The 72,089-nt window shown below is 38.6% G+C and overlaps 1 protein-coding gene across 1 annotated transcript; it reads left to right on the plus strand.

Annotated features, from left to right (window-relative positions):
• Positions 1-30,321: 30,321 nt before the first annotated feature.
• On the plus strand, positions 30,322-35,490 carry LOC306871694 (uncharacterized protein; the record flags this gene model as incomplete). Its single annotated transcript, XM_079419789.1, has 5 exons — positions 30,322-30,366; positions 31,997-32,062; positions 32,465-32,620; positions 34,429-34,521; positions 34,988-35,490. The coding sequence occupies 5 exons, from the start codon at positions 30,322-30,324 to the stop codon at positions 35,312-35,314; spliced, it is 687 nt and encodes a 228-aa protein (XP_079275915.1). The 3' UTR covers positions 35,315-35,490.
• Between the last annotated feature and the right edge of the window lie 36,599 nt (positions 35,491-72,089).

The following is a 72,089-nucleotide window of genomic DNA, read 5'->3' on the forward strand; positions in this document are numbered from 1 at the left end:
GAAGACGCGCTGAGTAAAGGCTGGATTTCCCTCAAAATAAGAGCAAGAGTTCATCCAGAAGAGAAGATCGATCTGATGAGTAAGTATTGTTAATTTTTTGCATTAGTTAACGTGTTATTGTGACATAAACTTGAACACTTTTATTTGCGTTTTTCCCAAACTACAACATGATGAATGCTACGCATCTAAGAATGTTTAGAAGAATGTTTAATGTTCACAAATAGATTCAATAGCGTGCTAAACAATAATAATTAGTTTCTCAGATATAAAATACCCTTTTTTATGGTACAAAGTACATCCTTTTGTAGTTCACAGCATACGTGAGTCTGTGGCTACAGAATCATAACAGCTAAGTTACTATAAAATCATACATACTAGGCCATATGACTACAAAATCATAGTTGTTTTTTTCCCCAAACTGTAATTCCAGAATACAATGTTTGAATATGATGGACAATTGTGCTTAAATTTCTTATGGCACGATGATGTTTTCATGCTCTATATAAAACAATAAAAGTAATATGAGAGTACATTGTAACATGATGAATGCTACGAGTCTAAGTATGTTTACAATGTTTATGATTAATAGCCTACTCTGTTCAAAAATAGATTTTAATAACGCATTAAACAATAATAATTAGTTTCTCAGATATAAAATGTATTTTTTGTTTACGATAGTACAAAGCATGCATGAGTCTATGAAACCTATCTATATATATATATATATATATTAGGGATGCACCGAATCCAGATTTTTGGGGTTCGGCCGAATACCGAATCCACTGTTTAAGATTCGGCCGAATCCGAAACCGAATACCGAATCCTACTCGCATCCTTAGTTTTAACATCGGCGATGTTGTGTACTGCTTAGGGTCCTTGCCAAGGCTGCATTGGGATTGGGACCCGCCGGGTCCCGCGGGACCCAACGCAAATCTCGCGGGAGCGGGCGGTTTGAACTTTGCTGCGGGCGGGAATGGGCGGCTAACCTAGCGACATGATGTCATTGTCAGCAAAATCAAAGTACTTGAAGTCTAAAGAAACGCGCGGTAGCCTAAGCGTTTTAGATGTCCCCGATAGCCCAGGCTATATTCATCTTCCCTACCAGTGCGTCAGAATACATGCAGGTCAGGGAAAGGAACAAACATGAATCTCTTTAATAATAGCAATACAATACGTTTTTTTTTTTCCTGCGGGACGGGAGAAGACACAAAATCAATGCATCTCTATTATCGTGCGGGAATAAATTCTCAGAGTTTTGCGGGTGCGGGCGGGAGTGGACATACATATTGCAGGAGCGGGCGGGAGCGGGCGGTAATGGTCAGAAATTCGGCGGGCGCGGGATGAAGAAAACAGTCCCGCGCAGGGCTCTACTTGCCACCACGAGACAAATTGGCATTGCAAATTGAACATAAAGCTCGACTTGAATCGGCTTCTTTTGGTTGAAAGTATACTGCCAAACAAAACTTTTTTTGCTTACGAGTTCCATTTTCAGATTCTTACATACTACATTCGAACGGGTCCTATGTAAACACCTTCACGTAATCAACGGCCGTGTGACGTCGTAGCGCAAGTCTAGGGTTCGGTTTCGGTGGAAAATAAATCTAAGGTTCGGCCGAAACCGAACCCCGTCAAAAAGCCCAGGATTCGGCCGAATCCGAATCCGAATCCTGGATTCGGTGCATCCCTAATATATATATATATATAGCTTACAAATGTTTTTTTTGGTGGTTTGTATTTTATTGAATCAGGTACCTGAACCACAGATGAATCCGGATGACTTTCTTCAAACTGTTTTCCTCTGAGAGCGCTGCACCAACATCAGATGTTCAACTACACTGATATTCTATGGTAAATGAGCTCCTTGACTACTGATTTTCTTTTTCTTGAATCCATGGAAATAAGCAAAAACACTTAAATAATACACGTATATATCAGGTATGATTTACTTGTTTCACTTGTTGAACAGAATCTGTTGCAGGAATGACTCAAAGTCTGTTCACATCTCTGTGGTTAGATCAGTGTGCACAATAATGTGTCTTTGACCTTCATTATTTATGTTTTGATTATACTGTGTTGTAAATAAAATACAAATAAAAAATAAATAAATAAACATTTTTTCAATCTCCTCACATTCTGTCTTACCTGCCTCAGTCACAGTCACACTGATGGGCCATTAGCAGCCTTTAGGGTAGGGCCCTTTGTCTCTCAGGTGAAAATCACTTTATAGTCAAGGCCATTGCCGGCATATAGGCTTTCAATCACAAAACATGTCTTTTAAAAATTTAAATCAATATATTGTTTTCTGTGAATGAGTAAGCAGAATGATTTTCACATAATTGTTTAGTAAATATTCTAGCCTACAAGACTGATTACTCAAAAGTCTTATTCAGGACTATTTAGTGTTGGTTTTATGGCCTTATTTCAGCTACATTTTTTTTCCCCAAAACATACTAACCACGCATAATATTTTTTTCCTAAAACATGCATACATGTACATCCATCTTGGTCACATATTATTGTAGCACAGTTTGTGCTGAATACAAAAAAAACATGTTGGTCAATAGTATGTTATAAGTAGCTGAAATAAGTAGAGGGTGACACGGGAGTGAATTTTCAAACCTCTCCCGTCCCACTTCCACAAAAAAAATCCCGTCCCATCCCAATCCCATAAAAAAACTGGGGGGAAATCCCGTCCCGTCCCAATCCCAGAAGAATGACTCCCATTCCCTCCCACTCCCGTGTTGTTGTTTTTTTTTTTTGGCTGGAATCTGTCAGTTACAGTAAAAAAAAAAATACAGTACAGATCACAGCATGCCCAGCTTAGTTGAATAAAAATCCAAAATGTAATTTATTTTATTGAACTGAAAGTCATCTTAACAATGCACAGTGTGTTTCATGTTGAATTTTATGCAAATCATCCATCCATCCATCCATCCATACACACACACACACACACACATTATATAAGGAAGGAAGAAGGAAGAAATTGTCGGTTGCCTCGAGAGGGCTGCTTTGCATGTGTGACGCTGAAGGCCACTCGTGCCTGAGTCTGAAAAGTACTTAATCAGTTGTCTACAAGTCTTGCAGCTGGCGTATGGCGTTTTCACGCCATCTTTCTCAACGCGTAAAAGTTTTTTAGTTATTTCAGACCGCCCAGAAATATCCGTGAGCACAACTGACGTATTATTTTCAGACAGTAGTCGTTGCAGTGTAGCTTTCACGTCTGCCTCCATTTTGGTTATTATTTTCGCGGCTAAAAAGTGCGTGAAGAAGCCTACTTCTTCTCTACCATTATTGGTGGTTGGCACTATCGCCACCAACTGTTACGGGTGTGTGGAGCACGCCATTCACTTAACCGGCTACACCAAAGCAAACAGGAGGAGAGCATAAAGAGACAGGACAACTAGTATTGAGTTCAAAATTAGTTTATTTATTTAAAAGGTATATTTCTGTATAGTTATAGTTATCATAGTGTTATTATGATTCCCGGTCCCGCCCACTCCCGCTTACATTTTTTCCAGTCCCGTCCCAATCACGTTATTAATAGTGATTTTGTTTCCCATCCCGTGGGATTCCCGCGGGATTCCCGAAAAAATGTCAGCCTCTAGAAATAAGCACAAATATCAGGGCATGTCAAAACATTTCAAGGGCCTCAAAATCACCTCAGACCCCAGAGGGTTAAAGCACCAACTATAGCAGCAGCTCTGACAGACTGGTGGAAATTTCACTAAATCACAAACACAAAATTTTGTACCATCTAAATACACCTCCATTTGGAATAATCTAGATTATACAGTTAATAAAAAAAAAAACACTTAATTTACACACATGGTCAGAAAAGGGCATATCACAACTTCAACACATCTTTCATAGAAAATATCTGGCCTCATTTTCATATTTGGTCCAGGAATATGGCATCGGGAGTAATAGTTTTTTGGAATATCTACAAATCAAATCATCTATCCAATCAAAAATCAACATTCAAACCATTAATCTAGAACTTTCACCTTTAATCTCAGAGTTAATTAATATATCGTCCTCAAAAAAACTACTCTCCAAAAGATACAGAATAATATTAAAATCAGACAACACATTAAGTTTACCACATGCTAAATGTGAATCAGACGTATCTATTGCTCCTGATGCCGATTGTTGGACACAAATCTGCAAAAATATCTACTTTATGACAAAAAATGCCAACTTGCAATTTATATAGTATAAAGTACTTCACAGATTTCACTTAACCGGACAGAAATAGTTTAAAATGGGATTCATATGGAAGCAGAAGAATGCCAATAGTTTTTGAAACATAAAGCATGCTGAATTCCACAAATCGAAAAAAAAGATGCATTGCAATTAACAGTACTTGCATTTTAATGCCTTGTATTTCCAGGGCTTGCATTTTTAGGTCCTGAAATTTAACATAGTTGTTTATTTAAACTGTGAATATTTCAATTCTAAATATTTCACACACATTTTCATAATTAAAAATGAAATAATTCATATTCACCTTACAGAATTCACTTCCAAAATATTAAGTCTGTTTAAAAATGCGATGTATAATATTCGACAGGCAAATTTCGGTCATTTTATTTCACTTTCCGAATTCGCTGCCACAAATTCACTGGTTAAAATTCGGCAGAAAATTCGGCGTTGCACATCCGGGACCCGCAGGAATAGCAGTAGAGCACCGATGCATGATCTCCAGCTGATGCCAGCCGCTCACCAGCAAGTGGCGCAATCAGCTGATTGATGAAGGCCATTCATTCACAAAAACTGATTTGCAGAAATGGAGCAAGCTCTAAGTAGACGTTTTGATTATTTTTAATTCTTTATTTCGGTTGCTTAGTTTCTGTAACTTTGTATCATGGCTTGTGTGACTTTGCTGTAATACTGGGGTTCCCCGTCACACTCCCGCATTCCCCGATGACGTGTAACGCGCCTCAGTGATATAACTAATACAGTGATACAAGACCTCAGATCTAAGAATTTGTTTTTTTAAGTCACCACTGATATCCTTAGACCAGATAGTTGTTATAGATAATGGTTTGTATGATTGTTTGAGGAGAAAAGAGTAAATAACTGAAGCAAAAATAACAGAATTATCAGTGGGGAGAATTACTTTCCGCAGGGGATGTACTCGTAATTGTGCATCCCAGGGAACTCCATATGCATGAAGCGCTGACCTAATACGAAGATACATGAAAAAGGAGGTTCCTGGTAGATTAAAGAGAGCCTTAATATCTTGAAATTATTTCAGGCCTTTATCATCATAAATGTCACCAAAGGAATTTACTTTACATTTTACCTATTGTGGACAGTAAAATGGGTTTTACCCGATAAAAAATTATTATTATGGAACAAAGGTGAATGGCGATGCCAACTTCAAGTTTGGCTCTATCTTCCTGGTCACCATTCTTCAAGTAGAAATAAAATGTGTTATGATAGGGCCAAAACGAAGTTTACATAGTCTAAGTGAGACACCAACAAAAAAACAAATGCTCTATATTGTGTGGAGAAACAAGTGATTCTTCAATAGCCCACCATGAGGTTGACACATTTGGTTTAAACCAGGCTGACAGTGCACGAAGTGTAAAGGAGTCAGCGTATAATTGAAAATTTGGAAAGGACCAGCCACCATCTGATCTGTTGCGCTGTAAAGTAAATAATTTAATTCGGGGGCGTTTACCATTACAAATGTATTGAGAGATTACTGAGTCATATTGAATAGTCTTCGCAGATTATCTGAAGCAGAGTGAGATTTAATAAACCCTGTTTGATCATGATTAACAAGTTTAGTCATAAAGCATTCTAGGCAGCAGACTAAAACTTTTGCATAAATTTTAACATCTGTACCAATTAGAGATAGTGGGCGGTAACTAGAACATAGAGTAGAGTCTTTATCTTTTTTTAATAGGACAGATATAATGGCCATGTTCATATTTTGTGGAAAGGATCCTTGATCAATCGAATATTGCATCATATCTAACATAAGTGGCCCCAAATCGGAACTGGTATGCCATCTAGGCCTGGGGATTTCCCCTTGCTCATAACTTTAATCGATGATTCTAATTCAATAAGTGATAAAGGCCTATCTAAAGACTCAGGAGTCTTATTCTGACAGATGTGGAAGATCAAGATTAGATAAAAAAGAAGTGTAAGATGTGGGTTCACATTTAGAATTCGAGCTATATGTATCAGAATAGAAGGAACGAAAAGTGTCATTTATGCTCTTCTGGTCAGTCAGAACCTTACCGGTTTGAGATTTCAGTGCTGCAATATTAGCAAATTTTTCACTATTACGCAGTCTTAGAGCTAGTAAATGTCTAGTTCTGCTACCTTGAAAATAATAATTTTGTGTGGATCTTTGAATAAGAAATTTGGCTCTCTCTCTATATAACAAATTAAGTTCTTTCCTATAAACAGTTTCAATTTTAGCTTCCGTACGATCATAAAAAGTGTGTTGGTTTGCCTGTTCTAATTTTCGTAGATTGGATTCCAGGTCAGAGATTTTCTTACGGTGAATTTTCTCCCTAAAGGAAGCAAATGATATTGAAAAATGTCGCCTCCCACAATATCCATGGGTCATCTACTGAGCCTTTATGGATGTCAATGAATTCATGTTTACTTCTGAATTTATCACAAAAAACTCATATTTTAATAAATTAGAATTAAAGCGCCATCTGGGGGCTCGCCAAGGTCGCTGGGTAATTGAAAGCTTAAAAAAAATACTATGGACTGAAAGAGAAAGGGGAAAGATGTCGACTTCAAGTAGCATTGAGGTCAAGGAAGAGGAAGCAAAAATGTGGTCAATCAGTGAATATGATTTGTGTCTAGCTGAGAAAAATGTGTATGTTTTTTGGGAGGGGTTGAATAATCGCCATGCATCTACTAATGAAAAAGAGGCTATGAGTGAAGGTTTATTCCACTGTATACCACTGTATAACTGATATAGGCTTATGACCTTACTGAAAAAATAAAACACAGAAAATTTTAAAGGTTTCCACTACAAATACAATTACAAACATTACAAACCATCAACACAGTGACACAAAGCTTCCCAGCCCACATGAAGAACTGCCAGTAGCCAATCGTCACATGAAGTTCTAGATTAGTAAATCAGAAGTCGAGTCACTCTGTATTATCAAACCCTTACGTCCATCCCAGGAGAATGAGGAGCAGGAATGGTGCTCAGGAACTGATGCACTTTGTCCGGTGAGTGCATTAATTTTGTCTCGGCCGTGTTTCATTACGTCTTCAGAGTAGCTGGATACTGAAAGGTCTGCAGGCCTGCCTCTTTCAATTCCTTTTGTATTGTGCTGAAGGAGCTCCGCATCTTTGCCATCGCTGGAGAGAAGTCGGGGAAAAAGCTCAACATCACACCGTCACCCGCTTTTGCAAGACTGTGGCGTCTTGCTTCATTTAGAATCAAATTTCTGTCGTTGTAGTGTAACAGTTTGAAGAGAAACACTCACGGTTTGGACTGATCCGTTGAAGCTCTGGAGTAAACTTGATGTGCACGTTCGATCTCGATATCTTTGCCCCAAAGTGATGGGATCCAAATTGGCAGTGGATCCCATCCCAAATTTCAGAAAGCCAATCGGGTCATCCTTCTCGACCCGTTCAGGTAGCACAGTGTGTTCGTTGATCACCTTTTTCTGCTCTCTCTGTTCCCCGATTAAAAAGTCAACTTTAGAGCATATATTCTGGATTGTAGTCAATGTGAGAGGCGAATTCGATGGGCATTGCTGCTAATTAAGTATTCAAAATGTCCTCAAATCGTTTTATAGTGAACGCCATATTGTCCTCCTCCATGTCCGCTTGGCCCACTGTGGCGGCTGATTTAGTTTTCTTCTTAATTGGCGAGGATGATGGTGAAAGATAAGCGAGTTTCCGACTGCGTGACATCTACAGACCAACAGCAAATGAAAAAACTGCCCCAAATGTAAAATAAAAGTCGAACAACAGTAAAAAAAAAAAAATGGGCTACATGCGTATGAAAGCGTCATGTGATCCGGTCCCGAAGAGGTACATCTTCATTAAAAAAAAAGAAACACACTTTCAGAATACACTCAAAAAAATTATTCTTTAAACTAACTTAATTCAATTATGGACAGTGGTTCCACACAACCAAATAGTTTTGTATTAACATGAATGGAATTTTTTTGAATCTATGCAAACTCTTTGTGTTGTGTGAATACAATTGGATGTGGAAGAATCTATGTGAAATTATTATGTCCAACCAACTCAATTTATTCACTTCCCTGAAACTTAAATCGGTTAAGTTTAGTGAACATGTTTTGGTTTATTAAACACTGGCCAAATGTGTTTCACTTTGTCAACATAAGGAGGTTTGTTTCAAAGAACTCATTTAAATTATGGACAGTGGTTCCATCCAATTAGTTTTAGTTACTTTAACTAAATAGTTTCTATTTAAAGTTACTCCCTTCAACAAAGCATTTTTGTGTGTGATTGTCTAGTAAAATGAGTCATAAAAGACAAGATGTGTCACAAATGATCAAGTGTATTTGTTAAACAAGAGCAAAACATACAGTTACATACACTTGAAACCACATTAGACAATTACACAAAACAGCAGAAATATCAAACTATTGGCATTTTCTAATTGGCATTTAAAGGTAACTAATCAAACCTTATTCCAGGAACAGGAGCTGGCTCCAGAAATAACTTCTGCAGTACTTCAAATGTGTACCTGAGGTCAGGAGGGTTGCTCAAGTTCAGTCCATATATCAGTCCCAGAAACATGGTTTTGCATAGGGTATACTGCTAGGGTCCTGAAGAACTTTATCTTCCAACCCTCCAACATCTGCTGGGCTGTCTTCAATGTCCACACCTTCAAATCTTATGACATAGATTCCCATGAGTCTTCTGGATCACCTCCTGAGGGCTGGCAAAGTATCCTAGAGTGGATATTTAAAAGTAAAAATACTCAAATTCTTGTGTATTAACTTTACCACAGCATTTATCATTCTTGAAAAAAAAAAAAAAAAACTACTCACCATATACTCCATAATAAGACTGCTATAGGGTCTTCTATCGGGTACTTCAATGTCATTAGTCTAAAGATGCAAACAACAACGAAATTTCTGAGATTTAGCCTTTACATTTAAAAATAAATAAATAAGTCAGTCATTCATCAATTTTTATTCTGTCTGATCATTTACTTACAGGAAATACAAGCAAGCAGTCAAGATTTAATTCTAACAATCATTTCAGTGGAAAATGAAACCATAACAGTTCTGGGCCAGTTCAGCACAGAAAGCCACGGTCCTGCAGAGTTCAGCAATATTCCCAATTAAAGGGATAGTTCAACCAAAAATTTTACTTCTGTCATGAATTACTCACGCTCATGTCCTTCCAAACCCACAAGACTTTCATTCATCTTCGGAACACAAATTAAAATATTTTTAATGAAATCTGAGAGCTCTCTAACCCTGCATAGACAGTAATGCAACTGAAATGTTCCCAGACCCAGAAACATTGTAAGGACTTCAGTAAAACAGTCCATGTTACATCAGTGGTTCAACCATAATTTTACAAAGCTGCAAGAATATTTTTTGTGAGCAACCAATTCTTCTCCAAATCGTGTCTTCTGCCATTATCGAGAGTACCTCTGCATGTAAACAAACAATGTACGCGTGTGATTGACGTCTGCGTGTGAGTGCTGCGTGTCACTTTACTATCCTGATCCCCCCTTCACTCGTGGAATGACATGAGGGTGAGTAATTAATGTTTTCAAACAAAAACAAAATCTTACTAGAAGTTCTAGGCAGGTGCGTTGGAGCTAAACTCCACAGAACACTGGCTCTCCAAGAGCAGGTTTGGACACGCCCGCCTTGCCTCAAAATAAATTGTTTTTGGTAGGTGAATACATTTGTAATATCTGTCAAATATTTTATATTCACTGTATTAATAATCCTAATCTCATTATATCGGTCTTTTTTGTTAATACCCATGGCCATAACCCTAAAACTCAGTGGCCAGTGAGAGAATAATGTTTTAATACAAGATTTTGTTGAGTGCAGTTGTTCTTACCTGTGTAGTGGGCACCAAGAGGGTTTAATTCTTTGTCCAAGGACTCTTCTTCAATTTGCAAACATATTCATTAGTTTTGCAGTGTGGATCCATTTTGGCAAAGACTGTTTACACTAATGGGCCTATTGTAATTCCGTCTGTCTCAAATTCTGCACAAATCTGTAAACACATGAAGTTCAATTTGTTACAAGAACACCCATACAGTTTAACAGCAAATACAAATTCAGTGATAAAAAAATATATATTATTTATTTGAGTGAGTGATGAATAGTGTCATGTTTATCATTCCAAAAGGGTGGACGTGATTACATATCTGGAGCATTTGTATAATGTGAACAGCTCTGAGTACTGTCCGGTTTAGTCATTGTATGACCGCCCTGCCATGTTCATAACCAAAACTTCAAATAGGCTAAGCCGTGGATTGTAACAAAAGTCAACAAAATATTATTACAGGGTATCTGCAGGATTTTTAAAATCAAATTTAAAACTTATAAAGACCTTTTTAAGACCTGGGGACTGTTGCATAAAAGGTTAAGACTAGTCTTAAAAGTTATGCAATTTTTTTCTTTAAGACTGGCCATAATTATTATTGTTTTTTTATTCAGTTACATAAAAATGTAGATTAGTCTAAGTTGAATCCAAAAAATAAAACTGATTACTAAAGCAGCACTGCACAGGACTTTGAAACTTTCATCGCTCATGTTTATTCAATGAAATCATAGGCTTTTGAAGTTAAATCGTCACATTAAGCTTTATGGCAATTCTTGTCTTTCTGTCCCCAAATTTAAGACCTCTTGAAATCATAATACTTTCTGGTACCATTTAAATTTGATACAGCTAAATTTAAGACATTTTAAGGATCTGCGGAAACCCTTCTTACTTCTGTTTATAAATGATGAAAAGGCGATACAGCACTTCACTTACCTTTGCCAAAACTCGTAAGTAAAGTTGTGACATACCTTCATTAGGCAGCGATGAAGTAAGGAAACAGTGATCAAATGCATGCTGATACAAAAGAGGAATAGCATATACAATTTTCAAATGTATACAGAAGTCGAATGTGGCATTATTTGTACTTGAAGAGTTCATTTGCAAAAACCGATAACTGCATTTTTTTTTTTTTTTTTCAGAAATCACGTTTTTTTTTTATTATCTCCTCAAATGACAATGTAGATGCCTGAAAAATGTTGTTGTTGTTGTGATCACAGATTTATGGATGTGATTACATGCAATACACAGAGCTTTTCCCTCACCATTGTAACGCGCAGCTTTTTCAAGGTTCTAAGAAAACGTTTCAGCTTTCATTTTCCTTTTACGGCCTGAAGAAGATATCACAGGTTCATCAAGTTCGTCGAAGTTATCCATCCTCTATCACTTTTAGTCAGCTTTTATGAAACTCCTCTCAGCTAGCACGTCTTTTCAAAATGAAAGTAGCCTTGTCATCTGACCTGAATACTGCGCGCTGATTTGCTAAAATGGATTTATTGGCTTCTGTTCACAAACAACAAGGGCGCTTGTCGGCTTCTGCAGTAAAACATGAACTCGAGATGCCTTGAAAGTGGACAATACAGGCTTTGACAAAATGTGTTTAGGGTTCAGATCACGCTATCGGTGGAGAATAATGCGTGGCAATCAGCTCTTTTTTAAAAGTGGCGTTTATCGTTTTTTGCAAATGAACTCTTCACTTGCTTTCATGCTTTAGCAAATTGAGTAGTGTAGAAAGAGCACAGGGAGGTTTTATTTAACTGCTTATATATCATTAATAAGATGGAAAACCATCTGAATTGAAAAAATTCGCCCCATCGTCTGTTCCACAAGCACTCATAATGTTACATATACACTAACGTTACAGTCCAAATACTACAGAAAGACATGCGCTTTCACATCTCCCAACCGCACAAAATCATAACGGCAGGGTAAACAGTTACACAAGACAGTATGTTTTCTGTTTATCTTGATGGTTTTTCTTCATCTAACTCCATCTAGCTCCATCTTGCATTTTGGAGTTCCTCAGGGCTCCATTTTGGCCCCTGTTCTGTTCTCATTATATATGCTTCCTCTGGGGTCCATCCTTACCAAGCACGGGGTGTTTCATTTCATTTCTATGCTGATGACACCCAAATCTATCTGCCCTTGAGGAAAAATTATCAAAGAGGCTTGGGGTCACTGAATATGTGTTTGTATGATATTAAGTCTTGGTTCTCTTCAAACGTTTTACATCTTAATGAGAGCAAAACGGCGGTCATTGTGTTTGGGTCTTCGGGGGCCCCTGATTGTGATTTGGGAGATCTTGATTCCTGCAAAAAACTGTCTGTGAGAAATCTGGGTGTTAACTTTTATTCTGCACTCAGGTTCGATAAACAGATAAATTCTGTAGTCAGATCCAGTTTCTTCCAATTAAGATTGCGATCAAAAGCCAAGAGTTTTTTGTCGTTTAAAGAGTTAGAGAGAGTTATTCATGCTTTTGTGTCATCAAGGCTTGATTATTGTAATTCCCTTTATATGGGAATAAGTCAATCAAATATAAATCGACTCCAGATGGTTCAAAATGCGGCTGCCAGACTTTTGACTGGCACCCACAGATTTTATCATATCGCTCCTGTATTATGCTCTTTGCACTGGTTGCCAATCTGTTACAGAATCGAGTTTAAAATTTTATGGTTTGTTTTTAAAGCTCTGAGTGGAATGGCTCCTGAATATCGCAGTGATCTTTTAAATCCAACTACATCTTCTAGACCACTGAGGTCTTCGGAGAAAAGAGTGTTGATGGTCCCTAGATCTAGATTGAAGTTGAGGGGTGACCGTGCCTTTTCAATTGCTGGGCCAAAATTATGGAATAGTCTTCCAGTCTCCCTTCGATTAGTTTCTTATGAATCTGAATTTAAATCCAAGTTAAAAACCTACCTTTTTTCAAGGGCTTATAATTGTCCTTAGAGTTTTTTTTTTTATTTGGGGTGTATTGCGGTCAAAAACTGTTCATATTTATTTGTCTTTTATATAATGTTGTACAGCACAGTGGTCAACTACTGTTGTTTTTATTGTGCTTTATAAATAAATTTTGATTGATAAATAAAGGTGACTTGACTTAATTCGTCTGATCATGGATATTGGTAAATTTGACCTTTTTTGCAGTACCTCAATAGCAGTACTGGATGTGAGGCTGATATTAACGTTGAGGTGTTTGAAGAAAGCAGTCCATACCCTGGAAGTGAATTGTGGTCCTCGGTCTGATACGATATCCTCAGGTAAGCCGTAGAATCGGAATGCATGGTTGCAGAGCAGTTCGGCCGTCTCAAAAGACTTGGTAAGCTTGGGTAAAGGGATCAGACGGCAGGCCTTGGAGAATCGGTCGACGATGGTGAGTATAGTGGTGTTACCTTGTGAGTTGGGCAGATCTGTGATGAAGTCGATAGCGATGTGAGACCAAGGTTGTTGTGGTGTGGGTAACGGAGTTAATAGACCAGCTGGTAATTGTCTGGGAGACTTGGAGGTGTTGCAGTTGATGCAGTTCCGAATAAACGTGGCTGTGTCGGTTAACAGAGTAGGCCACCAGAAGTGGTTTCTGAGGAGCTGTGTCGTGGCCGTTATTCCGGGATGACCTGAGCTGGGTGTTGTGTGTACCTGGGTGATGAGTTGTTGACGAAGAGTTTCAGGGACATAAGTGAGTTTGGCAGGAGGTTGACATTCGGCGGGAGGTGGTTCCTGAAGATTCAGTTGTTTGATTTCGGTCATGATATCCCACTGTACCGGGGCCACAAGCAGATTCTCAGGGATAATGTTTTTGGAGGTAGGCGTGTGAGTTGACTCATCTGTTTGGCGAGAGAGAGCATCGGCCTTAGTGTTCTTGGAACCTGGTCTGTATGTCACCGAGAAACAAAATCTCGTGAAGAACAAAGCCCACCTGGCCTGACGAGTATTTAGGCGTTTGGCAGAACGGAGATATTAGAGATTCTTGTGGTCTGTGAGGACAATGAATGGATGCGTTGATCCCTCCAGCCAGTGTCGCCACTCCTCGAGGGCTAGTTTCATGGCTAGAAGCTCGCGGTTTCCTACATCATAGTTACGTTCAGTTGCCGTTAGTTTGCGGGAGAAGAAAGCGCATGGATACATCTTGGCTGGTTGTCCATGACGTTGTGACAGAACTGCGCTTACCCCTGTGTTGGAGGCGTCGACCTCCACGATGAATTGCCGTTCGGGATCTGGGTGTCGTAGAATGGGGGCCGAAGTGAATCTGGTTTTTAGTTTGTCGAAGGCCTGACGTGCCTCTGTGGACCAACTTAGACGGGCTGTGTGACGTTTAGTCATGGCGGTTAAAGGAGAGGCAATGACACTAAAGTTCCTAATGAAGCGTCTGTAGAAATTTGCGAATCCCAGGAAATGTTGTAGTTCTTTGACTGTTTGAGGTAGAGGCCAATCCAAGACCGCACTGACATTCTTCTTATCCATAGCTACCCCCTCTTGGCTGATCAGGTATCCCAGAAATGACGTGCTTGTCTGATGAAATTCACATTTTTCAGCTTTGGCATAGAGATGGTGTTGGATGAGACGTTTCAGAACAGACCGGACGTGATGAAGGTGTTCTTCCATGGTGTTAGAGTAAATCAAGATATCATTGATGTACACGATTACCCATCTATCTAGCATGTCTCTGAAGATGTCATTCATGAAGGATTGGAATACTGAAGGACTGTTGGCTAGGCCGAAGGGCATAACCAAGTACTTGTAGTGCCCACTAGTGGTGGAGAATGCGGTCTTCCATTCATCACCCTCTCGAATGCGAATCAGGTTGTAGGCGTTGCGCAGGTCTAACTTAGTATAATTCTTGGCCCGATGAAGCTGTTCTAAGGCGGCTGGAACTAAAGGCAATGGGTATCGAAATTTAACAGTGATGTCGTTCATGCCGCGATAGTCAACACATGGCCGCAAGCCTCCATCTTTTTTCTTCACGAAGAAGAAACCGACTGACGCTGGGGAGGTCGAAGGTCTGATGAATCCTTTGGCTAATTCCTCTTCAATGTAGTGTTTCATAGCTTCGGATTTAGGCTGAGACAGAGGGAAGATTCTTCCCTTAGGTGGTGTGGTGCCGGGCAGGAGTTCAATGGCGCAATCGACTGATCGGTGCTCAGGTAGTTGAGATGCCTTTCCCTTGCTGAAGGCTTCAATGAGATCAGAGTACTCAGAAGGCACGTTCAATTTATCAGGATCTGGGATAGGAGAGTCAGGGGTGCAATTGTGAACTCGGGAAATTTTAGATAGGCAGCGACCCCCACGACTCCAGGAGACGTGGGGGTTGTGGGTGCGCAGCCAGGGTAGACCAAAAATTAATGGGTGATTGGGTGAGTGGATGACATAAAATTGGATGGTTTCCGAATGCAGGGTTCTAATGCGAAGTTTGACCTCTTCAGTGAGTCAGATAATTTTTCCCTCTCCGAGGGGTCGGCCGTCTAACGCCTCCACTGTCAGGGGGAGTTACAAGGAATTAATTTAAGCTTGCATTGGGAGGCAAATTCACTAGAAATAAAGTTCCCTGCTGCCCCGGAATCTAGTAAAGCTGTGGTTGTGATGACTTGATCTTGAATAACTAATTGAGCAGGCAATTTTAAACAGGATATAGAGGTTATATTCTTGGCTTGATCACTCACCGCTTGGGATTTTGGCGATGGACGAATCGGACAAGAAGTCTTCACATATGTCCTGGTTGGCCACAATAAAGACACAGATGATTTTGCATACGGCGCTCACGTTCTTCAGGAGGGAGGTGCGTGACTCCTAGTTGCATGGGTTCGTGAACGGTGGCAGTTTCATAGGGATAGTGGGGCGTGGCTCGAGTCGAGCGTTGTGAACAGATTAAGTTATCAATCTGAATGGCGAGATCGATGAATTCATTCAAACTTTTCCCCTCATCCCGGCAAGCCAGTTCTGATTGCAATTCCGTGGTTAATCCCTTTCGAAACAGAAGTTTCAATGTGTCCTCTACCCAGGTGGTTTGAGCAGCGAGAGTGCGGAAAGAGAGAGTGAACTCAGCGGCCGATCTTCTTCCTTGAGAAAGAGTTAATAAATGCTCACCGGCATTTTCCTTTTCGGTGGGATGTTCGAATACTTCACGAAACTGCTGGAGGAAAGCCTCAAAGGTGGAAAATGAGGACCAATTCATCCTCCAGATTGCTGTAACCCACTCCAACGCTTTCCCAGTGAGTAACGAACAAACGAAAGCTATACGGCTTGATTCTGAGGGGTATAATGACGGCTGCTGGCTGACGAAGAGTGAGCACTGCAGTAGGAAACCTTTGCATTTGGTGGGAGTTCCATCAAACCTTTCTGGGAAAGCGAGTCAAGGGCTGACTGGAGAGGTTGCAGTAGGTGGGGGGGTTACTCGGAGCGATTGATTGAGCGGCTGTGGCGTTGGTTGCTGGCAAACGGAGGATTTGCAATGGCTGAACAAGTTCCTCTGTTAAGGTTGTCAGTCGCTGCAACTGATGTTGATGTAACGCCAATTGTGAGGCTTGGGCAGATAATTTGGTGGACAATTGCATGAGAGCTGCTGGATCTCTTGGTGGCGAAGTCTTCTGTTGTGAATGATCAGACTGAGTTGGATCCATTTGCAGCTTTTATTGAGAATGGTCAAACAGGCAGAGTCAAAAACCAGCAAACAGAGCAATAGAGGCAAGGCAGAGTCGATAGTCAGGCAAAGAATCGAGGCAGGCAGCAAGAATCAAAGTCCAATAAACAATCTGGGTCGGGGCAGGCAGCGAACAATCAGCAATGTAAACAGTCCAACGTCAAAAGGTATAAAACAAACACGGGTAGTAAACGCTCAGTAGTGACAGCCGGGGCAAATCAAGACTTTGCAGGGAAGTGGTGTGTGTGAGTGGCTTATGTGTGTGTGTGTGTGTGTGTGTGTGTGTGTGTGTGTGTGTGTGTGTAAATGAGTTGCAGGTGTAGTGTGCAATCAGTCCCAGGTAAGAGGCATGATGGGAAATGAAGTTCAATGAGAGAGTTAATATTCGGGAGACGGATCCCTCTGGTGGTGCGAGGGAGGTGGTGCAGGAACCTCCTCTGTAATAATAGCGTTTATCACTCTCCTAGCGATAGCTACTCTACGGAGCCCACGTAGTTGTCATAGTCTTGCCTTGCCTTGCCTTGCCTTGTGTTTTCTTGTCTTTTGATTCTTGCTCGTGTTTCCTGGATTATTCCTTTGCCTTGCCGTTTGGATTCTGTTTGCACCTCCCTTGGACTATTGCTTGGTGTACCTGGATTATCTCTCTGCCTTGCCCTGTTGGATATTGTTTGCCGATCAAGACCCATGCTTGCCCTAGGATTACTCTTGTGTCTTGCCCGTGCCATATCCGTTTGCTGTTATTTGACCCTGCCTGAGATTTGACTGTTTATTAATAAAAGCTTGCACTTGGATCCACTTGCCTCACGTCTCGTTCGTCCTGTTACAATATGTTTGCTTAGTCCACAACAGGCTTTTAGCCACTTTATCAATTGTTAACTTATCATAGTTAGCTCTCGTGATAGATAAGTTATGTAGCTTTTCAGGGTTATTGTCAATACTAATTTCAATTTATTTTATATGATCTTCTAATATTTGTAGTTCCTGATTATGGTGTTTGGCTTTAGCGCTTGTATAGCTAATAATTTCTCCCCTTATGTAAGCCTTAAACGCTTCCCATCTATTACTTGCTGTAGTTTCCAGAGGCAGACAAAGTACACAACTCCATTACTTGAGTGAAAGTACAGATACCGCTGGTCAAATATTACTCCATTACAAGTAAAAGTTGTAAAGACAGATTTTTACTTAAGTAAAAGTACAGAAGTACTTGCTTTTAAAAGTCTTTAAATTTCCTTTTTTATGTCAATGCACTGTTTTATTATTGTTGTATATAATACTTGCAATACCTCTGAGGCTAATTAAAATGCATTACACCTACTGAATACACCGACTAGCTTGTGTTATCTTTGGAATAAAGAGCTTTTAGAATGTTAAAAACCTATGGGGAAAAAACTAAACAAAAAATTATTTAACACCCCTACCCACCCCAATAAAAGCAGGATGGTAGTGATCTCACACAGCTCTGACAGTGTGTGCACACATCTACGTGTAGCCATTCATCCACATTTGAACAGAGTGGACAGTGAAATTGCTGTAAATACAGAGTGATAAGGAAGAAAAAAAAAATCAAACCTGCTTTAAATCCCAGCAACACAACTGTAGCTGTATAACTTTACAACAGCAACACTGCTTTAACAAAAAAACAAAACAGCAAGACTTATTTGACATCAAAACAACATTTTTACAAATGCTGTCTAATCGCTCTCGCGTTATTTTTATGTCACACACAGAACGGTCTGTGCAGTGCTGCTTCATGTCCAACACCTATTGTGTTTTGTTAGGAGATGCACAACAGTTCTTCTGTGGCTTTATAAGTAATATTGTCACGTACACAATTTAGCAAAATCAGACAATATTGTGTCTAATATATACCACAATAGTAACTTCTTATTATTGAATTGTAAGTAAATATCACATTTGCAACTGGTCAGTGTTCAAAAAATGCTGGGAAATCACTTCATGTAGCCCTACAAGAGTGATTACTGATAAACTGTCTGAAAAAAGAAAGTCACGTTTTAGTGAAGAAAAAAAAATCACCCACTGACTTTCAAAGCTGCTACATAGTAATGACTTTCTACTTCGAGGACCTTGATAGAAATGTATTGGAGTGAAAAGTACAATATTTGTATTTCAAATGTAGTGAAGTTAAAGTCATAAGTTTCCAGAAAAAAATAATACTCAAGTAAATTACAGATACTCAAGAAGTGTACTTAAGTACAATACTCAAGTAAATGTACTTAGTTACTGTCCGCCTCTGGTAGTTTCATCTGTATTTAGTTCAAAATATTTATCAATACAACTCTCCACAAATTTAATAAACGCTGGGTTCTGTAACAAATAAGTTTGCAACCTCCATTTCGGACAATGCTCGAATCTGCCTAAATGATTCTCCACAGATACTGCTGCATGATCACTAATTACTATAGACCATTTCAATGGATATTCGGCGGTATAAGGAAGTGACGTCTTTGTTCCTCGGACATTTCCGGTTTTCGTTTGGGTGCATTCAAAACAATGGTGGCAGAAGCTTAATGCACAGTGGGATTGCGATTCATTTATTTAATCCTGCTGTTTAAAATGTCAAAATTAAAATTAGATCCTTGTTGCTCGGTGGTTGGGTGCGCCCTCTGGGCTGGAACTAACATTAATTTATAAATAATCGGAAACTAAAGGGTTTAGATTTCCGAGAAATGCTCCTGGATTGCAGCAGTGAAGCGAGAGGCAGAGTAGCCAACTAGCAACTCTAGGATATAATGTACAGCGCACATTTCGATTCAGGTAAGGACAAGTTCTTGTTTTTTTCCATTTGATTATTTGTATTTATTTACGTTTACTCTTCAAGTATGATGCAGCATTGTGTTTTCGTCATTGTTTACATATGCACCTGGCATTTTGATTCTTGTTTAGTGAAAAAGGCCAAGCTTTTATTTCCGTTTTATTGCAAGCTTTATGTGGGCTATAATTAAATGAGTTCTCATTAGTTGTCTAGCTGTCTTGTCAGCAGATAAATGCAGTGAGTAACAAGTTATAGAAATGTATTCTGTAAACTTGAATGTTGAATAGTGAAACGGTTTTTCATCACTTATGCTTGTCTAATGTTAATTCCAACATGTACTGATGTATTAAACAATATTATTTGTAAATATTGTGCATTAAATAAAATAATTGTTTTTCTACTTTTGTCTTTAGGAAAGCCACCATCTGTAATGTAAGACACCTAAGACAGTGAGTGCCACAGGGAGACAGGACAGTGCCAGACCACATGTGACCATATGAACACCCAGATGTGTTTGAGAACTTAAGGATGAAATGCAATGTAGTACTCAAAGCTGCTCATAGCCACCCTGCTGCTTTTGATATTGATCACGTTAATAAATTTGCTGGAAACAGTCTCTGTCTTTTGTTTATATGCAGTACTGGTCAAATGTCTGGACACATTACTATTTTTTAAATGTTTTTGAAAGAAGTCTCTTATGCTCATCAAGCCTCCATTTACTTGATCAAAAATACAGACATAATCAGTAATATTGTGAAATATTGCAATTTAAAACAATGGTTTTCTGTTTTAATATTTTTTATATTTATTTCTGTGATGCAAAGCAGAATTTTCATCAGCCTTTACTCCTGTCTTAAGTGTCACATGGTTGCGCACCCATCAGAGATCATTCTAATGTGCTGATTTGATATTTGGTTATTGTGAGTGTTGGAAACAATTGTGCTGCTTAATATTTTTTCTGGAACCTGATACTTTATACAGGTTTGATTGATTGAATCCTGGCAGGGATTTTCAAAATAGAAATCTTTCCTAACAGTATGTCTTTATCACTTAAAAAAAAGAAAAAAAAAATCAATTTAACATCCTTGCTGAATAAATGTATTCATATTCTATTAAATAAATAAATACTGAGCCCAAACTTTTGAACAGTATTGCATGTTGTTACAAAACATTTCTATTATAAATAAATGATGTTCTTTTATTCAAAGAATACTAAAATTATCTCCATTTATAAATAAATATTCAGCAGCACAACTTTTTCCAGCACTGATAATAAATCAGCATATTCGAATGATTTCTGAAGGATCATGTGACACTGATAACTAGAGTAATGATGCTGAAAAGTCAGCTTTTCATCACAGAAATAAATTATATTAAAATAGAAAACCATTATTTTAAATTGTAATATTTCAAAATATTACTGTTTTTGTCTATTTTTGATCAATTAAATGCAGGCTTGATGAGCATATAGGAGACTAATTTAAAAAAAGTAAAAAGAAATAGTAATAGTGTCCACACTTTTTACCTGTATGTGTGTTTACAGTAAATGTGCATAAAAACATGCATACCCACATATATACTGTATGTAGTGTGTGCATTTATTAATCTGCATGTAGGTTATACTTTTATCTAAAAAGAAAAATACAAAAAAAAAAAACAGGTTTACGCAAAACACGGTAGCCAGCATTGAATTGCATTCATCTTGTTTATTTGTGACCACATGATGGCTCAGATAGAGCATTCAAATGTTTTCTAGCACTGTTCCACAGCAACAAACTTGACCAAACTAAGCACACATAAAACGAATGAAATCAGTAATAATGGCATGAAGTGATTAGCTTACAAGCATTCATTTAGTGTTGTAATAAACATGCATGTTCTGTAAACCTGCAGTGAAACGATATGTATTGTGAAAAGCGCTGTACTAATAAATATGAATATTTGCGTAGACATACAGACTGACTCAGCAATGCAAGTAAAATGTCCATTAAAACCTCCCCGGACATCTTAGCACAAACCATGATAAGTTCGTAAGTAACACTCTTTGTCTTGCTTCAGTTTAACTGAACATAAGACTGGTGTCATCCTTTGTACAAACAAATGATCTCAACTTTTCCGCTAAGGAGTTAATTGTAAGCATCCAGACTGCGATACGCATTTACCGCCATCTCTCGAGAGCCGCTTTGAGCTGTCCGGAAGACTACTTTTAATGTTCTTTGTAAGTTTGCACCTCAGTCATATTTAAAGGGTAATTCTTTTTTTTTTTTTTTTATTAAAATACGTAACTTGCGTTTTCGCTAGATTTAAAAAGTATGCGCTGTAGGTTTTGAAAGATCTGAGGTTTAAAAATGGCTCTACTGGAAATGCTTCAGGACCAGACATGCACAGTAGCGTTCCAACGCCTTTGTTATTGTTTACGTCCTTGAAATGGTCTATACTATTGTACCAGCATTCTTTTACATTAGACAGGAAGTCTGTAGATTTTATAAAATAATCAATTCGTGAATGCGTTTTATATGAGATTGAGTAACAAGAATATTCTCTTTTATTTGGGTTCAACATTCTCCAAACTTCAATTAATCTTAGATCCTTCATATAATCAATTAATGTTTTTCTAGTTTGTATATGAGTTGTATCTATTTGGGTGGATCGAGGGTACAATTAAAATCACCTCCAATTATATTAAATCCCTCCAAATCAGAAACAGTTAAAAGTAATTTCTCAAAAAATTATGGGCTATCTTCATTGGGACCATAAATATTTAAAATATTTAGTTTTTGTGTCAAAATACTCCCCTGAACAATTATATATCTTCCAGAATGGTCTTGAATAGTTTTTGTAACCTGAAATGGCAACAATCTATGAATGAGGATAACTACACCCCTTGCATGAGAACTAAAGGTTGCATGGAATACTTGGCCTGGCCATCTTTTACTCAAGCAATGCATATCTGATGCAATCAAATGTGACTCCTGTAAAAACACTATTTTAAATTTGAGATATTTTACCCTATTCAATACTTGTTTCAGTTTGGTCAATTTTCTCATTGCCCGGACATTCCAACTTATAATTTTAATATCCAGATTACCTTTTAGTTTAGTTTTCTCCATAAATTACTCTCTTAGTATATTAGGTAAGATAGAAATAAGAAGAGAGAAAAAAACATACAAACAAACAAACAAAAAATAATAATAAAACTATAATAATAATAATAATAAATATAGCTGCAAGCAGCGATGACGGGCCCAAGCCACGCCGGTGGCATCGATAAAACGGTGCCCAGCGAGCACACGCATCACAGTAACCCTCTGGCAGTTTGGTTTTAAGGGATACGGCAATTAAAGGGTTAATCCAAACCATCAACTCTGTGAAACACACACACACAGAACAACATATAAAACTTTAAATTCTGTGAAAATATATTTTTCATTGGTAGTTGATGTTAGTTAATGCATTTACTAATGCTAACAAATGAGAAATTATTATAGTTACCAAAGGTTTTAATGATTTATAAGCATTTTTTAATGATTTATTTTTCCATTAACTAACATGAATAATTTTTTCTAACACAAATGAATAAGGTAAAAAATATATTGTTAATATTTAATGGCATTTGTGAATTAACCAATGTTAAAAAACAACATTATTTTAACTGTTGTTAATTTACATCATTAATAAATATATACCATTTAATGTTGATCAAAATCAATTCCAAAATGTTAATATATTATTAAATTTTAAAGTTTTATCTTTTGAACATGACTATTTTTCTAATATTAAACATATTTTGTTCATTGTTAGTTCATTGTAAGTTCATACTATCAATGAAGAATTAACATGCTGTAAAAAATATATTTTTCATTGTTAGTTCATGTTAATTAATGCATTCCCTACTGTTAACAAACGAGACTTAATTATAAAGTGTTATCAAAACCTTTAATGCTTTCTAAGCATTTTGTAAGGATTTTATTGAGAAGTTTAAACAGACCCTCTCTCTCTCTCTCTCTCTCTCTCTCTCTCTCCCCCTCCACACTCACTGAACTCACACAGTCAGTCACCCACCCAGTCACCTACCGCACACATTAGAAGCACAGTGACAGGAGAACTCTGATAAGTTTGAAAATGTTCTCCTCTGCATAGTGTATTGTAAATTCATGAAATTAATCACATATCCTCAGACTGTCTTGTTCTGTGTATGTAATTTTTTATGAAGTGTTTGGAAGCTGCTCTTAAAAGATAAAAAAAAAAGTTTTCTCTTTTTTCTGTAACTTTAATAAATTGCCATTAAAACACCGTTCAAGATATCCTAAATCCGTCCACAATTTAGCATCTTCAGTATTTTGGCATCATGAGAAAAAATGTTTGGTGTGATTTCTGTGTTTCTGCTTGAAGGAGTATGAATTTGTTTACAGCCTGTTTAAAAAAAAACCCACATTAAAATAAATATAGCTGACGTCCTGTTGGTCGTAGCTAATGACTGTTAATTAGAAAGTTGTCCGGATTAATAAGAACAATTTATGTACCGAGTTTGGTGTCTGTAGCTATCATTATATATATATAAACATTAATAATTATATACCATTTAATGTTGATCAATATTAATTCCAAAATGTGTTAATATATTATTAAATTTTAAAGTTTATCTTTTGAACATGACTATTTTTCTAACATTAAAAAGATTAATAAATGCTTTAAAAAAAAATGTTCTTTGTTAGTTCATACTATCATGGAATAATTAACATGCTGTAAAAATATATTTTTCATTGTTAGTTCACGTTAATTATTGCATTTCCTAATGTTAAGAAATGAGACCTTATTATAAAGTGTTATCAAAATCTTTAATGATTTATAAGCATTTTTTAAAGATTTTAAAACACAGACCCTCTCTCTCTTTCTCTCTCTCACCCACTGCCTCAATCCACACAGTCACTCACACAGTCACTCACACCCCACCCCACCCCCACCCCTCACTTAGAAGCAGTGACAGGGAGCTCTCACTCAGAAGCAGCTCTGATAGTTTTTTAATTTTCTCCTCTGCATAGTGTATTGTAAATTCATGAAATTAATCACATATTCTCAGACTGTATTGTTCTGTGTATGTAATTTTTTATGAAGTGTTTGGAAGCTGCTCTTAAAAGATAAAAAAAAAAGGTTTTCTCTTTTTTCTGTAACTTTAATAAATTGCCATTAAAACACCGTTCAAGATATCCTAAATCCGTCCACAATTTTGCATCTTCAGTATTTTGGCATCATGAGAAAAAATGTTTGGTGTGATTTATTTGTTTCTGCTTGAAGGAGTATGAATTTGTTTACAGCCTGTTTAAAAAAAAAACCCACATTAAAATAAATATAGCCGACTTCCTGTTGGTCGTAGCTAATGACTGTAAATTAGAAAGTTGTCTGGATTAATAAGAACAATTTATGTACCGAGTTTGGTGTCTGTAGCTATCATTATATATATATATAAACATTAATAATTATATACCATTTAATGTTGATCAATATTAATTCCAAAATGTGTTAATATATTATTAAATTTTAAAGTTTATCTTTTGAACATGACTATTTTTCTAACATTAAAAAGATTAATAAATGCTTTAAAAAAAAATGTTCTTTGTTAGTTCATACTATCATGGAAGAATTAACATGCTGTAAAAATATATTTTTCATTGTTAGTTCACGTTAATTAATGCATTTCCTAATGTTAAGAAATGAGACCTTATTATAAAGTGTTATCAAAATCTTTAATGATTTATAAGCATTTTTTTAAGATTTTAAAACACAGACCCTCTCTCTCTTTCTCTCTCTCACCCACTGCCTCAATCCACACAGTCACTCACACAGTCACTCACACCCCACCCCACCCCCACCCCTCACTCAGCTGCAGGCTGATAGGGTGCTCTCACTCAGAGGCAGACTGGCAGGAGCTTTCACTCAGAAGCATTGTAACAGCTATCTGATAGTTTTTAAATTTTCTCCTCTGCATAGTGTATTGTAAATTCATGAAATTAATCACATATCCTCAGACTGTATTGTTCTGTGTATGTAATTTTTTATGAAGTGTTTGGAAGCTGCTCTTAAAAGATAAAAAAAAAAATATATATATCTTTTTTACTGTAACTTTAATAAATTGCCATTAAATCATCGTTCAAGATATCCTAAATCCGTCCGCAATTTAGCATCTTCAGTATTTTGGCATCATGAGAAAAAATGTTTGGTGTGATTTCCGTGTTTCTGTTTGGAGGAGTATGAATTTGTTTACAGTCCGTTTTTAAAAAAAACCCACATTAAAATAAATATAGCCGACTTCCTGTTGGTCGTAGCTAATGACTGTAAATTAGAAAGTTGTCCGGATTAATAAGAACAATTTATGTACCGAGTTTGGTGTCTGTAGCTAAAACTAACCCCCCCATTTTTCACAAAAGGTGGCGCTATAGAGTGCCTCTTCCACGCCCGTTTATGAGCTTTTTCCAGTGTCTAACTATCATTAATACTGATATGTGTGTTGAGTTTCATGACATTCTAAACATGTTATCTGCCTCAAAATCACCAGAAACGAATTTTCAACTTTGACACGTTGCCATGGCAACATAATTTTAGATATCAATATTCCCTTCACAGTTTTACATCGGCCATGTTTTGACATTATTCTGGTGAAGTTTGAAGCAAATCGAGTAAAAATAAGATGCTGAATTCAAAGCATTTTGAAAACGACACACTTCCTGCAGCCAGTTGGTGGCGCTATAACTTTCAGTCATAATAGTCACATCTATCCGATCGGCATCATACAACGAACAAATCACTGAAGTTTGATCTACATCATACAATGTATGTTGACGTTATTAGGCATTTCCTGGGTCTCATTTTTCGCCATAACTTCATCGCCTCGCCACGGGCAAACCGTTCGACATATCAAAAACATCTTCGCAATTTAGCGTCCCCAATGTCTTGAGATCATGTTCACAGAGTTTGGTGGCAATCGTATGGAAATCCTCAGAGGAGTATATCAAATTCCAGAACATGCGCTTTTTAAACAGCCCTGAATAGCCGACTTCCTGTTGGGCGGAGCCTATGACATGCTGTGCGGAAGTTGTTCGGCTCAATGAGTTCTATATGTGTACCGAGTTTCATATGAATACATGCAAGTATGTGTGAGCTATACATCAAGTTTTCTGACAATTTTCCAGGGGGCGCCGTAGAGCCCCTGTGCCACGCCCGGGTCCCAGCCTCAGCGGCGTCCTAATGGCCGCAGGTTCCAACGTGCGTGCCAATTTTCAAGAGTTTTCGGGCACGTTAAGGGCCCCAAAAGTGCCCGGATGATTGAAATAAAAAAATAAATAAATAAAAAAAAAAATAATAATCCTTAGAAGAACAATAGGGCCCTGCGCCTTACTGGCTTGGGCCCTAATAATAATCCTTAGAAGAACAATAGGGCCCTGCGCCTTACTGGCTTGGGCCCTAATAATCCTTAGAAGAACAATAGGGCCCTGCGCCTTACTGGCTTGGGCCCTAATAATAATCCTTAGGGGAACAATAGGGCCCTGCGCCTTACTGGCTTGGGCCCTAAAAATAATAATCCTTAGGGGAACAATAGGGCCCTGCGCCTTACTGGCTTGGGCCCTAATAATAGAGTGGTCCAAATGTAAACGAACACCTCCCCTCTCCTCCCCTTCCACAATCAGTGTAACAGTCTGTTCCACTTTCAACTCTGGCATTCTCAACCAAAGTGCCAACCCCTCCCGTTAACTGAAAATCTGAGGGATGCTGATCCACAATATTTGAGGAGCAACTAGCCAGCGTAGCTCAGCTCAAGATCTCAACAACAGTCTGTTCCCCTTAACCGTGCGAACTCAAACATGCAATTCAACTTAATATACTAAATTTCCTTTGTAACATAAAAAAAACAAACAACAACAACAAAAAACAAACATGCAAGTTAGTTTGACCCTATCAGAACAATACCCTTTATAGGCTACATAATCTACAAAATATTTAACAAAAATAACTCAGTTGTACCCAATCAACTAGTCAAACAAAAATGTACATTGGGCATAAAACTCAACACGTCAATTAAAACATATTTCAAATGGCTTGAACTCACTCCAACAGTACATCTCGATCGTTCACTGTATTATACAGCTGATCAAATATTTCTATGACGTGTTGGTGTAACTCCGCAGTTCACTTCACAGAAGATTGTACGTTGGCTGTGGGATGCTTTTGTAGAACATTTCAGCTTCTTGCGGCATTGAAAAATCTTGCCGTTGTGTAGCACTCTCAGCTTGCAAGGGTTATGTTGGAAACCATGGAGCATGTTGATATCAACAAATGGCTTCGTAACTGGGTTAAATCCCCGTCTGATCCATACTGTCTCAGCCGAGAGGTCCTGCAAGAAGGATATCTTGACCCCGTCGTGCATGATGTCACACCGCCTTGATTCACGGTAGACAAATTCCTTCTCCTGAAACTTTAAGAAACGGATGAGGTTAGCTTTGTTTTGGTTGGGCTTCCCGGACGGTAGTGTGCGATGAACCCGTTCTAAAGTGAACGATTTGTCTGGCCCCAGCCATTGTGCCAACATGTCGCTTATAAATTCGAGGAGTTGTTTCTGGCCTTCGGCGCCCTCACGTATACCGTGGAGACGGAGGTTTGTCCTTCTGCCCCGGTTCTGCAGGTCATCCGTCTTTGATTCGAGGTAAGCGATTTGTTTGATGTCCGAGTCAAGCACGGCTTCTGTTTTTTCCAGTGACTTTTCCGTACTGTGAATGCGACCTTCAACCTCTTCGATACGTGTTGCGTTGGAAGAAACATCTCGTTTCACATATGACACTTTGCTTTCCAACGCAGCCATTTGAACTCGCCATATCGGTCAGACGAGTGTCAATATTATCCAACTTTGTTCCGATTTCTGCTTGAAGCGATTTCAGTTAATTTAAAACTTTGGCTAAGCTATCCATTTGGTTAGCTTCCACTTCACTCGGTACACTTGCTGAAGTTGTTTTTACACTAGTCTTACATCCTCGAGTAAAGATGTCACATTGTTTAGTTACGGAAGGTTTTGACATATCAACGCAGATGTTGTGTTAAAAGATTGGCAGAGTATATTAAGGGTTTTTATATTAAATTGTGCACGGTTACTCAGAGCTTCTCCGTTAAGCTGCCATCCTGATCCTGGCCACGTGAAAAAAATATAAAAAAAATAATTTTGTTTTATTTTTCGTATTTCGTAATTACAGTCAGTTTGCAGTCTGTCCCTTTGCGCCACCTGGCTTGTAATTTCATGAAAAACTTTAACACGCGACAGTTAACGCCGTGGCCCTGTGGCGGTGGTACACGCGGCGGAAATAGGTATTTTGGTTGTCCACCTACTGTACAGATTTATTACTTTGCACTCATGACATTAATGACTAAATTACTGTCACTGCAACAATGTTTTATCAAAACAATGGTCAAATATCGAAACGAGAGTCTTAAATCTTTCTACTGATGCACAGTTTGTCCAGATCAAGTAAGAGTGTGACGTTCAAACTTGCTGTTAAAATTAAACATCATTAATCTAGGGCCATCACCGATCTTTGACAGCTAAGGGGTTAAAAAAATATAAAGGAACATCCCATTTCCAATTGCTTCCATTGACATTCATTTTGTTATGCAAATTGTACAATTTTATAACCTGAAAGTTGCATGAATGGGTTCCATGGACTGTGTTGAGTACAGTAGAGATGGTTTCATCAATGACATGGATCATATTTATAAAAATATATATACGTTAATAATATGTCCACAGAACTGCTATGAGGAGCTCACTGAATAAATTGAAATTGGGATATTTTCTTGTTTTAGCTCTGTCATACAGGAACATTCCATTTCCAATTTATTAAGTGGGCCCTTCATAGTGGTTCTGTGGACATAAATTTTTATGCAAATTATACACAAGCAGACTCTCAAGTGTAAAACAAATGCAAAGGAGACCACACTGATTGTTCGAACCTTATTTTTGTTTAATAAAAAACTTTATTAAATTAATTTTTAAATGAAAACTTTGTTAAACTTTCCAAAAAAAAAAAAACACGTATTAAACTTGTTATTCAGTGTTACGTACGCCGCTACATACGTAAGTTGTGTAAAATGTCTGTGTAGTCTGTTTGTATGTGTTCCAGATTTCATTGGCCCATCAGTCTGTCACTCTTCATTCCGGGGGATGACTGTAGGATGATCTGTAACTGTCCTGCGCGTCCAAGCTTTTTGCTCGTTTGTTGTTACACTTGTACTCTCTCTCTCTTGTGTTGTCTGGTTTCCTAATGGTCAGAGTTTTTCTTGTATTGTGTGTGAATACTTGGGTGTTGTAGCACCGAAGATCTTTTTCTTTCTACATTTTTCTTTTGGCAGTAAGGTTAGGTATAGGTTTTGTTTTATTTTTTTATTTTATTTGGCACCTCTCGTGCTCCCCCTTCCCACCTTTATTTTGTTTTGTTATTGTTATATTGTTTGCCTTGTTGTTCTGTGAATATTGTAAATATGGTTCTCTCATTTCTTTTCTTCTCTTTCTTCTTTTTATTGAGTTATTGAATAGATCATCTACGCTGCTGCAGCGGCAGAGCAAGGACCGAGACTGGCTACTGCCAACACATCCACAACATGCTGCTGTGAGCATGTAAGAAATACTGCTGCTGGAGGGGAAAAAGATGACGGCGTGAGAGGTTGTAAAGTTTTCTGCTCCTCACATTTCTTATTATTTAATTGCTTATTTATCACTTATTGGGTGATGTAGTTTGAGAATACTATTTGCGAACCTTAGTAAATCAACATGCAGAGAAACAATACTAAAAAACAGTTGATATTACTGAGGATGCTGTTGATACGCAGAGTGTGGATGGCGCCGTCTTGGACCAAGGAGATATCAGAGAACTCCTTGGCGGTATTAGATCTGAGGTAGCTGCGCTCAGAGTGGAGATTCTTGCTTAAAGCTTAAATCATCTATCTCCGTGGTGAAAACTTCATTGTTAGAGTAAGAACAAAAACTGAAGGATGTGGAAGAATCCCTTACCGACGTAGATGGCCATGTTATTGTCCTGGGGCCTCATGTATAAACGTTGCATATGCACAAAATGGGCATAGAAATGTGCATATGCCGTTTTCCAAGCACATATCTGGATTTATAAAAAATAAACTTGCCGTAAATATGTGTGCACCGTACGGATGCTCTTGACTGTGCATACACACTCTTTTTCCTGGACTAATGAAGTAAACAATGGTTTAAACTGTTTTCATTTCGATATACACATTTACATTAAATTGCTTATTCCACTCTCATCAATGGAGAGAAGCACTGAAATTACATACACTGAAAAAAGTAAATCTGAGTGGATGTAAATGTTAAGTAATTAAAATGCGTGATATCAACAATAAAATGTTATGTTTGTATATTTACATTAATATATCTAGTTTTGAATTAATCTGCATTTGTTCAAAACACAAAACAATGTGTATTTTTTTCCTTCACAAAATTAATCTAAGTAATCCCAGCCAAGCTTTTTAGGTACACACGCACAACAAACAATACCTTGTTGTATTTACTCGGTACAAAAAAAACTCCCCCTTCCTGTTTCGTTGCATTCAAACGAAGACGAAGACGCCGACTGAACTTAAGGTAAGAATAAAGTTAGCAAATTACCAGTTAATGTTACTTGGGTTGGTACATTCTTTACAGTTCTTGAATTGTTGTACAAAAACGAGGCTTTAAATGTAATTGAAGATTGTTGTACGTGGATTTTCTAATTAGCATTAGGCCTACCATGTGGTTACCCTGGTAGGTGGCTATAGTTGCTTTACATGTAACGGTAGGCCTAATTGAAACTTTGCAAGTGGAGATAAAATAGTTTGTTGTAGTGTAATTTGAAGCTTACATTAGAATGCAGCAATAAAATAAGGCATGCAAGTTAACGTAGTGTAAGCACGTGGAGTTTTAGAACATCCATGAATAATGTAGTGTAACGTCGTTTTTTTTTTTTATCTGGGTCTTATTTTATTCTTTAAAAAATATATGTTTTTGTGTTTAAGTGACTGATGGGAACAACAATCTTTTAAATCGGCCCTAGGCTATCCAAACGTGCGCGCATTTGTAGAAATATCGATTTAGTTTTCAAACTATTTGGTCATACAGAATGCATAAGTTACTCCATTTACCACCGATCTGAAGAGCTGAAAGAGCGCGCTCTGTCTGTTTCTCTTCGTGGTTTGCGTTAGTTAGGACGGTAGTTTGTACGGTCTATGGTTAGATCGCTCATTAGAGGTTTACAGCTGTCAATCATTTTACGTGACCATAATCCTGCCTTCTGCATGACGCGGTTCCCTGTACACTTTCTCACCTGAGCTCCGAGGAAAAACAAACACAAAGAAACCTTTCATATGAAACTGAAGACAATTAGCTGTCTGATCGGCAGGTCAACTACCTGCAGTGTTTGTGGAGAGAAGAAAATGTGAAACTATTTTTAATTATAGTTATAGTTAAATGATTTGCTATGATTTGGGTTTCATGCATTGGTCAGTTACTAACCATAACACTGTGTCCTTACCAGGTGACTCTCCTGACAAGTAGGCTACACTGGATAAAGGTAAGTAACTTTCAATAAATTATATTTAAATTATATAATACATTTATTGTAGTGAGGAAACTGGGGGTAAAGTTATAACTCAGTTGGCAAAGGTCCAGTTGTCCTGTTTTTTTTATTTTTTTATTTGCTTTTCACAGAGTAAATTTATAGTCCTGTAAAAAAGTGACTTAGGAGTAGTGTGGAATTTGCTGAAACTAAGCTGCTAACTTAACTAAACTGAAACCATGCACTTAAATTAGCTCTCATCCGGTGTAGCATCCCAGACATCAGGCCACCTAAATGTCGTTCTTAGTGTATTTCTAGGGTTACTTTTTCTAGTTGGTATTCTGTTTCTCTGTGTCTCTAATTCTTTTCTTTCAGTATCTCATGATGTCTCTCCATCTTTCTTGGTCTCTTTCTCAGATCGAGGAGGAATTCCAGAGGATCACACTGAAGCCACTACAGTCCACATTCTTTGGGAAGTTGGACGAATACACGCCTAAATTGTTGAGACTCTACAGGAGGAAGGGAGGAGCTGTTGGGAAGAAACTTGATGAGACTCTTGAAATCATGAATGAGGCATGTACTTTTAAAATTGTAGCTGTTACTTTAATGTTGTAGCATTCCGATATCTGTACTTAAAGGGTCACACAAAAATTTAATTTCTGTCATTAATTTCTTACCCTCATTTCGTTCCAAAACCGTAAGACCTTCTTTCATCTTCGGTACACAAATTAAGATATTTTTGATAAAATCTGAGAACTTTCTGACCCTCCATAGACCGCAACGTCATTGCAACTTTTAAGGTCCAGAAAGGCGGTCAAAACATCGTTAAAATAGTCCATGTGACTCCAGTGGCTCAACCTTAATGCCATGAAGCAGCGAGAATACTTTTTGTGCACACAAAAATAATGACATTATTCAACTATTTCATCTCTTCCATGTCAGTCTCCTATGCTGTTCACGTAGTAAACACAGCGTTGCCTTTCCGTGTTCTACTTCAAAACGCCAGCTCAGTATTGGCCTCTGGTTGGCCAGCTCCTGCGTCAGCATCACATGCATGCATCATTGTGCTTGCGTGAACCGTGTCGGCCAGTAGTAAGCCGGTGTTGAAGCGCAACTCTGTGTTTACTACATAACCCGTGTAGGAGACTGACACAGTAGAGACGAAATTGTTAAAGTTGTTCTTTTTGTGTTTTTTTGCACACAAAAACAAATACTTGTCGCTTCATCACATTAAGGTTGAGCCACTGTAGTCACATGAACTATTTTCACGATACTTCCTTTCTGGGCCTTGAAAGTGGTTATGACGTTGCTGTCTATGAAGGGGTGAGACAGCTCTCAGATTTCATCAGAAATATCTTAATTTGTGTAATCTTACAGGTTTAGAACAATATGAGGATGAGTAATTGACAGAATTTTAACTTAAAGGGTCAGTTCACCCGGAAATGAAAATTCTGTCAGCAATTACTCGCCCTCATGTCGTTCCATACATGTAAGACATTCGTTCATCTTCAGAACACAAATGAAGATATTTTTGAAATCTGAGAGCTGTCTCACTCCTCCATAGGCTGATTGGTAATTGCATCTATCAAGGCCAGAAAGTTAGTAAAGACATCGTTAAAATAGTCCAAGTGACTACAGTGGCTCAACCTTAACTTTATGAAGCGACGAGAATACTTTTTGTGTGAAAAAACCCCACAAAAATAACAACTTTATTCAACTATTTATTTTCTTCCGTGTGGGACTCTGACGTGAGTTCATGAGAGCCCCACGACGCATGCGCGAGAACGCAGATGACGTCCTGACATAGCCGGAAGCGCTTCACTGTTTGTTTACAATCAGGGGACATACTGTGTATGTAAGCTATTTGAATTCCACATTGATTATGCTTTAGGTCACGATGTAGTGTTTAAAATGGTTCTAAATTGTTCAAAATCTGCGGACATATTTACAAAGACAGTTTTATTTACAGTGCGCATCTTCCTCTGCTTGTTAACAGACAGTGAAACGCTTCTGGCTATGAGGTCGTCATCTTCAGCATCTTCTCAGTTCTCGCCCATGCGTCGTGACGCTCTCATGAACTCACGTCAGAGGCCCACACGGAAGAAAATAAATAGCTGAATAAGGTCGTTATTTTTGGTTTTTTTGCGCACAAGTATTCTCGTCGCTTCATAAAGTTAAGGTTGAGTTACTGTAGTCACTTGGACTATTTTAACAATGTCTTTACTTCCTTTCTGGGCCTTGAAAGTGGTCATGATGAGCTCTCACATTTCATAAAAAATATCTTAATTTGTGTTCCTAAAATGAACGAAAGAATTTTCGAGAATTTTCATTTTTGGGTGAACTAACCCTTTAATATAATCCCATATTTCATATATTTGTAGGACAACAGCATTGAGTCCAGAAGAGAAACTGTGATCAGAGGCCTCATTCTCTACCTTGGTGAAAAGACAGAGGAATTAATCAAGGACTACTGGGTAAAGAAATTATATTTCTGCATAGGTATACTGAAAGATTTTCAAATGTATTTCTTGATTTATATAGAAAGTTTTACACTGCACTTATATACATATTACATATTATATAATATACACACTCATATATACACATGACTCTCTCCACATAAATATTTTTCAGTTCACACAAGATTGTTATTGTATATAAATGTAGACAAATGCATGCGAGAAAAAAATTGTCTTAAATCACAACACCGCTCAAAACTACCACAGCAACCACGTAATCCCGCCCAAATCCCAACAACACGCAGCACATTCTTCGAGTGACTTTCGGGCACAAATTGTACATAAGTGTATAGATCAAAACTACCACAGCAACCACGTAATCCCACCCAGATTTCTGTTCAGAGGGAGAGCAAAGAGCTAAATGCATTCTTCACATTAGCAAACAAAAAGTAGGTTAAATTCTCTCTGGTATATTTCACAGGTTTGTGTTGACGACGATGCTGCACCCATCCAAGAGGCCATCACTTCATTTGTACTCAACATCTTTGTGGTCAGCAAAGCCAGGGATGGAGGTCTCGAGAAGCAAGCTGGAATAGCCATCGAGGGAGCAGAGGTCCTTTTTTGCATTCCCAGTGTAGCACATGCTTGCACCTACCTTATGGGCCTTATTTATGCCTTGGAGCTAAGCTATTCAAAGAAACTTAAATACACCTTTGAGGTATTTCAGAAGATCTTCCTGGAGCTGGAGGATGTTAACAAAAACATGTCCTCCAAAATTCACGATCTCAAGATCAGCTTACTGGCCTAAAAGCGATACAGACATTGTTGACAAGTTTTACGGTTCAATTTCTCAGGTTCTCCTAATGCACTCTCAATAGTAACTACTATTGCATTTTCATATAGGGACCATGTTTTGTCTGTTAATGAGCATTTGAAGGAAACATGACTGTGAAGAAGCGAGAAACGCATGACTCATGGAAAATATTTTGCACAACGTGAATTTGTAAGCTAAGCTACCCAAAGAAACTGAAATGTAGGTTTCTTAGAAGATCTCCATTTTCATACGTGATCATACATGTGTAAGTGTGTTGTTTTAAAGTCTTAGAGTATGTTACTGTACAGGACTGAAAAACGCAATTTTATAGAAAATAATCTGTAAAGGTCTTTTTTTTTTTTCTGAAGACAATAAAGCCTGTCAACTTTCACTTAATGAGCTTTCTTCTAGCACCACCATGAAGCACAATTTTCTATTGTAAACAATGTCTCATCCTGTGACGTGGATATATTTTATTATACTTTGTTTTATACTGACCTTGTCAGTTTTTACTATCAAATGGCCAAAATGTCAGCTTTATGTAATGTAATGTAATAACTAGATTTCCATATTTGATGAGTACATTCTACTGGCATTCTGTACCAGTGTTGAACTTTTACTATAGTAGTAAAACATTACTATTTGCATTTATAATACTCAGTTGCTAATTAGAAAATTTGAGTACATGTAACTTTAAAATACACTAACAAATTTTGAAAACAGTAGATCCCACTTGAAATTTGTAATATTGAAATGTAAAAATTAAGTTGGATTCAATCAAAAATACACATTTAGAACTCTTAAAGTTATGTAGATCACACACACACAAAAATGACTAGAGCAATGCTAAAATTAAGTTAACTTTATGTACAAATTTTATTTCAACAAACAGAAAAATTAAGTAGTTTGTACAAAGACTAGTCTTGTTGGATCTACATAATAAAATTATGCAAAAGAATTCATCATATTTTTTAAGTAAATCAAGCAGAGAATTTGTATCAGTGTAGTCATTACACAGAAGTTAAACCAAAATTATATGAATTTAGACATATTTGTAGTTGATACGCTTAATCACTTTTCCTGTGGCATGCAATGTTTTAATGACAGCGATGAGTGCTATAATAATTCATATATTTAAACTAAACTGCGGATCTCATGCTATGAGAATGTTTTTAGCGAGAACGATGATCAATCGACACTTACTTTGATATTATGGCGGACACTGCTGGATTCGGTGGTCGAATGGTCCATTGTCCGGTTTGAATAATAGCTACTGTACAACCGCAGCTGCATAGAGGTGTTGATGTCGTGTGAAGGCATCTCCACAACATTATTAAAAATACCACTGTATTTGAAGGATAAACCTTGGGGGGATGGGGGACGGGGGGCGGTAAGATTTGCCTGTTTCCATTTTAAAATACTTTGTCAGTGTACTTTTGCGAGTCAGACAATTGTATTTACACTGCAATAAATGGCTTACCTGTTTCCACTAAAAATAGCTAAAGGATGTTCACCTTTTCAGCAAAACAACATAAATTTTATTTGATTTGAGTTGTTTAAAACAATTGAAATATTATTTGGTCAGTGGAAAGAATGAGGTCATGTATATTCTAAAATAGGCTATTTATCTGAAAACTAAACAGTTTTGTTTTTATAGATATTTTGATATATTCTAAAACATTCTGGATGATTTTGGCAATAAAAATGAATGTGGCTCAAATGGCATTTAGTCCGTATCTCATATTTCCTTAACATCTTGTACCTTTGATGGTGATAAACATGGTGTCACGTGGATGGGAATATGCATGGAAATTATATGCAGATGAGGTTATGCATTGTAAAACTAGGTGTTGTAAACTGCATATATGGTGATTTCTAAGAGGAGACAGGGTGGAGATGCACGTACGCACAATCTTCCCCTGACTGGGATTTATAAAGGGATTTTTGCGCATGTTCTGGTGTACACATGCTTTTATAAATCTGAAAACTTTTGTGTCTACGCAAAATCTAGCTTTTGTGCGTACATACACTTTTAGGATGAAATCTACGGAGAGTTTTATACATGAGGCCCCTGGAGTCTACGTGCTAAGCGCTGTCGAAAGACAATGAAAAACTGAGGGCCAAACTAGATGATTTGGAAAATCAATCTAGGAGGAACAACATCCGTGTAATTGGCATTCCCGAAGGCTCAGAGGGGTCGCATCCTTCTGCATTTATTGAAAAATTATTACTCAAGGTATTCGGGGAGCAAAGCTTTACCAGAAAGCCGGAGGTGGACAGGGCTCACCACTCCCTAGCACCCCCGCCGAAACCTAATCAAGTCCCCAGGCCGGTCATCGAGCGAATGCATCACTACCAGATAAGAGAACTGATTCTCCGTCTGGCAAGGGAAAAGGACAGGTGTTATACAAAGTAGGGGTGGGCGATAAGGGAAAAATATAATATCACGATTTTTTTTAGAAATATCACGATTCACGATTTTATCACGATTCTTTGTCATGTTAGTTTTACTATTTTGGTTTTACAAGTTGTCTGAGCATTACAGCCAAACTAGAAAGACAAAGATGCATGGCAGATATTTTGGCCAAAGTGGGCGAAGATAAAAATCTGTCTTAATAATAAAAAGATTATTTTATCTTTCTTATTAAAAAATAAGAACAAAGATACACATTACAAATACACATAATATACAACTAAAACAAACAGTGCTTTATTTTCAGGTACAATAGGTGTATTTAGCAGAGCATTCAATGAAATTGAATGAACAAGTATAAAAATAAAACACTACATAGACTGATTCCTAAAGAAACTGTATTAAAGTTTTTCAGTCAAGAATAGTGAATGGTTTAAGACCTGCACGCATCTAATATACAGGCACGCATCCGTTTCTCTCTTAACAATTTACTTTCATTTTATAGATAACCAACTCAGTCTGTATGCAAACCTTGTGTGTTTTGACAGTATTAGCGCAAAACATAAGTTAGTTGAGTAATCAGGCGCTGTTAGACAGGCTTTTTAGTGCGTGTGCTTCAGGTGTATGCGCTGAGCGCACGTCAGACCAGCGCGCGAATTAAACATTTAACCAGCAAGGCTTGTGTGCAAATAATGTACTTTTGCGATCGCGAATAAGTGCAGTGTCCTGTCAGAGTAACTCTACTGTTGTATGTCGTGTTGTACAGTACATAGAGACGGAGGCGCCAGAACTGTATTTGACATAATGTGTGCTGTAGCACGATACTACGATATTTCTTCAAAAGCAGATCGTGGAGACATTTTTATCGTCCACGATCAAAAATCGACATATCGCACACCCCTAATACAAAGGAATGCGTATACACTTCTACCCAGGTGTCAGCACCAAGGTCGCAAAGCAGAGAGCGGCATTTAATCAGGTTAAGGCCCAACTCAGAGGAGCAGGCATTGAATTCGTCTTGCTCTTCCCTGCATGTCTAGAATTTTTTATTTCAAAACTTTTTTTTTTTTGACTGTCTGCAGCGGGCTTTGGAATTTATGAGGGGAATTGTCCCCCCTTCAGCGAATGAGTAAGATGCACATCACAGGAGAGAATGTGTCTGTACTCTTGCTTTATACAACTCTCCGCTGAGATTGGGTAATCTTATGGTTCAAGAGGATGGAGAGTTGAAGAGACTAATATAGGTTTGGTCTGATCCACACTCTTTAATTTAAGTTCAAAACGTCCCTTGTTTCTGTTATCAGCAGTAATTTAGAGGTATGGCTATTCTTATCAGAAAAAAAAAATATTTCCCCAGCAAAGAGTTTTTTAGTGACTCCTGTGGTCGCTATGTGATTGTTGCAGGCCGCCTGCTGGACAAGTGAGTTATTCTTGTTAAAATTTATGCCCCAAACTTTGATGATAGCAATTTTTTCAATAGTCTTCACCTCTATTCCAATAGCCAACGACTATGCATTAATTATAGGTGGGGACTTTAACTGTGTTTTGGACCCAGCCTGGATAGAGCCTCCTCTAAAGCTATACAGCCCTCTAAAGCAGCTATAAACATTACGGATTTCTGAGATCAATTTGGAACTATTAGGAGATTTCTTTTCCCTTCCTCCAGAACATTCTCTTTTTTTTTCTCCTGTGCATCACTCATACAGCTGCATTGATTTTTTTTTTCTTAGTGGATGTGATGATGGGTGCTGGAGTGACGTCATCACTACCGCGGTGGCGGGAGCATGTGAAGTCTGTACAAATAACTGTTTTATGTCTCTTTACATTTGTTATTAATGTTTTTGCATTTCTGTTGACTAGGTTGTAGTTTATTAGGTTCATTATCCTTTAATGGTAATGTATAATACAGTTTAAGATATCATGCGGTTTGTGTTGACTGCAGATAGGTGCACATATCAGTGGTCATCGCAACGTATCATGTCTACTACTGTTCCCTTATGATATATTTTCTCATTAATCACACAGAGACAAGTTGTAGTTGTGTTATTTATTATTTCAAGTCTGTATTTATTTTTTTTTACATTTGTAAACGGTTACCTTGCATGCTGTGTACTCACCATATCCTGGTCTTGTGACTCCTCAAAGGAAGAGGCAGGACTACAGAGTCCCTTTTTCTTGAGTTGGGTTAAACCATTTCTATTAATAAGGAGGGGGCTTAACCCTTGGTGATGCAGACATGAAATGTCATATGTTGTTGCTTACATTTTGCTTATGTTAAAGAATTGCATTTATGTTTTTATTTTATGTATTTTTGAAGTTTAAAAATACATTCAAGAACGACCCATCACTACAGTCTAAGCTGAACTTTGGGAGAACAAGGTGGGGGCATAATGCTTGAAGTGTCCGATGTAGATTTTGCTGCCTGTAGCAATTTGTTTTCTTTGGTCGTTTAATGACAAAGGGGACACTGAGTTAAGTTCCTATATATTTTTGCAAATGTATATTTTGTGTTTGTTTGTTTGATTAGTTTCCTAATTCTGATTATATTTTTTTCCCTCACTTACTGTGAATGTGTATACCCCTACTTCTCCACTGGCATTTAATAAAAGTTCTCTTTGGATGATATCTGAGTCCTGAGCCTATCTACCACCTCCCTTTCACCAACACGGGACACGTTACGACAGTGGATAAGAGTCTCATGCCTCTTGTTTCGTCTAGTATGTATCATAGCATTGTTATATCTGATCATGTCCCCTCTTCTTTTGTACTTAGTTTACCAACTCGGCATTCTTCCTTTCTTCTACTCTTCCCTTAACACTCACGCAGGCCTCAATCTCCCTTTTGCCAAAGGAAAGCAAGGATCCTACTCGTTGAGAATCATATAGGCCAATTTAGCTTCTGAACGTGGATTTTAAAATTGTATCTAAAATTACTGCATTATGCCTAGAAACCATTCTCCCTACTATAATTTCAAATACCCCTTTGTGGGTGCAATGGGAACAATCATATACTAATTTCAAGCTTAGTTTCCTAGTTTGTTCTTCACTCTCTCTGGTGGGAAAGAATTATATCTCCTCCCCTAATCCTGTATTGACTCACACATTAAAAATGTGTGCCCAGTTTAGAAGACATTTTGGTTTACAGTCAGCTTCCATTTTGGGTCCTATTGTCTCTAACAGATTATTCCCACCATTTTACATGGATTCAGCTTTATGTGGATGGGAGGAGAGGGGGATTAGGCTTCTAAAATATTTATATTTAGATAATGCATTAGATAATACTGCTCTTTTGAAGTGCTTGTATGTCATTTTGCTTAACCTAGATCTCAATTTTTTTTAGATATTTGCAGATTAGGAGTCTCATCAAGAAGGTCTTTGTCTACTTCCCAGAAATGCCCCCTACATCACCTATTGAGAATTTTCTTGATTTGAACCCACATGGCAGGAGACTCATCTCAAGCATATACTCTATTATAACATCTATAGATCCACTGAACCTGTATTATATTCGTAAAGCCTGGCAAAATTATCTGGGCAGAGAATTTACAGATGGAGAATGGGAAGATGCTTTAAATCAGGTGCATTCCTCTTCGCCATGTGCGAGGCATGCCTTAGTTCAGAATCAGAATGAGCTTTATTGCCAGGTATGTTTACACATATGAGGAATTTGTTTTAGTGACAGAAGCTCCACAGTGCAACAGAATGACAAGACAAGACACAGATAATAAAAAGAATAATATACAAATATACAAAATAGACAATGTACAAAATAGCAAAAAACACAATATATAATATAGACAATTATGTACACTGTAAAAAAAGAAAAGTTGACATAACTTAAAATTGTAAGGCAACTTGCTGCACAGCTTTTTTGAGTTTACTCAACTTTTAAACAAAGTAGTTCACTTAATTCACTGAGTAAGGTCACATGTCTCCCAATTTAAGATGTTTTGTTCAGCTGATTAAAAGTTTACATTTTATAATTTTTTTTAACTATAAAAACTCAATGTTATTTTCACATGACTTAAAGTATGTTCAGTTGACTAAAAATGTGTTTTTAATCAACATTATTACAAGGTTAAAAAATAAAGCTACTACAGGCTTGATATTTTGTTCCAGGTTTTATTTTAAACCAGCAGCAACACGGTGTGGAAATGGAAAAAAAAAAAAACACACCATGTTTAACACTTTAGCCATAACCCTTATTGTTAAAAAAGTAATAAAAAGGGTAGGCAGAAGAATAAAACACTTTTTTTTTTTTTTTTAAAGAGTACTTTAACATTCAAAGTGTTATCACATTCAACTGGTCCTAAATACTGGAAACATTCTATCTTTTAAATGTTTAACATTTTAAATTAACACTGAACATGTTACAAAATGAGCAGCTTTACAATATTTATAAGTGCAAGTTAACGTTTGTTCCGAAAGTGCTGAAACAGTGGCACAATGTTTATCACAACCTCAAGTTTACAGTTTAAACAAAAACAAGTCAAACAAAATGCAAGCACATTGCAAAAAAATAAAAAACAAAACTTTATCTACTTGTATTTTAAATGCTTAAGATACAAACACAAATGCAACGTCACAGTAATAGCTTAGTTTTGAGGGACTGTACCCTAGCAGAGCAATGAGTGCCCATCTCCATGAACACTTTCTCAATGACCTCGAAAGTGTATTTCAGTTGCTTTGGGTACTCAAAGTCCAAGGCAAACAGAAGGCCAAACAGGTATGCAAGTGCAGACTGCAAGTCTGGAGCATCTCGCAGTACAATCACCTCCTCCAACACAACAGCAAATTTTGTGACACTGGGCAGTGTGCTGGTGGGGACATCATCTTCAATTACAATAAGGATTCCCACCTTCATCCCTCTGGTCTGTCTGTCCTCTGGAGTCTTGTCCTATTAATAATCATAATAATAAAATGAATAAATCAATATCACTTGACACCAATAAAAACAATAAAGTAATTCTATACAACGTGCTCTTAAGTTTGTATCCCACTTGCAGAATCTGCAAGATGTTTATCATTTTATATAGTAAATACACAAATTACAATTATCTCTTTTACAATTTAGTACTGCCCTGAATAAGCTATATCACAATAAAAAGCAATTATAACAACTAAGATGGTATATTTTAAGTCATTATTCAGTTTCATTGCAAAATCTATCAAAAAATAAGTGATTGGTGAATGAGGCCGTCATGTTAACTGTAATAAATTGCATACCCAATCATTGACTAAATTATGTTGTATTTGCAAAAATATACTTTGAATCAAAAACCAATAAATCATCAAAACAATCTGTTAACACAAAAATTCACATTCCTATTAGTCACTCATGGTCATGTGGCAAGATGTTGTATATCTGTAGAAGAAATGAAACATACTCACCAAACATGTTTTAAAAAGTGCAGAGGAATCTTCACGGAGAAACATGGGGAGACCTTCCAGGACGGTTTGCTTTCTGTGAGTCACAATATTTGTGGTCTAAAAAAAATGGGTACACAACAACAAAAATATTGTAATGCACTGTTATTAATTTAAAAGTTTGAAGTCATACAGACTATGCTAATGAGCCAATTAATCAAATTAAAATGGGTTAAATAGGAAATCAGTATTGTATGCAGTATATTTTAAGTTCAGAACCAAAATTTGGGAGACTTGTTAACAATTAAGTTTGCTCGTGAAAAAAATTAATACCGTGCATAACAAGCCGTAACCAGGGCTCTGAGATCAAGCTGATACATGCTACTTTTACAAACGACTTCAATATAAATGCATATAGCCTACTTATTACTTACATAAAACGATGGCTTTGAGTAGAAACACGTTGGCTGTGGGTAGATCGTAGGTCTCGCACACAGATGCTCAAAATGGCTCCTTCGCATAGCTCCTTCTTCGTCCAGTCTGTTGCCCTGTTCATAGTTAGCGCGCGCTTCATTGCACATGTGCCAACTTCGTGGTCGTAACAATGCGCATGCTCCAACCTCCAACCCAACTTGTATGCTTGTTAACTTGCATTTACAAATCGAATTTACAATTAATACTAGGTTGGTCCAACGATTGTTGAACCAACGTCTTTTCACTAGTTAAGCCAACTTTTTTGCATTTAATTGTCTAGTTAACTAAAATATAATCATTAGTCTAACTTTTTGTGAGTTGTATTTTTTACAGTGTATGTACAGTTATGATATGTGCAAATTTGAAATGTAAATAAATATGTGTGTTAAATAATGTATTATAGTGTTATGTGTTCTGCGTTTATTTTCAATACTGTTCCTGTGTCTGGTCGTTCTGGTGCTCAGAGCTCTGTAGCGTTGACCAGATGGCAACAGTTCAAAGAGGGAGTGCACTGGATGTGAGGGGTCCAGAGTGATTTTCTTAGCCCTTTTGCTCACTCTGGATAAGTACAGTTCTTGGAGAGTTTGGAGGGTTGTACCAATGATTCCTCAGCAGTCCGGACTACCCTCTGTAGTCTTCTAGATCAGATTTCATAGCTGAGCTGAACCAGACAGTTATAGAAGTGCAGAGGATGGATTCAATGATGGCGGAGTAGAACTGTTTCAGCAGCTCCTGTGGTAGGTTGAACTTCCTCAGCTGGCGAATGAAGTACAGCCTCTGCTGGGCCTTTTTCACAATGGATTCAATGTGATTGTCCCACTTCAGGTCCTGGGAGATTATGGTGCCCAGGAATCTGAATGACTCCACTGCAGCCACAGTGCTGTTCATGATCGTGAGTGGGGGGAGAGCAGGGGGGTTCCTCCTGAAGTCCACGGTCATCTCCACTGTTTTGAGTGTGTTCAGCTGCAGGTTTTTGAGACTGCACCAGATAGCCAGCTCTTTAACCTCCTGTCTGTAAGCAGACTCGTCACCGTCCTGGATGAGGCCGATGAGTGTGGTGTCGTCTGCAAACTTCAGGAGCTTGACAGAGGGGTCTTTAGAGATGCAGTCATTAGTGTAGAGGGAGAAGAGCAGTGGGGAGAGAACACAGCCCTGAGGGGCGCCAGTGCTGATGGTGCGGGTGCTGGATGAGAATTTTGCCAGCCTCACTAGCAGCTGCCTGTCTGTCAGGAAGCTGGTGATCCATTGACAGATGGAGGTGGGCATGGAGAGCTGAGTTAATTTGGGCTGGTGGAGTGATAGGATGATGGTGGTAAAAGTAGAGCTGAAGTCTCCAAACAGGATCATCACATAAGTCCCTGGTCTGTCCAGATGCTGCAGAACATAATGCAGTCCCATGTTGACTGCATCATCCACAGACCTGTTTTCTCTGTAGGCACACTGCAGGGGTCCAGTAATGGTCTAGTGATGTCCTTCAGATTAGCCAAAACTAGACTTTCAAATGATTTCATGGCCACAGACGTTATAGCCACCTGGCTGTAGTAATTAAGTCCAGTAATTTTGGGTTTCTTTGGGACGGGGATGATGGTGGAGCGTTTGAAGCATGAGGGGACTTCGCACAGCTCCAGTGATCTGTTGAAGATCTGTGTGAAGATGGGGGCCAGCTGGTCAGCGCAAGTTTTCAGACAGGCTGGTGTCACACCGTCTGGGCCTGACGTCTTTCTTCTCTTGTTCTTTCTGAAGACCTGGTGCACCTCCTCTTCACTGAACTGAATTGCAGGTGTGGGGGAGACGGGGGTTGTAGGTGTGAATGGTGTTTTTTCAAACCTGCAATAAAACTTGTTCAGATCGTCTGCCAGTTGTTGATTCTCCACAGTGCTGGGGGATGGTGTCTTGTAATTGGTGATTTCTTTCAGACCTTTCCACACTGAAGCCGTGTCACTAAAAGAGAACTGAATCCATAGCTTTTCGGAATAATTCCTCTTTGCCACTCTGATCTCCTTTTCCAGTGTGTGTTTGGCCTGTTTGTACAAGACTCTGTCCCCATTCCTGCGAGCATCTTCTTTGGCCTGACAGAGCTGTCTGAGTTTTGCAGTGAACCATGGCTTGTCGTTGTTGTAAGTTAAATGAGTCCTGGTAGGAATGCACATATACTCACAGAAATTGATATATGATGTTACAGTCTCTGTGTGCTCGTCCAGATCGGTGGCAGCAGCTTCAAAAACAGTCCAATCAGTGAGAGAGAAACAGGCTTGTAAATCCCGCTCTGCTTCATTAGTTCTGTATCTTTTTACAGTCCTTAATACAGGTTTAGCTGATTTCAGTGTCTGCCTGTAGGTCGGTATGAGATGAACTAAACAGTGATCAGAGAGGCCCAAAGCTGCTCGTGGGACAGAGTGAAATGCATCCTTTATTGCTGTGTAACAGTGATCCAGTATATTACTGTCTCTGGTGGGACATGTAACATGCTGTCTGTATTTTGACAGTTCACGTGAGAGATTTGCTTTATTAACCTGTTAGCTAGCACCCCCATTTTGGGCCTCACAGGTGACAATGACCTACCTAAATTAAAATGGTAACAGTTCCTGACAACAGTGTGCTACACACAAAATTTAGGTACTCTAGGCTTTACTATCCATCATCCAGAGTTGATACTCACAAAGATAAAGTTATAGACACTGAAGTGCCTTGAAAAATGTTTTTCCACACTGAATGTTTTTTTTTTTTATTTCATATACAAATACATGAAATAAGTCCTGGAGCAATCCATAAAAGTAATGGGTTGAAAGTCATATGTCTCATGATTATTCCTGCAATAATTTTTCTGAGAATATTTCTAGAACCAACACCCCCCCCGTTTGAGGAAAAACAACCACCAAATGTATTGCAGAATTATATAATATAGAAATTAATTTTAGACACGCTATAAGTGATTTGAGCACTAAAAATACAAAAATAATTGAGTAATAAAAAAGGAAAAAAAAAAGAAAAAATTGCTTTGTATGTAGTACATTCTCAAGTGTATATACTCTGATTACCAAACATAAACTGATATTGCCACACATGGTCATACAGTCGGTAATCACACACTGATGTGCGTTCATACAGATGATAATCAAACAGATGGGCCATATAATCAATAATAGCTGATCATTGATTCACATTGATAGCCATCATAGAGTCGGTAATCACACGTCCATACAGATGGACGTCCATACAGATGGTAATCATGCAGATACAGCCCCATTTCCCACAAAACACACACACATATATGACCAATGTTGAAGAAAAAAAAGAAAAAGAGTTATTTGTGCAAAAAGGCGATCGCTAAGTTACGCCCCCGTCAGATGACAGCGTGCGTCACGCGCTGTCATGAGAGAGAGCGCCACATTCAAATAACTATTCAAACAATAGCCACGTATCTGTGACTTTTTTTTCCAGTGGATGGTCTCATTCTGTTTGTGACACTGTATGCTACGACACAGTGTTGTTTTTTTTACCACCAAGATGCTATTTTTGAGCGTAATTTATTCCATAATGGACACAAACAATAACTCTCCGGAAGAAATGAAACGTAAACAAAGGAATAATCATCCAAATTATAACGTTATTATTTCGTTGAACTAAAAGTGCTCTATGGGATGTTGTTCTGTGGACCCTTACCTCTCTAACTAAACCGGGATTTCAGCAGTGAATGCGTTTGTGACTCGATATTACAATGATAATGGTACGTACTGCTTTTTTATTATGCTTGTTTTGATGTGTACTGCTTACACAAATTTAGCAAATACATTCCTTATAAGCTTTCCATCAAACAACAGCGTTCTGTCGTCGATGCTTGAGGCTTAGACCTTCAGAATGATATATAGTTTGTCAAAATTAATTTTGTCCCGTTTCATTTAATCTATTGTAAACAATGACACGTGCAAACAAAGAGCGTTCGGTACACTGGCTAGGCAGCGGCATTCTGAATTCGCGCTGTCTGAGCTTCACGAGTGCGCTGGCTCGCTTCCCCATCTGCGTATGCTGCATATGATCAGTGCCGCAGCTCCTCCAACTACAACGTCCAGCAAAACATTGGAATAATCGAAAAGATTTAAAAGATTTTAGTAAAAGATAAGATTTAGTGAAAAGATTTAGTGGTGTGTTCTGCCGAATGTTCAGCAGTTCATTCCTGGTAAAACTGATTGTGTTTGAGAAACAAAAACAGTACAAACACTGGAGAGCTAAGCACTGGGGCTGCCATGCTCGGAGCCATCTTAGTTCAGTTTAAGGTTCTCCATAGGCTTCATTTCACTAACTCCAAACTAGCCAAAAATGTTACCCAATGTTAGCCCTGTAGGTGTTCACAATCACCTGCTATTACTGCTCATATGTTCTGGTTGTGTCCAAAGCTAGATGAGTTTTGGAAGGGGATTTTTTTATTAGTTAAACAGATATTTATATTATATCTTTACATTCAGTTGGAAAAGATTGAATACATGATTCAAGGTTTCTAGACAAGTCTAGTTTCTAGACAAATGGTCCTCCTTTATTAAATACTTTGAAGAGCTCCCTGGCCTTTAAGATGGAGTAGCTGACCTCAACCTCCCCTTCTTTTTATGTCTTCTTTTCATATTTTGTTTTATTTATTTATTTATTTCCTTTTTTCTTTCTAGAAGTTCACTATTTCACTATCTATTTTCACTAACAGAAACTATGGACTCTCTCTTTTCTAGCACTTTAGATAGAGTTGCTCCTTTACGCTTAAGGAATATCAAACAAAACAGTCTGACTCCGTGGTATAATGAGCACACTCATACCCTAAAGAGAGCAGCCCGGAAAATGGAGCGCAGCTGGAGGAAAACAAAACTAGAGGTATTTCGTATAGCTTGGCGGGAAAGTACCCTATCCTACAGTAAAGCATTAAAAACTGCTAGATCTGATTACGTTTCGTCTCTTCTAGAAGAAAACAAACATAACTCCCGATATTTATTCAATACAGTCACTAATTTAATAAAAAATAAAGTATCAACAGGTGTTGGCATTTCCCAAGAGCACAGCAGTAATGATTTTATGAACTAATTTACTTCCAAGATCGATACTATCAGAGATAAAATTGTAACCATGCAGCCGTCAGCTACAGTATAGCATCAGATCCCCTATATAGTGTGCAGTAAAGATCCCCTGAGGAACAATTCCACTCATTCTCTACTATAGGAGAGAAAGAATTGTATAAACTTGTTAAATCATCTAAGCCAACAACATGAATGTTAGACCCTATTCCATCTAACCTACTAAAAGAGCTGCTTCCAGAAGTCATAGATCCTCTTTTGGCTATTATTAATTCATCATTGTCATTAGGATATGTCCCCAAAACCTTCAAATGGGCTGTTATTAAGCCTCGCATTAAAAAAAAACAACAACAACTTGACCCCAGAGATCTAGTTAATTACAGACCGGTCTCAAATCTCCCTTTTCTGTCAAAGATATAAGAAAAGATAGTATCCTCACAATTATATTCCTTCTTAGAGAAAAAATGGTATCTGAGGAATTTCAGTCAGGATTTAGAATGTATCATAGTACTGCTGCTCTCATTAGAGTTATAAATGACCTGCTTCTATCATCTGATCGTGGTTGTATCTCTTTATTAGTTCTTCTGGATCTTAGTGCTGCGTTCGACACTATCGACCACAACATTCTTTTAAATAGACTGGAACACTTTGTTGGCAAGATAGGATTTAAACCAATCAAGAGCACGACCTGTAATGCCCACACAATTTTCAAGGCATGATATAAGGATTCTATGATCGATGGTATCAAACGCAGCACTTAAGTCTAATAATAAAAGTATCACAGAGTCCCCCGAATCTACACATAATAAAATATCATTCAACACTTTTAAAAGTGCAGTTTCAGTGCTATGATTTTTCCTAAACCCAGATTGAAATTTTTAAAAAATATTATTTGACTCTAGGAAATTTTGCAGTTGTAATAAAACAGCCTTTTCTAAAGCTTTTGAAAGAAACAATAAATTTGAATTAGGTCTATAATTTGATAGGACAGTAGGGTCAAGATTAGATTTTTTTTATCAGGGGTTTAACAATTGCATGCTTTAAGTATTTTGGGACGGTCGCTGTAAAAAGAGACTTGTTTATTATACCCAAAAAACTTGGCCCAACAACATCTAAAACCTGGAGCAAGAACCGTGTGGGAATTATGTCTTGCGAACATGTAGTAGGTTTCAACTGCTTAATAATATCTTGAAAAGTGTTTAAAGAAATTGTCTGAAATTCATTTAAAGTGGAAGTACAAGGAGAGGGGACAGACCAGTCATAATTTGAGGGTATAATATGCTGTCTTATATCAACTATTTTATCTGTAAAAAAACTTAAGAAAACTATCACATACTGCAGGTGATGCATTTAAACAGATATTACTAGTCGGATTTATAACAGAATCCAAAATATTAAAAGAGTTTTAGGTTGGTGACAGTTCTTAGCTATAATATCTGAAAAATATTGACATTTAGCAGCTTTAACAGATTTTTGATACCTGATTAATGACTCTCGTAGTATTTCAAAAGATACTTGTAATTTATCTTTTTTCCACTTCCGTTCAGCTCTTCGACAAGCACGTCTAAGCTCTTGAGTTGTGCTATTTAACCAAGGTTCAGATTTAAATTTTTGTCGTTTTACTCTCAATGGAGCCACAGAATTTAAAATATCACTACAGATTGAGTTTAACAACATAAGATGTTCATCTACATTTAAAATATTTGATGGGGAATCAAGATTATACATAAGACAAGCCTCCTCAAAAAGCACAGAAAAGTCATAACTAGATGAAAAGCTAAAAAAACGAGTCTGCTGTGGTAACCTCTTAGTTTTTGAAACCTCAATAGGAAGCAAGCAAGTAAATATAACACATATAACACAATATATATATAACACAGCACACAAATATAACACAGCAGTGAACACAGTGTGTGCACGTTGGATTGGTTAAATGCAGAGCACGAATTCCGAGTATGGGTCACCATACTTGGCTGAATGTCACTTCACATATAACAGGCATATGATCAGAAAAACTTAGCTCAAGGATTTCAAGTTCACAGATTGAAATACCATGCAGCAATACAAGATCTAAGGTATGCCCCTGTTTGTGAGTTGCACCATTTACTGCTTGAGTAAAATCAAAAGAGTCAACCAAACTAATAAAATCCTTGGCCAGGGGGTTTGACTCACAGCAAACATGAATATTGAAATCCCCCACGATCAAAAGTCTATCACATTTAAGAACAACATAACCTAGGAAGTTTGAAAATTCTTGTAAAAAATCCTTATTTGGTTTTGGAGGACGATAAACCACAGCGATCGTTAATTGATGTTCATTTAACTGAAATAAAAGTACTTCAAAACTTGAGAAAGATTCAGTCTTACGAGCTTTACAACAAAATCTACTTTTGAACACCGATGCAAGTCCACCACCCCTGCCGCAGAGTCTAGGGCGGTTTAAAAAAAGAACAATTTGTGGGCACAAGTTCAGAAAAAGGACTTGAATCCCCCGCATTCAGCCAAGTCTCGGTGACTAGCAGAAAATCCAGTTCATTTGAGATAAAAAAAATCTTGCAAAATGAATGTCTTATTTACAAGCGATCTTGCGTTTACCAACCCAATCCTGACGTGCGCTGGATCACAGTCCGGCTGTGCTGCACGGCACGGCGAGCGAAGATTGCAGAGATTTACACCCCCGCGGCGAAGACGTGGTGTCCGACAGCGGGAAGAGTTGGAGAGATGATCCTGAGTCACAGGCAAAATCCACTGATATGCCACCTCGAGCGAATGCCACGAGACAAAATGGCCACATCCAAGCCCATATTGAAAGCGATCCAATCCACGTCGTGATGAAGGTAAAAGGGATAGGCTTAGCTTTAGTTTAACCGCAATACCCCCTCTTTTTACTCTTCTTCTGCAGCGCTTTCTTCCATGAAAATTCCACGGCAGCCGGCTTTGACAGGCCAGGACAGTCGTCAAGAAGGGAGGGGGTGGGTTATTTGAATATAAAAGTCTCAGATCAGTGTTTGATAAAACCTCAATAGAGTCTCTGATATTAAGGAGCGCTGGACGGTCATAAACAAACAGTGTAAAAACATTTTGAGTTAAAAGAGAGATTAAAAACAAAACAGCCACAGTAAGAAACAGACGAGCAGCCATGCACACCGGCACCATCTTAGAATTTAATAAAAAATTTATATAGCGCTTTTAACAAACTATCATGAATCTGGTATCCTTCTCTGTCTCCCTCTTCTGATTACACACACACATAACCTCACGCACCTTCACTCACCCTCAGCTGTTTCTAGTTGCAACTTATCACGCTCATTCTCTCACCTGTTCTCTCTTCCCTCTAATTAGGTTTGCTACTTCTAGCTTCCCTCTCTCCCTGCTCCTTTGCCAGATTATTTCGTACTCTACTCATGCAAGAGGCGTTTACCGACCTACTGAATCTGTCCTGTCCGAGTCCTGTCTTGTCCGTGACCGTTCCGACATCCAGCCTGACACAGGCCTTTCTCTGTCTGTCCGACTAACCTTCTGCCCTGCACTCTGTTCAGCCCGCCTGCTGCTGACAAACACCGAGAGCGCTCACCTCTCCAACCGTCACCGCTCACGGATTAAGAGATCAGAGGACAGAGTCCGCCGGATCCCATTCTTGGACTGTTTACTGCGGTCTTCATCTAGAGAGAGACTTTCTGCTGTGAGAGACTGTGACTTTATTTCCCTTTGGGTCATATCTTCCCACATTACAAAATAATCTGGCCAAAACATGGACGCAGCGAAGGAGAGCCAGATTCACACTGCTGTTGAATTGCAAGGTGCCATGCTCGGCAGACATGATGAGGAGCTAACCGCTGCCCGACACGCGGTTGAGACGCTGGCTGCCCAACTCACTGATCTGTCTCTCCAGGTTCACCAGCTCAGGAGTGGTCCACCCGTTCCTCCCAGGTCGTCGGAAGCTCCAGAGCCCAGAATTAACAACCCCCCATGCTATGCCGGTGAGCCCACTCAATGTCGGTCGTTTCTCACGCAGTGTGAGGTTGTTTTCTCCCTTCAGCCTGCTACTTATTCGAGGGAGCGAGCCCGGGTGGCTTACGTCATCTCTCTCTTGACTGGCCGTGCTCGTGAGTGGGGGACCGCCGCCTGGAAGGCTGAGGTAGACTTCACCACCCGTTTTGATACATTCAAGGAGGAGATGATGAGGGTGTTTGACCGTTCTGCTCATGGGGAGGAGGCTTCTCGTATTCTTTCCTCTCTTCGCCAGGGAAGACGGACGGTTGTGGATTATTCCATTGAGTTCCGCACCCTGTCGACCACCTGTGGATGGAATGAGCCAGCTCTAGTCGCGCGTTTCTTAGAGGGGCTTAGTGCTAACATCAAGGATGAAGTAATTGCCTGCGAACTACCCACCCATCTCGATCCTCTTATCGAGCTGGCCATTCGTGTCGAGAGGCGGTTTGATCTCCGCCGTCGCGCCAGAGGAATGGATTCTGCTTCTCAATCAGCTGTTTCAACCGTCTCTCCTTCCTTTTCTACCAACTCTGAGCCAGAGCCTATGCAACTTGGTGGTCTTCGCCTTTCTGCCAAGGAGAGGGAACGCTGCGTTATCAATCGTCTATGCATGTATTGCGGGACGGCCAACCACTATGTATCTGCATGTCCAGTAAAAGCCAGCGCTCGCCAGTAGAGGAGGGATTACGGGCGAGCGCTACCTCTCTGATCTCTCCATCTAAGTCATGCACCGTCATTCCTGTTACCCTGCACTGGTCTGGTTCTTCCATTTCTTGTAACGCTCTGATTGACTCTGGTGCTGAAGGGAATTTCCTAGACGAGACGTGGGCATTTAAACAAGGTATTCTCCTGAAGAAACGTGAGGAGACCACTCCCCTTTTTGCCCTAGATGGTAGTTCCCTTCCTAGGGTTCATCTGCGATCCATCCCCTTATCTCTCACTGTGTCAGGCAATCACCACGAGACCCTTTCTTTTTTAGTTTTTCACTCCCCTTATTCCCCAGTAGTGCTAGGACACCCTTGGCTAGTTAAGCATAACCCCCACATTAACTGATCTAATAATAGTATTCTCTCATGGAATCTGTCTTGTCATGTCGAATGTTTATTGTCTGCCAATCCTCCTGTTTCTCCCGTCTCTGTGTTTCAGGAGGAGCCAGGTGATTTGACTGGGGTCCTGGAGGAGTACCACGCCACCCCGCGGTAGGCTTTTCTCGTTGTCTGCTCCCGAGCAGCTGTTTCTAGTTGCAACTTATCACGCTCATTCTCTCACCTGTTCTCTCTTCCCTCTAATTAGGTTTGCTACTTCTAGCTTCCCTTTCTCCCTGCTCCTTTGCCAGATTATTTTGTACTCTACTCATGCAAGAGGCGTTTACCGACCTACTGAATCCGTCCTGTCCGAGTCCTGTCTTGTCCGTGACCGTTCCGATATCCAGCCTGACACAGGCCTTTCTCTGTCTGTCCGACTAACCTTCTGCCCTGCACTCTGTTCAGCCCGCCTGCTGCTGACGAACACCGAGAGCGCTCACCTCTCCAACCTTCACCGCTCACGGATTAAGAGATCAGAGGACAGAGTCCGCCGGATCCCGTTCTCGGACTGTTTCCTGCGGTCTTCATCTAGAGAGAGACTTTCTGCTTTATTTAATTGACGCGTCAGCATATACGGCTGCATTTCTGTTATATTTCTGAAAGAAGATTTGTTTTTGTTGGACTGAATTCTCTCTCATAATTAAAGAGACTGTGACTTCATTTTGCTTTGGGTCCTATCTTCCCACATTACACAAACTACTTGCCCAATTTATTTGGAATGACAGAAAAGCTAGACTTCACCTTAAACTATTACATTTACCTTATGAAAGGGGAGGGCTTCAGCTTCCCAATTTTAGATGGTATTAAATGACTGCCCAGCTGACCTTAGCATTAAATTATTTCCATACAACACCACCTCCAGCTTGGGTAGACACTGAACAATCGCACTCCCCATATTTACCATTAAAAATGTATCTATACTCTTCAGATGTTAAGTCATTGAAACAGAACACAAAAAATCATTTTCTTAAAAACACAATTTCAATTTGGCATGCTGCACATAAACATGTAAATGATATGGTAAAACTGTCCCAATTTACTCCTATTTGAGGTAATACACAATTTATACCAGGTAATAAAGACGGAGGCTTTAAGTTATGGAATACAAGAGGCATTCAGAAAATTATGGATTTATATGAAGACGGAGTTTTAGATTCTTTTGATCATTTATGTCAGAAATACAAAACTTTTTTTTTTTAATATTTACAGTTAAAAAGTTATATGTCATCAAAGAAGGAACAAATAAGTTGTATATCATCTTTATCAAAATTAGAGGAAATAACTCTTGGAAATTTAGAAGGAATGGGGCATGTATCTATGTATTACAATTTTTTGGTCAAATACAGTACTGAACCAACATTGGATAAATTAAATGCTTGGAAATTGGATATGCATGAAGATATAGATGAGGCAGACTGGAATGATGCATGTCTAAAAGCACAAACACAAACAATAAATACAAGGTTTAAATTACTTCAATATAAATGGTTAATGAGAACCTACATAACTCCTGTTAAACTTCATATGTCCCAGATGTGTGCTCTAAATGTTTGGATGAGAAAGGTACGTTATATCATTGCCTTTGGGAATGTCCAAAAATACAACATTTTGGAAAGAAGTTATTAAATGTATGTCGGACATGTTTAATGACAAAATTCCTTTGACTGTTAAACTCTGTATTCTTGGAATATATCCAATGGATTTTACTTTGAAATGGACTAAACTCCTATATTTCGGCCTCCTCCAAGCCAGGAGTTATTGCATTGTGCTGGAAGAGTATGGATGCTCCATCCTTGAAAATGTGGAAAAAGGAGATATTGAACTCTGTCGGATTGGAGAGACTAATTTATATTGCAAAGGGCAAGTGGAAAGACTTTGACCAGCTTTGGGAACCATACATGAATATCATGTAAATTGAAATGTAGACTTTACTTGACATTGTACTGACTTTTACTTGGCTCTGTAAACACTGTCTGTGACCAATTATCTGTTTTTTATTTACTTTATTTTTATTCATTTATGTTGAGTATAATCTAGTATGTGTTTTTTATTATTATTATTATTATTTAATTTATGTAAATGCAAATTAAATATGTATGGAAGGGTGAGTGCTTGTGTACTTGTTCAGGTGTTCTTTGTTACTGTATGGTTAGTTGTTGTAAGGTCATAAATAAGAAGTCAATAAAAAAAATACATAATCTTGGACAAAATAATCTGTGAGAAATAAATATTAATGGGCTAAAACTGCAACATGAAAAATGCCTAGAAATACTACAAAGAGTAGGATATTAACGGAGTGTTTAGATTACATTTAATGAGGTGTGCATTATGGCATAAAATGATTGAGAAGGTGGCTTATTGTTTAGTATTATAGGCTAGCTAGGCCTACACATATTTTGTCACTCACATTAGTCACTGTAAAGAGTCCACTGGAGGCAAGCGTAGTGATGAACCCAAGTGCAGTTTATTTATGATGTGCAATCCAAACATAATCCGAGACTTGACTTGAACAGACTCAACATGAAACATACGTAGCACGAAAACAGACTTGACGTGGTATGAAACAAACTAGACACACCAACAGCAGGTAACAACATCAATACACAACAAGAACCAAGGCAATGTCAAGGCTACTTATAACAAACAGTGAGGGTCACATGACATGAAACAACCAATGAGAACATGACACAAGGAACAAGGGAACCAATATCAAAGAGACATGAGGACAAGGGAAGCAAGACACAAACAGGAACCATAACTAAACTTCAAAATAAAAGACATGAAAACATGAACATGAAACAGAACCAAAAACAGACCTTACATATTCCCCCCTCTAAGGGTGGCTCCTGACGCCCTAACAGAATCAAACACAGAACACAGTCTAGGAGGGTGGTGGGGTGGAGGCAGAACAGAAGGAGTCCAGGGGGCGGGATGGAGGGCTAGGAGTATGGGGCAATGGCAGAACAGACAGTGCAGGGAGCCATGGCGGAGCAGGCAGAGCAGGGGGCCTTGGCGGAGCAGGCAGAGCAGGGGGCCTTGGCGGAGCAGGGACCTCCGTGGCCATGAGAGGACGGGTAGTGAGTTCAGGAACGGCCTCCGTGTCTGTGACAGGACAGACCGAGAGTTCATGAAGGGCCTCCGTGGCCGTGACAGGGCAGACTGGGAGTTCATGAGTGGGAGCCATCACCTCTGGAGGTTCTGCAGTGGAAGCCGCCACCTCTGGAGTGTATTCTGGGGTGAATACATGGACAGAAGAGGCCTCTGGAGCAGATTCGTGGACAGGAAAGGCCTCCGGAGCACACTCGTGGACAGAAGAGTCCCCAGGAGCAGATTTGTGGATAGGAGAGGCCTCTGGAGTAGACTCGTGGACAAGAGGCCTCATGAGTGCAGTGTGCAGCACAAACACTCAAAATGGTGACCGCTATCACAGGAAGCACTGAGGTTAGGGGAACAGTCTCTGTGACAGCCAGGGCATCCGCAGGAGCTTGGGTAAATTTTGGTGATAGCCGTGGTATGACGTGAGCAGACTCTGGCTTGGCAGGCCATGACGTGAGCAGACTCTGGCTTGGCAGGCCATGATGTGAGCAGACTCTAGAACGGCGGCCATTTTGTAATGGAGCTCTTGAATGGAAACCATGTTGTGAAGAATCTCTTGAGTAGCCAGCATGATGTGAGCAGGCCCTGGGGTAGCAGATGATGTTAGCACACTCTGGATTGGCAGACATGATGTGATCAGGCTGTGACTTGGTAGATATGACAGAAATATACTTTGACTTAACTGGTATGTGAGCAGGTCCTGGTGTAGCAAACATGACGTTAGCAGGCCTTGGTGTGGCAGACATGACGTGAGAAGGTTTAGGAGTAGCAGGCATGGCGTGAACAACTCCAGACATGATGGTTGGGATGTGGAAATACTCTGGTGCGGTGGGTACTGTAGGATTGCAGGGTTCCTCATCAGCAATCCCCACCGTAAATGCTGATCCACTCAGTAGTAAAGCCAAATCTATATATTGCTCTAATGTCCAACTAGTCTCAGGAATTGGCATGAGAAAATAAATTGGCTCAGAAAGCCCCCCTCAGAAAAATATCATAAGGCATACCTCATCGTAAGTAATAAGATGTGCTAGTTCAAGAAAGTCCCCCACGTAGCTCTCAATCGAACAACTTCTTTGGCGGAGACGTATTATCTTTTTTGTTTCTGTACTCATGTTGGTCTGTTGTTCAAAAGCTGCTGGGTTCATAGTGTGGTCGTGTATTCTGTAAAGAGTCCACTGGAGGCAAGCGTAGTGATTAACCCAAGTGCAGTTTATTTACAATGTGCAATCTAAACATCCAAACATAATCCGAGACTTGACTTGACTTGAAACAAACTAGACACACCAACAGCAGGTAACAACATCAATACACAACAAGAACCAAGGCAATAACAAGGCTACTTATAACAAACAGTGAGGGTCACATGACATGAGACATCATTGTCAAGCAGTAATTGATGCTCAAGGACACATGACAAGTTATTGAGACATTAACCTTTTTGTTGTGGTATAGCCACCACAGTTTGTTTCAGATGAAGAACTCACCACTGCATGATTCTCTTAAATGCTCTACTTTCATGATGTAATTTCACTGTAGCAGGAACTTTTTACATTTTCCATAAATAACTTTTTATGAGTAGTGTATATTGAGTATTAAACATAGTTGGTAAAGATTATTTAAAGGTGCCATAGAATGCATTGATACAGTATTTTAAATTGTTCTCTGATATCTACACAGAAGGTATGTGGCTTAAGTAAGGGCAAAAAATCTCCAGAAACGATTTTACATGTCCATTTACAACCCTAGGATTTCTCCCTAGAATGAAACGGTCTGTTATTGGCTTATTTGGCAGGGTCATGAATAATAATGAGCTCTGCTCTGATTGGTTGTTTCACAGTACGGCTCATCAGCAAGAAGGAAGCACAGGGAGGAAAATATATATTTAAATACTTTCTCTCGCAGTTATATCGTCAGGTAATTATACTGTATATAAAACGCGGGCATCAGGGAGCCGTTATTAATATGCGAGGCATTGAAACTGCTTTTGAACGATCCATCGATCGCGTTATAGTTTCACTTTCAAGAGACGCCATCACACAAACTATGTTTACATTATGGAGCAACAGTACTTACCACACATTTCACAAGATCAGATGCTTGTCAGTGGTGCTCAGGATCTGTAAGTCATTCGCCATCATCCTCATCTCTCCTTACTGAGAGTGAAATCTTATGTACTGTAACAGGCTACCGCTAGCAAGGAGCTAACCATGTCCCTTTAGTGGCTCACGTTATTTGCTTTCTGTGCCTTTCTGAATACAGACACCAACCCATCCCTGCACTTCACACCCCCTGCACGGCCTGGAACATAAAATTTATTTTGTTATTTTCGCTGTTGTCTGCGCTTGTTTATTTACAATACCTGCAGAGCTTCTGATGGTTCGGCCGGCTTAGAACAAGGGCGGGTTTATGCAAATGTTGGGGGCGTAGTGATCCCGACTGTTGCGTCACAGTCGGTGTTATGTTCTGATTTGCCTGTTTTTCAGTGGTCTTTTTTAATCACGAGATTTACATATGAAGGAGAAAACTATGGTGTTTGAGGCTCACTGTATTTCATTTCCATGTACAGAACTGTTATTATTTAAATATGGCAGGGTAAAGACAGTTTTTCATTCTATGGCACCTTTAAAAGACAGTAAAATACTAACTATGTAGTAATTATAAATTGTAGTTGTAAAATATTCCCAGATACCACTTGATCTGAGCTTCACCTTCTTAAGAACAAGGCAGAACAACAACAAAGCACAACCTACATGCCAATGCAAATAAAATGCCTCTACAGACATTAATAATGATACTACAGTAACCCAAGTGTTAAATAACAGAGTTCACAACTAAGGTTACAATTTCATTTGCTATTTAGCATCAATGAAATAAATAGTAGACATTCATAATGAGGGCATCGTTTTGGCCTGGAGAAAATAAATTAAAAAGGGCAGTTGATTTGTTTACATATCGCAGATGCTAGTTTTGGTTTCAATAAAATATGTAACCTTTTCTGGGTAGATGCTCCATCATTCACATCACTGCCATCCACAATCTGCAGGTTTAGCCTCCATTTCTATTTTCTGAGAATTTCTGGACTCATTACCTTTTCAAGGTACACAAACAGGAAAAGCACAATTCTCGGCAAAGATATTAACAAAATTGACTACCATAGGTTAACCATATTTTCAAAACCCCAAAGTCACATCTTTTAGTGTACTGTACCTTATGTAATATGCATGATTTTGCACCCACCATAGGCATGTCACTGACATGTCAATGTACTTGGTGCAATATAACCAAGTACAGTACTGTATGAATTCAAGGTGCTTGTATTTGAGTAATTCCATTTTGTGCAGCTTTATAGTTATGGTCTAGACTAGACTACTTCTCAGAGATAAACATTATAACGTAATTTTGCTCCAGTACTTTTGTCAGAGGGCTTTAATTAAGTTCAAATGTTGCTTTAACTATATACTTTAACGAGCAAATTGCAAAACACATCAATGCAGCTGTAACATTAATTATAACATCATATATAAAACACTGACAGGAACTGATGTGTATAGGGACAGAGGCTCTTGCAGTCCAAAACAATCATTTAACACTTAATTTCTATGTAATATTAGCATATGAATTTTAATAAAGCGTCGAGTGCATTAAATTAGTATAAGTTAAGTGAAATTACCTGTACCACTGCAGCTCATTTAAGGGTGTTTCATCTAGTGCTCCACTCAGTGATGTTGGTTTGTCATCGTGCCCATCTATAAAACGATTATCGTTGAAACTTTATGTGAAGGTGCTGGCACATTTGTTATACTTCTACTTGCTAAGAAAAATATCTTAACGCAGATGACTGTTTGTTTAGCTGCAGTCATTGCTCAGACTCTGCCGTTGGAGCAGTTGTGTTTGAATTTTGGCGCATGCGCAGAAGTGGTATTGTGAGGTTCAAGCACAATCGCGCTGATTCGCGCATCTAGTATAATGAATTGCGTTTTAGTATAATCATGATAATTGCAATGATGAGAGCGTGTATGGACAAACAGTTAAATTAAGTACCCCCCCCCCCCCCCATAACTCGATAACACATTTCTTTTTCTACAACAAGAACTTATCCAATCATTGACATTTAGGCTTATTAGCATTTTTTGAACGTTTCAATTTCAAATTTATTTATAAAGCACTTTAAAACAACCTTAGTTTATCAAAGTGCTGTACACAGTCACATTGACCCAATCATACAATAGATAAACCCATCATCAGAAAAACACAGTCACAAAACATTAAAAGCATGGGGAACAAGATAGGTCTTTAAGAGACGTTTAAACTCAGTCACTGAAGAAGCTGTTCTGATAGACAAAGGCAAGTTGTTCCATAGCTTGGGGCCAGCAACAGCAAAGGCTCTATTACCCCTACATTTCAATCTAGTTCTAGGAACCAGAAGCAGTTGCTTATTCTATGACCTAAGCGATCTAGCTGGACTGTGTACAACAATCAACTCAAAGAGATATGAAGGAGCAAGGTTGTTCAGAGCTTTGTACACAAATAGCAGAATTTTAAATTGAATATGATAGCTAACCAGTAACCAGTGCAATGAACGCAAGATAGGTGTGATGTGATTACTTCTGTGACTGCCTGTGAGCAAACGAGCAGCTGCATTTTGAACTAGTTGTAAACGATGAATAGCTGCAACAGGCTGCCCATAATATAACGAGTTACAGTAATCTAGTCGCGAAGAAATGAAAGCATGAATTATAATCTCAAAACTCCTCCTACTTAGGAAGGGTTTGACTTTTGCTAATCTTCGCAGATGGTAAAAACTGGCACTCACAGTATAATTAATTTGTTTATTCAGCTTTAGGTCGCTGTCCAGTATGAATCCCAGATCCTTGACCTCAGAAGAGTAATACGGGGAGATTGAACCCAGATCAACAGTGCTCAGATCGGTTTTCTCATTATGCCTAAACAGAATAATTTGAGTTTTATCGTCATTCAAATGCAGAAAATTATTTCAATTCTTGGAGACAGGCTGTAAATTGGTGTAAAGCAGACTTGTCATTGCGCTTAAATGGTATGTAAAGCTGAGTATCATCGGCATAGCAATGATATGACATATAGAATTTCCTAAAGATTGAACCAATGGGTAACATGTACAGCGAGAACTATAACGGCGCCAAAGTTGATCCTTGAGGAACATCACATGAAGAATGTGCTACCGAAGAGGAATATTGCCCAATACTGACTAAAAATCTTCTATTAGATAAAAAGGACCGAAACCAATCAAGTACAGTACCTCTAATACCAATGCACTGCTCCAAGCAAGATAGCAGAATACCATGGTCAACAAAATCAAACACTGAACTGAGATCTAAAAGAACTAAGGCCATAGTATTGCCAGAATCAGTAGATATTAGAACATCATTAAAAAAAACCTTCAAAAGGGCAGATTCTGTGCTGTGTAAGCTTTTAAAACCAGACTGAAAAATATTGGAGATACAGTTAGTACTCAAATAGCTTTGCAATTGCATAAGTACTATTTTTTCTAGAATTTTAGATAAGAGATCGGTCTAAGTTTGAATAATCTGCAGTATTAAGTAAAGGCTTCTTACAAACTGGTGTCACAGAAGCTAATTTAAAACATTCAGGTACAGTCCCTGTCTTTAGGCAGTTGTTAATAATAGTCACTAGGTCTGAACCAATAGTAGAAAAAATTTGTTTCACAAATCGTGATGGAATAATATGAAAGGAAGAAAAAGTGTATTTTAATTTTAAAGTGATTTCTCTGCATGTCTGTATCGTAACCAATTCAAATTCACTCCATTGAGTAGCGGATAAAATGGAGTCTAAAACAGGATTTGCCATAATAGCTAATTGAGTCAAGTCAAGTCAAGTCACCTTTATTTATATAGCACTTTTAACAATGTAAATTGTGTCAAAGCAACTGCACAATATCCAAAAAAAAAAAGGAAATAGTGTGTCAATAGTGTAAAATGAAAAAAAAAAAAAATATTGCAATCAGGTCGACGATATCGCTGGAAATGAATTGTCCTTAGCATTGTTAACTTTTTCTACAACATGCATAAGAAAATTTTCACAAAGTAAAGGTGAGATCTCTGGAAAAATCTGCACTGAGGGGTTTTAGATAGAATCAATTGTTGAGAAAAGTGTTTTAGAGCAATGAGAGTTTTTGGCAATCCTTTCTGACAACTATATTGTCTTTCAGCATTTCATAGGACACCTGAAGCCTGTCTTTCTTCCATTTACGTTCACATTAGCGACATTGCTGTCTGAGCTCCCGAATGTTATTATTTATCCATGGCTGAGTCTTGCGTTTTAAATTAATTTGCTTGCGTGGTGCAATAAGGTCTAAAATATTTGAGCACCTATTATTAAAAATCTTCACCTATTCATCAACACTCAAATGTGAAATGATAGGATCTAGAATAAAAGGTTGATGAGCCTCCAGATACATATTTGAGAAGTCAGTACCTGATTGAGCAGTCAACATACGAGACCAACATACCTGAGTTGGTGCAATGCTAGGTAATGAAGGAAGAAGAATAGTAAACACCGGTATATGATCAGAAAAAGAAGCATCACAGAGCTCAATGTCAGCAACCGATAAGCCGTAGGACAATATCAAATGAAGCGTGTGACCAAGACAATGAGTGGGGCCTTTTACCCATTGTACAAAATTCAATGAGGACATAAGATTTAAAAAGTCCTTGGTTAAAGCATTAGCAGCACAACATGAATATTGAAATCACCCAACAGTATGATGTGGTCATATTTAGTTAAAGTTTCCCCCAGAAAACTCAGCAATTTCTTCAATAAAATTATTAGTTGCTGGTGGTCTATATATTAAAATAATCAGCACAGGTCTAGAATAATTTAACCAGATTAGCTGAGACTCAAAACTAGTAAAATTAGCAGTAGACAAGTCTGCAATTGTTCTTAAAAATTGTCACCAATCCTCCTCCTCGTCCAGTAAGACGGGGAGTGTTAAAAAATTCAAAGTCAGTAGGGACTAATCCAGAAAAAGGACTTAAGTCACCTGTTTTTATCCAGGACTCTTTTTGCAGAAAATAATCCAGGTCGTTTGAAACGATAAAATCATTACAAATGAAGGCTTTGTTGACCAAGGAGCAGGCATTAGCGAGGACCATCCTGAGCCGTGGGAGATCCCGATGGATCAAGCAAGAACTATGAATAGAGCGTAGATTATGATGATTGGCCTTCCTTCTTCGAATCCGCGGAGAAGTGCGTCGCAACAACCAAACTGGTACATCCGACAAGTCGGGTTGAATACACTTGATAGAATCCAATGATCGCTGCGATATCCGCAGACAGCAGTCGGTGTCAAGCAGGTAATGAGAAAGATAGCCCGAAGCAAGTGCCAGCTTTAGCTTCACGGCAACACCTGCCTGTTTCCCACGCCTTCTTCGTCATCGCCGCTTACATGTGACATCGAAGATTTGCCAGCGCTGATAGCCGGGAGGGTTAGAGAATTTAGGTGGTGAGTAAAAGCAATAGTTACTGAGTTCAGCATGTGTCGCAGGAGACCCATACAGCTTGGACATAGATTGAAGAATGTCCATCAATTGTTGACGGTCGTAAGTAAGGAGAGAGTGACCATAAAAAAACATAAAAAACCATAAAAAACATGACAGGAAACACAGGGAATAGACGGCCTGCCACGGACACCAGCGCCATCTTCAAAAAAAATCTGTTACACATTCATCTCTACTTTTTCCCCAGAAAACTGAATTGGAACAATGAATAAAGTTTAGCAAAAAGTATTTTTGTTATGTGATTTACAATGAGCTGTATCTTTTAGGCATATATGGCTAATAAACTTGCATATATAAATTCAATATATATTTTTAACAAATGGCCAAAACATATAGTACCATATAAAATTTTTATATATTTGTTAACATATATGGTCATATTGTTACGGGGCTGACGAGACGTGAGACGTGCGGATCCATATGCAAAGCTTTATTTATAAACATGGTCAGAAAACAGGCAGGGTCAGACAGTGGCAAACAGGTATGGCAAGGGCAAGACAGAGCAATCCGTGGAGCAAGCGTGGGTCAACGATCAGCAAACAATATCCAAAGGGGCAAGGCAGAGAGATAATCCAGAGACGAGAGCAATAATCCAAACAGGGAGCGAACAGAGTCCAAACGGCAGAGGCAAAGGGTAAATCCAGGAAACAAGAGCAGGGTCAAACACGGCAGGAAAACAAGGCAAGACTAAGACTATAAGAATGGCTCTGTAAAGTTGCTATCTCTAGATGAGTGATATACGCTAACAATACTCGGCCGTGAGCAAGAGCAATCCCAGGCTTAAGTAGTGAGTGGTGGTGATTGTGAAATGGTGATCAGGTGTGGGTGTGATAATTGAGAACAGCTGTGCGTGATTAGGGAGTGCAATGGATGGTGGGAAATGGAGTCCAATGTGCTTGTGAGTGAAAATAGTCACTGTGGTGAACGGGTGACCTCTAGTGGTGGTTGACCGGGAGAGCATGGACCAGATTCGTGACACATATCATATAATACAATATACAATTTTAATATATATGGTTAACATGTATGGTCATAACATGTAATACTATATAAAAAATAACCATATGCATACTTTAAATATATGTTTATATACAAATTTTACTATGGGAATTTCATATATGTTATAAACATACACATACATATATCCAGAAAATGGATATATGTGATAATAATATATTGCCTTATATGTAACATATATGACATCATCACTACTGATATAAGGACATATATGTCATATATTATATCTCCGTATGGGTAATAATGGCAGAATAAAACAAAAGAATAATGATAAAGGAATAATGAGGATAATGTCTCATACCTGGTGGAGGTGTGAAAGGCTCGTTGTGTAATAACAATAGAATCATGAATGTGGCAGTTTGCCAAGCAAGACATGTGGAGACAGCATACAGGAGAATTTACAGGGGTCATAAATAAATTTTATTAGGGTTTTATTAGCCTTCTCTAAAAACACACATGACATGGTAGAAAATGTTTCATAAAATTTACAGTTTTAGAGATTATGTTCTGAAATTAGTAGACTTGTGGCTTTAGTGTCACGAATCCGGTTCATGGTCTTCCGTCCACTCGCCATCGGTGGTCGCCCTTCCATGATATTGACTCTCGCACCACACAGACTTTTGTACGTCACACTGGACTGCATTTCCATTCCTCATCCATTGCACTGATCACACAGCTGTCATCAATCACACGCTGCAATGATCACACAGCTGTCAATAATCACACGCTCACCTGAGAGCCATTGCACTCACTACATAACACCCACTCGGATCCTGTTCAGATCGCTGAGTATTGTCTAGCGTTCGCCCCGTTACATTTAGCTTCATTGTGGTTCTAAAATAATATCCTATATAGCATCTGCTTAGGATCATTGATGGTTGTTTACACTTTATGTCTTACGAGACCCTTTTAGCCTTTTGACATTTGCATATAAATTACAGACCTGCCCCCACCGTCTATATGGGTGCTAAATTTAAATGGTTTTGCCACTATCAAGAAGAGGCTAAACAGATCAGCTCTCTCTGGTCTCCCCATCAAACTTCAAACACATTCCAAAATGGCCCAATGGCCTGACTAGGCCAATGGACTATCTCCACAATTACAATGCACATAACACACACACAGAGACATTTCCTTTATTTAGACTATAATCAATCAATTACAAATATATCTGGTATATGCATGTGTTGTTTGTGTGTTTCCTTATTATATTAGCCTAGTTACCACTCGTTACTTGTACTAGTTAAGCTCTAAACACCCATATTCAGGTGTATGAATGTGTCTCTTGTTTAATATCTTCTAGATCAGGGGATTTCAACCTTTTAGGACATGCGCCCCCCCAAGTTTGTCTGATTTCACTCAAGCCACCCCCCCCCACCCCCGCGAGCCCAAAGTGTGCAAACATCATTCATATATTGTTTGCTGCGTTTCCAGTGCGTAGCATTAAGAAACATAAACATATAACCAGCTTACCTGATTCAGTGTGATGGCTGAGCCTGTTTCTGAGATAACAACATGCCAATCCGTGGTTGGATTTCTGACATGACTAACCGTAAATCATTTTACACCATTCTCACTGTCGCCTAACAGCGGGAGTCAGATTGCCCCCTAGCGGATGGCTGAAGATTTGAAAGATCGTATTCATAAATCTTCAAGGCAATGTCTCTGACTTAATTGATGCTCGCGCCCCCCTTGACAGGTGCTGGCGCCCCCCTGTGTTGAAAACTCCTATTCTAATGTAGATGTTTCTTTCTTGGTATCAAAATAATCTGCTCTTTATTCCGCACACAATGATATACACTCTGTGATTGTGAAATGCATCATACTATTTTTACTGTAGTGTGGGCAAAACTACACCGATTCTTCAGACCAGTCATAAAACATACAAATGTGGTGTCAAGCGGGACAAAGAAACACTTTCCCGCTGAAACTATGTGCCTTGTTATTGGTCAAACTAACCAAAATGGGTCTTACAGGGAAACCAGAAAAAACCTCTCCCACACCCAAAACTCTCTTTATTTTCGGTGCCCTGGAGACACACATATCACATTGGAAATCTTGCGACTCCCCTTCCGGGGTGGAGTCTGAGCTTCTGGCAGTTTTAAGTCCAGAAACTTTGTCGATTCACTTCGGACCAATCAACCCGTGGCTGGAATGAGAAGCTTTCACTCCTAAAGGAATTCATCAGGAATCTACGCATTATACATGCACCAGGACACTTTACTCAGCACCAACAAAACCAATGCAAATAACCACTTGTTAACTATTTAGATGCGCTTCTAGGCTTCGACCCCTTTTAATTAAAGTGATGTGATTCTCTGATGGTTCTTAACAGGTTGTGGTTAGCTGATGTGTAAATACTATTATTTACATTAATCTCTACTCGCATGCGTGCAAGCGCTCCCTCTCTGTCTCTCTCTCCCTCCATGCCTTCCTTGCGTTGGCATCTATGTTTAAATGTTTTAAATATTTTTATTTTTTGTTTTCATGTTTGAGCTTATAGATCTTTATTATCATAACAGTCTGCGTAATTCTGATGAAACCACCTCTACTGTACTCAGCACACACAGTGGAACCAATTCATATCAGTTTCATGTCATAATAGTGTATAATTTGCATAAAAAATTATGTAGAATTGAAAAGTTCCCATCTGCAACCTATTTAATGTGCCATCTGTACAGGTCCCATGGACACAAGTGAATAAAGTGTATTTGTCATAAGTATGAGCACTATTGTTCATAAAACCATATCTGCTGTACTCAGGACACTCAATAGAACCCATTCGTGCAACTTTCAGGTCATAAAATCTTGTAATTTGCATAAGAAAGGAATGTCCATGGAACCACTATGAAGGGCCTGCTGAATAAATTGGAAATTGGATGTTTCTTTATGTTCGATTAAAAATATTGTTTATATTCTGGCCAGGGCCTAGGGGCTTCGAATGCTTGACTGTGGGGCCCTCACGTACGACATGGAAAAGGGCCAAAGTCCTAATCGTTTGGGAAGACCTTTAAAAAAAATTTGCAAAAATATTCAAGGAAAAATACTGACATGTGCTCACACCTTTTCTGACCTTTTGACCCCTAAAGAAAGTCGTAGGGTCACCAAACTTTTTCTCTCGACCAAGGGGGTCCCCTTGAGACAAAGATTTCGAATTCAGTTCGATTGGACCCTTCCGCGCCGCGTCCACAAAACCACTAGACCGAACCCATTCAAATAAGCTGAAAGTGGGACTTTTTTTGGAAGGAAAAACACGGAGGTCTCCCTGGGAGACGGTATCACCGGCGATACCAGCTCAGGTTTTTTTTTTAGATCAGTGCAAAAGACACTAAAAATACTCTGTTGATTTTGGTTACACAAATAAGTGTTATATATCAATCGAAACTGGTAAGTGTCTACTTTTATTTGTGTACAGTCACAATAACAACAAAACTTTGTGCTTTTGGAAAAAATAAAACAAACAGGGTACACTCTCTGTCTTCTCCGTCTCTGTGAACTGCTTTTAGAAACGTGTCACTAAAATGAACTGTGACTCAGCGAATACTCAGCACACAGACATGGGAGTTATATCTATATAAATCTTAAAGTGTCTACTTTTAAATTAAGTCTTATTGAAAACAAACATTCTATGATGAAGTAATCCGTGTTCAGTCTTTCCCATCTAACTCATTATCTCTAATGCAATCCCGCCCCTAGCAGCTCGTGCCGTTCATAAGTAAATATTCATGTGAGACGCGCGCACATGTAAATGCCCAAAATAAACAAAGCATGAGGAGATCGTTCATCGTGGCTACTGTTCATTTCTGAAAGAAGGCAGAATTTCCCTTTAGAGAAGAAAAAGATTTCATACAGTAGAGGAGATCAATCTGATGAGTAAGTAATGTTTCTTTTTTGCATTAGTTAACGTGTTATTGTGACATAAACTTGAACACATTTACTAGTTGGGTTTTTCCCAAACTACAACATGATGAATTATATCTAAGAATGTTTAGACCATGTTCATTATTAATACTCACAAATAGATTTAATAGCGTGCTAAACAATAATTATTATTTTTTTCAGATATAAAATATCCTTTTTTATAATAGTACAAAGCATGCAAGAGTCTATGGCTACAAAATCATATCATAGGCTACTATAAAATAATACATAGGCTACTAGGCTATATGACTACAAAATCATAGTTGGGTTTTTCCCAAACTATAATTCCTGACCAAAATGTTTGAAATCGAGTAAAACATATGATAGGCAATTCATTGTTTTTAAATTTCTTATGGCGCAATGATGTTTTCATTGCTCTATATAAATCAATAAAAGTAATATGAATGAATACTGTAACACGATGAATGCTATGGGTATGTTTAGAACATGTTTATTATTAATAGCCTACTCTGTTCAAAAACAGATTTTAATAATGTGCTAAACAATAATAACTACTTTCTCAGATATAAAATGTCTTCTTTTTTTAATGATATAAGCATGCATGAGTATATATATATATATATATATATATATACATACATACACACACACACAGATGCTCCTGATATTAACATGCTCACAAATGTTTTTTTTTTTCGTAGTTTGTATTTCAGATCAGATACCTGCACCACAGATGTTACGGGGCTGACGAGACGTGAGACGTGCGGATCCATATGCAAAGCTTTATTACAAAACATGGTCAGTAAACAGGCAGGGTCAGACAGTGGCAAACAGGTATGGTGGAGGCAAGACAAAGCAATCCGTGGAGCAAGCGTGGGTCGACGATCGGTGAACAGTATCCAAAGGGGCAAGGCAGAGAGATAATGCAGAGACGAGAGCAATAATCCAAACGGGGAGCGAACAGAGTCCAAACGGCAGAGGCGAAGGGTAAATCCAGGAAACACGGGCAGGGTCAGACACGGCAGGAAAACAAGGCAAGACTAAGGCTAAGACAATGGCTCTGCAAAGCAGCTAGCGCTAGGTGAGCACTAAACGCAGATCAATACTCGGCCCAGAGCAAGAGGAAGTCCCAGGTTAAATAGTGAGTGCGTGATTGTGAAATGAGCATCAGGTGTGTGATGAGTGAAATGAGCATCAGGTCTGTGATGAGTGAATGGTGACAGCTGTGATCTGTGCAATGCATTGTGGGAACTGTAGTCCAGTGTGCTGTGTAGTGTGAGAGTCAATGTGGTGAACGGGTGACCTCTGGTGGTGGTAAACCAGGAGAGCATGGACCAGATTCGTGACAACAGATGAATCCTGATGACTTTTATTTGAGTCTCTTAAAACTGTTTTCCTCTGAGAGACAACGTGTCTTTGACCTTCATTATGTATGTTTTGATTATACTGTGTTGTAAATAAAATACAAATAATACAAAAAAAACCCAAAAAAACATTTTTTCAATCTTCTTCATTTTTTCAATCTTACCTGCCTCAAAGTAACAGTCACACTGATGGGCCATTAGGGGAGGGCCCTTTGTCTCTCAGGTGAGAATCACTTAATATTCAAAGTCATTGCCGCTCCCTCCCATATAGGCTTTTGATCACAAAACATGTCTTTAAAAATTTAAATCAATATATTGTTTTCTGTGAAGGAGTAAGCAAGATGATTTCCACATCATTTTCACATGAATATTCTAGCGTACAAGACTGATTACTCAAAAGTCTTATTCAGAACTATGCAGTATGTCTTTTATGGCCTTATTTCAGTTACATTTTTTCCCCAAAACTTACTAACCACGCATAATCTTTTTTTTCAAAAAATTGCAAACATATACATCAGTCTTGCTCACATATTATTTTACCACAGTTTGTGCTGAACACAAAAAATACATGTTGGCCAATAGTATGTTAAAAGTAGCTGAAATAAGCACAAATGTCAGGGCATGTCAAAATATCTCAAGGGCCCCAAAATCACCTCAGACGCCAGAGGGTTAAGCGCCTAATTGTTTCAAGGACGCATGCTCCCTTTTTTGACCTTTTGACCCCTGAACGAAGCCGTAGGGTCACACAACTTTTCCACCTGCCAGAGGGACCCCTGATGAGATGCAAATGGCGCCCTCTAGTAGATCGGCCCTTTTGGAGCCACGTCCACAAAACCGCTAAGCCAAACCCATTCAAATAAATGGCAAGTGGGATGTCTTCAGAAAGGTTCCAGGGCCCGAAACTCAGCAAGGTGGCCCCTGGGGCCCCCCTGAGAGATGCCCAGAAGGCGCCGGGTCCTAGAGCAAAGGGAAATATTTTGGGCCTTCTGCAGAAAATCTCTCTCTCTCAGCCCTCTTTGTCTCTTACACAGTCAGAGCCTTTTGAGTGATTTTAAGCTTGAGGAGAAGTGCTTTTGTTCAGAAGGTCCTATAACTTTGTACTTCATGCTTCGGGTTCATGTGTCAGGGGCCCCTACGTAGCCTGAATACAGAATCTTGACGCCCAACGACCAGTCGTCTCTGAACTGGGGACATCCCACTCACCAACTTATTGTGTAGCGGTTTGGCGGAAACACGGTCCCTTTTTTGACCTTTTAACCCCTAAAGGAGGTCATAGGGTCACCAAACTTTACCACCCGCTCGAGGGGCCCGTGACGATACGAAAATGGCGCCCTCTAGTCGATTGGCCCTTCTGAAGCAATGTCCGCGAACCCACTATGGTAAGCCCATTCAAATAAATTGAAAGAGGGAATTTTTTGGAAGGTAATGGAACTCCGAAAAGTATTTTTCCTAATTTTTCATCCATTTCTTTG

The sequence above is a fragment of the Barbus barbus genome (assembly GCF_936440315.1).
Source record: "Barbus barbus genome assembly, chromosome: 6".
In the NCBI taxonomy this organism is placed as follows: Eukaryota; Metazoa; Chordata; class Actinopteri; order Cypriniformes; family Cyprinidae; genus Barbus; species Barbus barbus.